We start from the raw sequence: 72,089 nt of genomic DNA, 5'->3' as shown, positions 1-72,089 counted from the left end.
TCCCCCATATAATTTGCTAGATCAGTTCTGCAAAACACTTCACATTTTCTTGTTTAAAGAGCGCAGGAATGCTAATGTTGAAACACTAATGCTGTTATTATATCTTGGCATAATTCTGAAAAAAAAGTTTTATTATTAGTTTTAGGACACTTGCAAGAGAAAGCTCTGTGACAGGGTTTTAAAAGGATAGCCAGCTTTGCAAGATTATTAAAATGCTCAGAATCTCACAGTAAATATGTGCCGGAATTGCTTGGGTCTCTATTTTATTTTTCTCAGATAGCCCCCCCAAAATCCATTTTCATTGTCTCCCCTCCCCACTCTATGTATGGATGTGGAGTGGGAGAGAGAGAATGAGAAACCCATACATCAGATCAATTGCACGGATATCCTTCTCACAAAAAATGAAGCCCCATATGCAAAAAACCATCACCTTTCCTCTGCAATAGCATCAGCTCAGTATGGAGATGTGTATTATAAAGCAAGCTGCCCATCATGGATAACAGACTGGATAGAATCCCCAAGTAGCAGGATGGCAGTTTTGGAAGGAGTCAATTTAGCCAATGGACTTCATACATATTTATGGTAAAGGTAAAGGTTCCCCTCGCACATGCATGCTAGTCGTTCCTGACTCTAGGGGGCGGTGCTCATCTCCTTTTCAAAGCTGAAGAGCCAGCGCTGTCCAAAGATGTCTCTGTGGTCATGTGGCTGACATGTCTAAACCCCAAAGGCGCATAAGGTGTTTACCTACCCACCAAAGGTGGTCCCTATTTTTCTATTTGCATTTTTACATGCTTTCAAACTGTTATTTAAATGTTAGAAAAATTAGGAAGGAAGGGAAAAAGTGTTAAGTCCTTGCGGATATGACCATGTAGCTATTGACAAGCTGGGAAGATTCCTATTGGCTAAGACGCACCTGCCGGCTGGTGGGAGAATCGCAAGCACCTGATTGGTTACCTGTCTGGCAGCTTGAGGTATAAATAGCTGTCAGACAGGGAAAGCTAGTTCTTGTTGTTAGTTAACTTGTTAATGTTAAAAAATGTTAATGTTAAAGCCTATGGCAAGCATGCCGGTAGCAACACGCAGAGCCATCCTGTGCAGGACGCGTGGCCTCGCTGGCTCCTCTTCCGTCTTCCTATGCACACATGCGTGCTGGTCAGGTGGCTTTTGCGTGTGCAAGAGTGCTGAAACCCGGAAGAGCAGTGTTCTGGTGTGCATGTGCACGCTAGCACACAAGCTTCTGGGTTTCCATCATGCACATGCACAAGGCCAGCTGTTCATCAGGTATGCGCCTGCACTGGAAACTGGAGGTTTGGGTGCCAGCGCAGGCATGTGAGGACACAGCAGCATTATGGTGTCTCTTCCGGATTTCGGCGCTGCCAAGCACGCAAAGGTCAGTGAGGCCACATGGTCCAGGCGGGACGGCTCCGTGTGCTATTTCTGGCATGCAGGTTGGCATGTGGTGATGTAAAAGGTTAGCCATCGCTGCCATATAAAATGAATGTAATCCTTAAACTTGTTGAATCAAGACCAAATAGTAACATACTGTTCCATCATTTACTTTCTGGATTATAAATGGGGTAAGAAGTGCCCAAACAGTTGCTAAGTGAAAGCCATTCCTACCAGCAGAAATGATATGACATTCAAGTATTATACCAAAATTCAAGTATTCTTTACACTAAAATTAATGTCATTCAAAACCTGTATCTTTTCAAAATGCCATAAAGAGAGGCAGCAACAGTCCTTGAGAACTATGCTTTGAATGATGAGAGCAATCTAAAATGGAATTATTGTGGATTATTCGCAGGATTGACATACTGATGGATATATGGAACCAGACTGATGTAATGGTGCAGGCGCTGGGCTAAAAACCAGGAGATTGGGAGTTCTAGTCTTGCCTTAAGTATAAAAAGTGGCTGGGTAACTTTGGCCAGTCTTTCTGACCCAGTTCAATCCACCTTCCAGGGTTGTTTATCTGATTATAGGGCAAATAGGACCTGTGTCCTATTATGGTATCTTGAGTTGACCAGAAATAAAGGTGGGATTAAAAACAGACAAACAAGGGGTACACTGAGCATTAAGGCATATCGAATTGTTCAACTTTCAATTTCTAAACATTAGGGGCGCTCAATAGTTGTGACATGCCTTGGAGATTTTAAAGATATTTTGGTTAGTCTAATATAATTAAAATGTGCTTGGTAAGTAACCAGATAAATATCGTAACTTTTTAACATTTTGTTTGTTTCAGGGAGCATGACAGAAGGACCATTACTTTCAACAATTGCCAAGAGTTTTCCTTGGATATTTTAAAAGAAGTTTTGTAAATATTATTATAATAACAGCTAACATTGTCTATAAAATATAGTTTACTTGATGCCAGAAATGATAGAAGATAGCAGCAAAGACATGGAAACGCCAAATACAAGGAATAGAAATCAACTCAAGGGAGTCTTTAATTATATAACTAATGTTATATAATCTTTATTTATATTTTGCATCAGCAGTCTTTCTTTTGGTATATCATCCTTTGTGAGAAGTTGAAAGGGTTTTTTTCTCTCTAATTTGAATCCCCGCGCCACTGTGACACATGGGTCATTTCCATTTGTGTTCCTTAAGTGACATTCGGCCGTGACAATTCAAGCCTACTAATTAGCTTTCTGGGTTATTATTTCTATGTCCCTCAAATTATCTGTTACCATGTTTTTAACACATGTGCCACGGCAATTCATTCTTTCTGTAGATTTTGTTTATCAGAGTGGCTTATCCCTGCAGGACTGACCAAACGTAAGATTTCTTTTTTTACTTGATTTCACATGAACAGCTACAGGAGAAAGTTGGTAGGTTTTTAGTTTTTGTTGCACTGACCCCATAGTTCATTCCAGACCAATTGATTTTTGTGTCTCTGTTTCTTTGTATCACCATCAGCATAGAGAGCGGTGCAGATTGCAAATAGCCACATAATTTCCAGTCAATGCTTTTTGGTTAAGGTCTTTTATGAGTATATACACTTCCTAGGGATGCTCAAATCATTCAAAAGAGGTGCTTTGCAACACATGGACATACGTGTGAATTGCAGATCTTAGAGCAATTAAAGGAGGCTCCCCCTAACCCCAAAAAGTAATGTATATGTGTTTCTAAGCTGCTTCTGGTTATTTCCATAAGTACGTGCCTACACAGTTGCTTTATTTTGGCCAATGTCACAGTAGAGGAGATAATGAAAATATCTCCAGGATATGAATAAAATATATCCAGAACACATAACCCATACACAGAGAGAGGGAGAGGCCAAGGCTACTTTGGGAATGTCTACATGCCCTGATTCAGTCTGACTGGTAATCTTTGATTTACAATAGCCCAAACATCTGTATTTTGATCATGTGACCATGGGGATGCTGCAATGGTTATAAGTGTGAAAAACAGTTATGTCACTTTTTTTTTAGTACCACTGTAACTTTGAACAGTCACTAAACGAACTGCTGTATGGCAAGAACTACCTGTTCGTGACCCCTGGCAATGCACAATACATGATTTTACTAGTCAGAAGTTTTTTTTACCTATGTGAAACAATATAACTTAATACTGGGTACCTACCTTCATTTCATTTCATTTATTAGCACTTATATACCGCCCCCTCTCCCGAAAGGGACTCGGGGCGGTGTACAGTCCGTATTAAAAAACACCAAATAGAATACATGTATGCATAGGAGGAGGATAAAATAGGCCAAAACTGTACAGCTAATAAGTAAACAATATAAAAATTTAAAATATCATACAATTTATACACTATCCCTCTAAAAGCCAGTAAAAAGTATATGCCAGGGGGTAGACGTTGTAAATTATGCCAAACCAGCCAGTCGGAACAGGTGTGTCTTCAGTTTCTGTCGGAAGGAGCGGAGGTCAGTAGTGGTTCTAATGTCGGGGGGGAGGTCATTCCAGAGGGTTGGGCCCATCACAGAGAAGGCCCTACTCCTCGGTGTCGCCCGTTGGCATTGCCTCGTGGACGGCACCAGGAGAAGGCCCTCCCTGTGAGAGCGGATTGGCCGCAGGGATGTGTGCGGGAGGATGCGATCCCGCAGGTAACTAGGCCCTATGCCATGGAGCGCTTTAAAGATGGTAATCAGAACCTTGAACCGCACCCGAAAGACCACAGGTAGCCAGTGCAGCTCGCGCAGGAGAGGTGTTACGTGGGAGTACCTAGTACTCCCCATGACTACCCGCGCGGCTGCGTTCTGGACTAGCTGCCGTCTTCGGGCGCGACCCAAGGGAAGCCCCATGTAGAGAGCGTTACAGTAGTCCAGGCGAGACGTCACCAGCGCATGAGTGACTGTGCGTAGGGCATCACGGTCCAGAAGGGGGCGCAATTGGCGCACCAGGCGAACCTGGTGGAACGCCCCCCTTGCCACGGCTGCCACATGATCATCCATTGACAGCCGGGCATCTAGGAGGACGCCCAAATTGCGCGCCCGTTCCACAGGGGGCAATTGCTCGCCCCCTATGGCCAGTGATGGAATTAACTGGCTGAACCGAGGTGCCGGTAGCCACAGCCACTCAGTCTTGGAGGGGTTGAGTTTGAGTCTGTTGTCCCCCATCCAGACCCCGACGGCTTCCAAACACCGGGACATCACTTCGACAGCCTCGTTGGGGTGGCTTGGGGTTGAAATGTACAGCTGAGTATCATCAGCGTACAGATGGTACTCAACCCCAAAGCCACGGATGATCTCACCCAGCGGCTTCACATATGCGTTGAACAAAAGGGGCGAGAGGACCGACCCCTGCGGCACCCCACAAGAGAGTGGCCTCGGGGTCGACCTCTGCCCCCCAGTCAACACATATTGCATCCGGCCGGAGAGGTAGGAGCCGAACCACCGTAAAACGGTGCCTCCGACTCCCATCCCCTCCAGCCGGCGCAATAGGATACCATGGTCGATGGTATCAAAAGCCGCTGAGAGATCTAATAGGACCAGGATAGAGGAACAACCTCTATCTCTGGCCCTCCAGAGATCATCCACCAACGCGACCAAGGCTGTCTCGGTGCTGTGCCCGGGTCGGAAGCCGGACTGGCGTGGGTCTAGATATACGGATTCGTCGAGGTGCCGTGGAAACTGCTGCGCCACCACATTCTCAACAACCTTCGCTAAAAAGGGAAGGTTGGAGACTGGACGATAATTAGCTAGCTCCATTGGGTCAAGTGAAGGCCTCTTGAGCAGGGGCTTCACCACCGCCTCTTTCAAGGCAGCCGGTAAGAAGCCCTCACCCAACGAGGCGTTCACCAGGCCCAGAAGCCAGCCTCGCGTCACCTCCCAGGATGCCAGTACCAACCAGGAGGGGCACGGGTCCATTGAACATGTGGTGGGTCGTAGCCGTCCCCGTAACCCGTCTAAATCCTCGGGGGCAACAGAGTCAAACTCCTCCCAGAGTGGACTCACAAGACTCACTGATGTCGGCTCGTCCGGACCACTGGGGGGGGCCCATCCGCTCCGGATCTGAGCGACTTTGTCTTGCAGATATTCTCCAAACTCCTCTGCTCTTCCCTGCAAGGGCGCCTCCCGCGTCTCCTGCAACAGGAGAGAGCGGGTCACCCTAAACAGGGCGGCAGGACGGTTATCCGCAGACGCAATGAGAGCGGCACAATGCCTACGTTTGGCCGCTTTCAATGCCACAAGGTAAGTCCGTAAAAAGGCTCTTACCTGTGTTCGGTCAGATTCGGAGCGTGAGGACCTCCACCTGCTCTCTAGACGTCTCCTATGGCGCTTTATCACCCTGAGCTCCTCGGTATACCAAGGGGCCCGGGTGGCTCGCTGCCGCAGGAGAGGTCGCAGAGGCGCGACCCGGTCTAAGGCCCCCGCCGTCGCCCTATTCCAGGCGTCGACTAGGTCCTCCGACCGAGCGCGGGTTAGGGCTACAGGTAACGGCCCAAGCTCCGCCTGGAACCTATCCGGTTCCATCAAGTGCTTGGGGCGGTACCAGCTTGAACATACTGGTTCCGCCTCCTCGCGGTGGAGGGTAGCGCCAGGGAAGTCGAGCCGGAGATATGAGTGATCTGACCATGACAGGGGCATAATCTCTAAATCCCCTATTCCCAGATCACTCGTCCACTGTTCAGATACAAAGATAAGGTCCAGTGTGTGGCCGCCTTTATGTGTGGGGCCCTGAATTAGTTGGGTCAGGCCCATGGCTGTCATGGAAGCCATGAACTCCCGAGCCACCTCAGACGCTGCTCCCGTCGACGGCAGGTTGAAATCCCCCATAACCAAGAGTCTGGGAATCTCAACCGCCGTCTCCGAGACCAGCTCGAGGAGCTCGGGCAGGGCCGCTGACGTATAGCGAGGAGCCAAGTATACAATCAGCAGACCCCACTGCCTCCTTGGGCCCCATTTCATACCCAGCGACTCACACCCGGGTATCTGAGGGACAGTGAACTCCCTCGGCTCTAGACCTTATAGTAAGAGAGAATGAGTGGGAAGTATTGCTCTCTGGAGTTTGTCCAACCAGATTAAATCTCAGAAAGGTGGAGTTGCAATTACACTCGGAGGGATGTCCTACTCCATAAATAGGTGGAAGTGAGGACAACACGTGCAGTTGGATGGCCTAGATAAAGTAGGATTGCTGTTGGCATTAACTTCTCAGCTGCCTCCAAATATCTTATTGCCAAACTAGTTGTTGACTCCCCAGCTTTTGGTGATAGGAAATTCCAGTATCCATCTCTTGGAGATGGGTGTAAACTTTCATGATTTCCATGAGAATGTTCCTAATCATCACAGATCAACCACTACAACATGTGACATGGCCTTTATTACAGAACTCTTAGGCTATGATCCGAGGGTGAGGGACATTTATGTTTCTGCTCACCATGAAGTTATTTGACACCCCTGACCCCCACAGAGAAAAAGACCAATGGAAGTGATCTGCCTCTGGCTCTTTAGATAGAGTTCCAGGGGGCATTTTCAGTTTGGTGGAGATGCTAAAAGCTCTTGATAGCATTGCCCTGCCTGAGTTTATTCAGGGAAGTGCCTTGATTTTTTCAAGAATTCTACATAAGGAGCGCGAGATACCTGGAGCAACACTGGCAAAAGTGAGCTAGCAAATATAATTGAACACTGGCAAGAGTTCTGCTTCCGGATTATCCTAGACCATTAAAAGTAAAGATAGTGAGGCTTTGGAGCTACTCCACACTTATTACATCAGGAGGGTGCTTTCCTGCAGACTTTTTAGGGTTACCCGTTCCTTTTCTGGGAGTGATGAGTTGGAAAAGTTTCTTTTGGGCTTCTAGTTTGCTTGCTTGGCATTTTGTAAGAAACTCAAGACCCGTAAGAAACTCAAGGCCCACCTGTTCCGACTAGCCGGCCTGGCCTAATTGTAATCACAAGTACAATCTATTACTGACCTTCCTGGATGGCTTTTTAATATTGTAAATTTTGGGGTTTTAAATTTGGTTTTAGATCGTTTTTAACTAGAAATGAGTTCAGGCATTATACAGACCGTATGTTTATGTTGGTTGTCTAAAGTTTTGTTGTTCCTGCTTTGTTGTTTTATATGTACTGTCTGTACACTGCCCCGAGTCCCTGCGGGGAGAGAAATTTAATTAAACTCAAACTCAAACTTGTAGACAAAATGAAACCTATTCATTTGGTTGCCTAGTTGCCAGAATTTGTTGAGATGGCAGGTTGAAGTTACTTCGGAATCCACTGAACCTGTGAACCTGGAGGACTAGACAATGTTTTCTGTGAGATGAACCCTGATACAAGCAGGTTATCTCTTTGTCCCTCCAGTTCATATAAACTCCTAGGCAAAAGTTGAGAGAGTGAGTCTAAAGAATAGAAAATGCTCTTTCTAAGAAAAAGTGATATAATTTGCTCTTTAAAATGCTGTGATGCAGCTTTTGAGAAGCTTTCTCAACAACACAATGTCCCTGATCAACAACCCTTCTCAAAAGGGCAGCAATTACAATGAAACAGACTGTCCGGATTCTTTCCAGTTTGTGTTCAGGCCTAAGTGTGAGATGCAAACTGCACTGGTAGCTCTTGTGGATGAAACTTGATAGGATTGAGTTAGGAGAAGGCATCTTCCTGTCATGTTCAGTATGGCTGGGACATGATATTCTCCTTTTGTCTTATTTGTCTCCTACAAATATTTTGGATTACAGGGATTCTGTTTCTTCCCAGTCAGTATTGGTACAGGAAGAGAGATCGAGCTTTTAGGTATTCTCATGCTGGCTGGAGAAATCTGGGAGTTCAAGTCCACAAAACTTAATGTTGCCAAGATTGGACACCTGCGAGCTATATAATAAAAACCTTGAAACTGAGGGAGAAGGCAAACAATCTGTTCATTTTTCAAAGGAAGGCACTGCCCTGGAAACAGCGAAGTGATGGTCCATGGTGCCTCTGCCAGTGAAAATGGAGCTCGGGAGGGACATGGATGCCCATCCCAGACTCTTGTTTTTGGCCACAACAACCTCACACAGCCCTCTGCCAGTGAAAAGGGAGCTTGGGGGGATGCATATGACCCCCCCCAAGCTCTGTTTTCACTAGCAGAGGGCTACAGGAGGCCTTTGCAGCTGAAAATGGAGCTCTGGAGCCCATTTTTGCTGGCAGATTGTTCAGGCCACCACAGGTGCCCCCCTGACACGAGTGATGCATCCTGGCCCTCTGAGGTCAAATATAGCCCTGATGTGGCCCTCAATAAAATCGAGTTTGACACCCTGATCTAACATCTATATTTAGGCAAGTTGACCTCTTTTGCCATGGTAAATTCCTACGCTTTGACATCTTCATTGGCAAAGAGCCACCTAAGAGCTGCTGTTGAATATCTTTTTTGGACTGCTAGGTCAAATATAAAATCATTAGTAAGCCCATTGGTGGATGAGTACATTAATTTGTTATCTGTCAAGACAGCCCAGGACATTTAATAATGAGTCCTTCTGACAGTGGATGGGTCAGGCTGGAGGCTCACTCTTTATTATATGCTGGTCAGCAGGTCTGATTGCCAAATGACACCAGAGGCAAGAGTACTTAACACAAGTGGATACATGAGTAAAGTCTGAGCAAACTTCACGATGAAGGGAGACCTACCATCAGGTGTGGTAGGCTTACAACCAGTGACGTGCGGTGAGGTTTATGACTGGTGAGGCACTGACACAGTGCTGGGTTTCAAATATTTCTAGACTTGTGGACTTCAACTCCCAGAATTCCACAGCCAGGCATGCTCAGTTCCGATTTAAAGCGACAGCATTTGTTTTTCTCCTTTGCTCCTTCTTTCTTTTTCTTTTTCTTCTCCCTTCCCCTCCTTCCTCCCTCTCTCCCTTCCTCCCCCTCTCTCAAACACATGCACACACACACCCAGAAGTTGGATTGGACTATCTCTCCTACCCCCTTCCCTCTCTCACTCACTCTCAAACAAACCCACACACACACAAAAGTTGGATTGGATATCTTTTCCAGTGGCTTGAAAGCAGTTCCTCTGCCATCCCCCCCCCATTCCCCTGCTGCCTTCCCCAAACACCTCCACCATTGCAAATGCAGCCTGCTGTCTGGGTGGGAAATGCCTGGAACACAATAAAGCCCACCCACTCACCTCCTGCTGGCAGGCTGGGGTGAGAGGGGAGGCAGAGAAGCCGGAGGGGAGCTGATCCGAGCCTTCCAAAAGAAAGAGGCTGGGGGGAAGTGTGTGTACTACAGCATGGCTCTTTGCCTGGCTTCCTGCCTCCTCCTGTGGTCTCCTCAGTGCTCGCTTGTGCTCTCCCTCCCCAAGTGTAGTTTGATTGCAGGCGGAGCCACGTTGCCTTTTCAAACTTGTAATCAGTGAAGCTGGGATAGATTTTTATATAGTTTTATCCAGCTGTGTGTGTGTGAGAGAGAAATGAATGGGTGCCTGGAGAGGAAGTCACTACACTTGGGGAGGGAGAGCACCAGTGAGGAGACCACAGGAGGAGGCAGGAAGCCAGGCAAAGAGCCATGCTGTAGCTCACACATCTGCCCCGCAATGTGGCTCTGCCTGCAATCAAACTACACTTGGGGAGGGAGAGCACAAGCGAGCACTGAGGAGACCACAGGAGGAGGCAGGAAGCCAGGCAAAGAGCCATGCTGTAGTACGCATGCAGTTCTCCTGCCTCATAGTAGAGGGTGCTTTTTAAGAGGCTTTTTTTAACAGTTAAGCAGAGTCATCCACGGTGAGGCAGTAACTAGCTCAGCCTGACCTCAGCTCTCGCCTTTTTCCTTTTACATTTTTTTTCTTTTCATGATGAGAGTGGTGAGGCTGTGCCTCACTTGCCTCACCTGACTGCACGTCACTGCTTACAACTACAGCAGGGCAGAATGCCTCCAGTGTTTCCTTGCTCCCAAGCCTCAAGTCTTCTTCTCTAACTTTTCCACTTGAGCTGCATTGCCTCTGCCCTACAGTGAGTGAAGATGAACAGGAGTAAAAATGCTTCCAAGCAATTTCTTTTCTGGCTGCTTGAAAAGCTGGCTGGTGCATGCACATAAGAACAGAGCTGCATATAAAGTCCAGCCCTGGGGCTCAACAATAGGTTTTCTCTAGGGAGAAGGAAAATATGAAAGACTCTACTGTAATTGGAGATCATTTTGTCAGGCCTGCAGCCATATTTTCCTGTGGATCTCAGGCCTGCTACACTTTCTATTATTCTACTATGCACCTCTGCACCTGACCGGAACTGGGTGAGTGGAAGCTGCCAGCATGGCAGTGGAAGATTAGACCATGTGATGGACTTGTGGGTATGGGGCAAGATCTTAAACTTTCCACTCGATGGGAAAATTGGGAAGCCTCCAGATTTGGGTTTTCCCAGATGTGCCAACATGGTTCTCTTAATGAATTGGAACTTTGAGCAATACTTTGCCTTGGACTCTGATTTACTTTTAGATGCTATTTGGAACCCTGACATTAACTCGAATCTGAAGGATTTGCTATCAACTTTGCTCCACCCACGTGCAAGCAAAGTCAACTGGCTGTAGTCACTGCTTTAATTCCAGTTCCTAGCATGGGATTATTCCTGTTCCTCTCTAGCTCTACAAAGCAGGGACAAATCTTGGCCCATCTTTTAAGAGGGAGACAGAATGACAGAGAGAGGGGAACATGTGTGGCACATGTGTCATGTTGCCTTACAAATTGTCCTTCTCTCTCCTAGTGTCTCAATGGCAACCTCCAGGCAGAAGCACTATGCTCAGTCAAGGTAGCAAAATGTCACTGCTTTATTGTTGCTCACAGAGCTGCATTTACTCCACTGCTTCTGAAACCAGGTGTTCAAATCTTCATATTAGTTTGGAAAATTCCTATCCCCATCCTAGTTTGGGAGGGGGGGAAACTATAACTCGTGCTTTGCATAATATTTGAATAATCCTGATTCATAATTATAAAAACATTTCAATGGAATATCCCTAGGCTAGAGTATGATATAGTGATTAAAGTATTGAATTGACCCAAGCTGACAACCCCTTTCAGCTATGAAAGCACCCAGTATGATATTGGGACAACTACTCTCTCAGATCAACTTACCTGCCTAGATGTCAGTGAAGGCTAACCTTTTTTGTCACTGCATGCTGACCTGCCTACCGAAAATGGCACGCAAAGCCCTCTCTGTCCTTCGCCCATGGGAGCATTGAAACCCAGAAGAGCAGCATTCCATCATGCATACATGCACCAGCACTCAAATGTCTGGTTTCCAGCATGTGCAGTGCCCAACAAACAGCTGGCAGTCACACATGCATGTGCCAGAAACCCAAAGGTTCGCGTTCTGGTGCATGCATTCATGCATGACGGAACACTGCCTTTTCAGGTTTTGGCACTCCTGCATGCACAAAGGACAGCTGGCCGGCACTCCTGCATGCAGCCACAGGAACGCGGAAGAGGAACCAGAGAGACCACGCATCCCACGCAAGACGGCCCTGCATGTTACTTCTAGCACACGTTCCATAGGTCCGGCATCACAGCTATATGTATTTTGGGTGGGCAGGTGGACAGAAAGAGCCTTATATATACTGCCATCAGGCCCTGAAGAAAACCAACCAACTACAAATAACTAAGGCAAATTGTTGTTCATTATGAGCATCATGATGTCGATGGGGTTAACTCCCTTCTCCATGTTTTCTATTTAAATTATTTTACCCTGCCTTTATTATTTTTATAAACAACTCAAAGTAATGAACATACAGTATCTAATACAGTGGTTCTCAACCTGTGGGTCGGGACGCCTTTGGGGGTGGAACGACCCTTTCACAGATGTCGCCTAAGACCATCGGAAAACACATATTTTTGATGGTCTTAGGAACAGAGACACCAATTTTATGGTTGGGGGTCATCACAACATGAGGAACTGTATTAAGGGGTCGTGGCATTGGGAAGGTTGAGAACCACTGATCTAATACTTCTCTTCCTAGTTTCCCTGCAACAACCCTGCGAGGTGTGTTGGATTGAGATAGTGACTGGCTCATAATCAACCAGCCAGCGTTCATGGTTAAGATGAGATGAGAACTCATGGTCTCCTGGTTTCTAGTCTAGCGTTTTTAACCACTGGGCCAAACTGGCGATTAGTATGGATGCAGGTTTTTCTGGTAACATTTTTGTAGAAGAAGGATTTTATAGAACTAAGGATTGTAGAAAAATTGGTGTAGTAAAAATGTTGCTAGCTTTCTAGGTTCTCCACAGTGAAATCTGGGAGGGGAGTCAAATCTAGAACACCAGACCTATAAATATTTCTTCCCAACACATTCTGGGAAGAAGTAGTGTAGATTTTTTGAGAAGCCTAGCAACTCCCAAATTTGTTGCGTACCTTCACCTGAAGAGCACGAATAGATGTATAAATGAATTTTTTGCTTTTAAACAATGGTAAGACTCAGACCAGCAAATTACTAAGTAGGAATGAACTGCTCAACAGCGTAGCCCAGCAGCGTTTTGCCTCTGTAGTTAATATGAATAAACATTTTGTACCTGCATGACTTAAAAAAATGCTTGCAGCTTTCTGATTGATGAGTATCATATCACACAACACACTGTAATTTCTGATCTTAGTGAGTAAATAATTAAATTAGGGATATGTGTAATTGAATTTTCTTTGGTATATTTAGATGTGCACCAGTGCTTTTACCATTTAGTTTTCCCTGATTGGGGTGATGCTCTTTAATGTTTGCATTCTGGTCTTTTCCCTCCAAATAATGACTAGTTATCTGACCTTACACAAGTAAATGCTTTCTCCTTGAAAACATACATGGGGAATACCATTAGATTAATAGCTCTTTCTGATTTTCCAGTAAAAACCTACAAGTTTAACTTTCATTCCAAGTCCAATTAATTGTTATGCCACTACTCATTATTTGAATGCTGTTAACACTGTAAATCTCCAGCTGCCATGTAATAACCATTTATACAAAAATAAACAAATACCAAAAAGCTATTTGGGTTTGAAATCAATTTACTTTGCTGTAATTATAAAAGCAGTGCAAACACAATGGTTTTAATAGGTTCATACTGTCTCATTATCCCTTTCTGAGTCCCAATTCATTTTGTGGGCAAATGTGTTGTATTCGATTTGTTATATTCTCTTAATGTTCACATGGGCCGGGAGCTCAAGGACAAACAGATAGTGTCCTTCTATCTCTAGAGTTTTAAACATTAATACCAACACCAAATAGCTTCTCTTGTTCTACTTAATTTCATCTCTTTCTTTTTATTTACACTAGCTTTAGAGGATGACAAATCAACAACATGGCTTCTCTAGCAAATTTGCTTCCACAAATTTGTGTTGTATTTACACAAAAAGTTCCTGCAGGGAAAAAAAAGCTTTTAATCAGAAATACAGATAATAATATAGCCAAGGACCAGAATGGGCTCTGATATAAAGATGCAAATTATAGCAAACAATAGCTTTCACATTAGGACAGACTGTCCAATGGTTAGATCAGCATAACAATATTTCCAATATCAGTGTTATCAAACACGGAGGAAGATAATAGGCTCCCATTAGGGATAGATATTTGTCTGACATACTTTAATCTGGATTCCTTTGGTCACTTCCAACTACATGATTCTATGATGTTAAATCAGGATTCAAAAAAGTTTCATCCCAGAGGGTGTGAAATATGGACTATTGGGCCTTCCATTCTTCTTTCCTCAGAATTTGCTTCTTTGTCAGGAGTATGAAGAAATAAGAATGTTGGGTAAGCAAGATAACCTTATGGCCTTGCCATAAGTCCAATCCTTTGTGACGGTATGTGGGAATGGCCTTGGGAAGCAGAGTGAAGAGCCACAGCCAGAAAAATGGTTAGATAATGTGTAGCTTAAGCCACAGAAGCATCTCAGAAGAGACCCTCCCTAGTTTGTAAAGGGGTTGGAGAAGAAATGTACTTTTAGACTTGCAAGATTCTGCTAATATGATTTTGCAAAAACGTAGAACTAGTATTTACTAGAACTATTAGAGCCAAGGTGGTGCAGTGGTTAGAGTGCAGTACCGGAGGCTACTTCAGCTGACTGCTAGCTGCAGTTCGGCAGTTCAAATCTCACTGGCTCAAGGTTGACTCAGCCTCCCATCCTCCCGAGGTGGGTAAAATGAGGACCCAGATTGTTGGGGCCAATAGGCTGACTCTGTAAATCACGTAAAGAGGGCTGTAAAGCACTGTGAAGCGGTATATAAGTCTAAGTGCTATTGCTATTTCTGAGTGAGCTTCTTGTGTGGACTTTCTTTGAAGGCTGACGGTGTGCAATGTTGATGCATGGAGAAAAAGGGGCAGCAGAACTTTAATTGTGATGCTGCAGTTTTGCAGACACGACTCTCTTCTCCCACTGCTGGACTTGACAATATTGAATTTATTTCCTCTGCTTCTTTCCCCCTCTCCCTCTCCTTCTATCCTTATCCCCTTCCCTTCCCTTCCCTGCACCAACCTTCTCAGTCAACCAGTCTCCTTCCTTGCCCTCCATTGTCTCTCTGCCCTTCTCCACTTATTTTGTTCTACTTTCCAACCCCTACCTACACCTTCACAGTTCATTATTCTCTCCATCTTTCTCTTCCTGGACACGGAAAAAAGGACCCAACACATGAAACAGGAGAACCAGAAAATGTTGGCAAAGAAGAGTTAAAATACGAATAGGCAAGTTTCTTTGATCAGAGAGCAAATGTCACTGCACTATCTTAGGCTACGCACTCTTAGGTAGGCTACAGCTTCATAGATCTCTGGGGAAATGCTCCAGCGCCTTTTAATATGTGGTTGACTTGCATAAAATTGTGCTACTGATGTGCAAGCCTTCTGCAGAAATACTTAACCAAGCAGAGAGAAGAATAAAGAAAGGAAAAAAAAAAAAGACATGCATTTTATGGTATAGAATGAAAGAGACTAAAGAAATGGGCAGAACCATAATGTGAGATCTTGCTCACCTTCTGTTTCCCATTATGAAGCACTTTCCAGCCAAGGTATATGACTTCTTCTCTTCTTGTTTGACCCCCTTCTTGGGTGTTTAAAGTGGGTGTGATAGCAGCTGGCTCCATCAGGGCAGCCAGATGTATCTACTTAATGAAGCAGATTGTCAGAACTTGTGACTGAGCTCGGCCAGCTTTTTCGGAGCCACCAGAAATGCTGTGCTCACTGATGTGACATCAAAGTCAACAGTGAAGGTACTGAATGCTGATTCACCTCCTGCTTAGATTCTGCTCAATCAGGGGATGCTGTTTACCTGCTGTTCGATGAGGAGCAAGAGAAGTCTCCCACGGAGGAAAGACCTTGATCTAACTTCAGCATGTCTTGCTGACTCCTCAGTAAAGGAAATTAATATCAGCAGAGTGTCTGTGCTGGCCAGTCACTTGCCCATATTTGGAAGTGTTTGAACATAATCCAGATTTCAAACCTCTGAAGGGGGTAGATCTGTTGTTAGTTTTAGGCTAAGGAAACCAGGAGGAAAGTTAGATTTGGTGCACTACCAAGTGGTTTAGTTAATTTCTGACCATTACATTCTAAACCTACAACAAGAAACAATGTTTTGCTATTTTAGGGATTATTTTCACATAATATATTTTAAGATAAAATGCGATGAAATGGGATGGGATGGGATGGGATAAGATGGGCTGAGATAGGATAGGATAAGATAAGATAAAATAAGATAAGATAACTTTATTGTCATTTTTTTATTGTGAGCACACTGATCCACAATAAAAATGAAATCATGTTGCCTGCTCTAAAAAAAGTACACACACACACATACACACACACACGGTAAAGGTTCCCCTCACACATATGTTCTAGTTGTTCCTGACCCTAGGGGGTGGTGCTCATCTCCCTTTCAAAGCCGAAGAGCCAGCGCTGTCTGAAGACGTCTCCATAGTCATGTGGCCGGCATGACTAAATGCCAAAGGTGTTTACCTTCCCTCCAAATGTGGTCCCTATTTTATTACTTGCATTTTTACATGCTTTTAACTGATAGGTTGGCAGAAGCTGGGACAAGTAACGGGAGCTCATTCCATTGCATGGCGCTAGGGATTCGAACCGCAGAACTGCCGACCTTTCTGATCAACAAGCTCAGCGTCTTAGCCACTGAGCCACCGCATCCCTTATATACACATATATACACATATAAATATTAATCACGATTCATTTTGAATACATACAAAGAGGAAACTTGAGAGTTCACAAAACTGTGGAACAAAACTGTGACTCACTCTGGATTGTCTGCTTTGGCCTCCTGTCAGAAGGTAACAAGGAAAACAGGCGGTGAAGAGGATTGTATAGCATCCCAGACAATCATGCAGACTGTTGCATACAGGGCCGGATTTTCCTATAGGCTAACTAGGCTTCAGCCTAAGGCCTCAAGATCAAGAGGGGCCTTTTATTTTTATTTATTATCCGTGCCGCATTTTTTATAAAGGTTAGTACCAATCACAACATGTTTCATTTAATATATTGATATATATATCACAGTAATGATGTATTTTATTATCTCTCATGTAATTTACAAACTTAAAAATGGGAGGTGAAAGGGCCCCATAAGTGGAATAGCCTAGGCCCTAGGGCCTCTTTTCATCAAATTCCGGCCCTGGTTGCATATCTTTATGTAGTTAACCAGTATTATAGAAACTCAGACTAAGAAAAATGGCTCCTCTGTGTTGAAAGGTTGAACCATTTTCAAGCAAAACTTCGTACTCATTTGCTACTGATAAAAAAAATTAAGAAGAAGATGAAGGAGAACAAGTTTTATTTATATCCCATTTTAATATTTTTTACAAATAACTCAAGTTTGTGAACATGTCTAACACAGACTCCTCCTCTTCTTTTCACCACCACAACAACCCTGTGAGGTAGGTTGGGCTGAGAGAGAAGGACTGGTCTATGGTCAGTCAGCTGGCTTTCATGACTAAGGCAGGACTTGAACTCATGGTCTCCGTCTTTCTAGCCTGGTGCCTTAACTAACTTCTCTTGAAAGATGTTTCACTCTTAAAAAACATTTGAAAGGGATAACTTGTCTGGATACCAAACCACAAAAACTGTAATTTCTTTTGCTGAGAAGTAATTAGATCCATATTTTATTACAAATACGCTGGATTGTGCTACTATTTTGCTCCAGGGCAGATAACTTGAAGTAATATTATTTGAGTTTTCAACTTCCAAAGCCTATATTTTTTTCACTTTTTTAAAAAAAGTCACAGCATTAATATACAATATTTAACCATTCCATTGAGAGCAGTAAATTAACCATAGAGACAGATATATTATCAGGTACGAAAGATTGGAGACAGAGACAGCTTTTTCACAATGTTAGCACAATAAAGACAGTGCTCTCTATGAAGGTGTAACGTATGTTTATTCTCTTTGCAGGTCTAGGTGGTGATGAGTTTGATCAGAAATCACTGATAGATGGGGGGAAAGCAGTATGTACATCAGGGTAGTAATGCTTATTTTAATACCTGCAATGCCTGTAACATTTGCAATCTTTTTAAAGAGAAGGACTAGATCAGAGGTGGTATTCAGCCAATTCAGACAGTTCTAGACAACTGGTAGTGGAAATTTTGAGTAGTTTGGAGAACCGGCAAATAAGCTGGACCTGCCCCTGCTGCCTCCCAGTTGATCTTCTTTTGTTGCCCTGAACAGGAGAATGGAGCTGGAAAGCAGTTTAGTGGGGTGGGGAGAGAATGGGGCTTTTGCAGTATCCTTCCCCTGCCATGCCCACCAAGCCATGCGCACAGAACCAGTAGTAATTTTTTTTGAATCCCACCACTGGACTAGATCAGGGGTGTCAAACTCACAATGACATGTTGTCATGTGAGGTATTGCAACCTTTCCCCCCTTCGCTAAAGTGCATGACACATCTGGCCCGCGGACCATGAGTTTGACACCCCTGGACTAGATGGTAGAATTGATGCAGAGTTCTCTGTGAACAGAGAAAGTATTTAGAAATGAAGCTACAGCTACTCTGTCTGTTACTGTGATGAGGTTCTTAAGATGATTGCCTGGGCTGGCACCCAGTTGCATGGAGACAGTACATCTTTGTACATGCGTACCTTTTCATTTATCTTAGGCAAATTTAACATGCTTCAGTATAATAAAAGGAATCTCAAGCTATAAATTGTCTTAATTCTATGGTTAGCAATTGCCCCAGTCTTTCATTGGGATCGTACAATATGGAGAGGAGAAAATTAACTCCAAGTCTTAAGTTGTAAGTAGGTCATCTCTACAGGGCAGTTTATTTTAGAAGGGAGTGTTAATGTAATATTTTCTCTGCTAAGGTAAAGGTAAAGGTTCCCCTCACACAAATGTGCTAGTCATTCCAGACTGTAGGGGGCGGTGCTCATCTCCATTTCAAAGCCAAAGAGCCAGCGCCATCCAAAGATTTCTCCATGGTCATGTGGCCTGCATAACTAAACACGGAAGATGCATGTAACGCTGATACCTTCCCACCAAAGGTGGTTCCTATTTTTCTACTTTCATTTTTTACATGCTTTCGAACAGCTAGGTTGGCAGAAGCTGGAACAAGTATTGGGAGCTCACTCTATTACACGGCACTAGGGATTCGAACTGCTGAACTGCCGAACTGCCGACCTTTCTGATGGACAAACTCAGTGTCTTAGCCACTGAGCCCTTCATTTTCTTTCCTACCAATTGCTTAATGGGAGGCAGGTGATTTTCCTGTATATGATTGCTGTTTACAATGGAAAATTTAACCTTGTTATGTGTACTGCAGTCCCAATAAAATCTTATGCACCTATACATAGCATTCACTTTATTTTATATTATAATAAAATATGACTTCAATGAAAGTAATGTTTAATTTTGCCCTAAGGCTGAGTTCAAAGTATAATTTAAATGTTGATATTTCATAAACAGACTCTCTCATTTACCATAATTATCCATAGTATTGTATGTTACACAACTGAAGATCTCTAGGCAGATACTGTCACATTTATAAATTATTTTTTGAACCATGGCGAATTCGTAAATGGCTCAACTAATAGCTCAACCTGATGTCATTTTGGTGAGTGCTGCTTTCCACTCTACTCCTGAGATACCTGGTCACCTGGCTAGCACATTGCTCTAAGCCATAACCAAAGTTGTTTTATTTTGGCTTAGTACGTTTTATGAACCTGACCAATATTTTGTTTTTTTAACAAAATAATGGCCAAAAAATTGAGGCTTGACACAATGTGTGAATGAAGTGGAGCCAGACTAAACCAATTATGCTTTTGGATATAAACTTCAAAATTACCAGATACAGGAAAAAGAATATTCCACCAAATGAAAGTTGGGAATAACCTAATTTATGACATCCTTCCAAAAGTTGTTTTAAAATTGAGATTAATATTTCTACTTTATCCTACTCCAGAAGAACATCACATAAGGATTAATAGTTATGTTCAATTGCTTATCCAATATATGCAATCTTGTTTTTTATTCAGAGTCTGTCCGCCAAGATTTTGTCCTACGGTATGCTGGCCTTTTTCTTCATCCTACATGACATTATAGTATCTGGATATGGTGGAATATACAGTATGATGTGCACTGCTTGCAGATCAGCATCTGGGCAGTTGCATTCTTTTTGTTATCTTGCATGGACACAGGTTTGTAGAAGTTTGATGATTCTTAAGGATCATTCTTAAGGATTCTTAAGGATATCAAGCTTTTATATAAATCTGTGAATAGTACTTTCATGTTTTATGGAATCATCACATTATGAAGGGATTGGATAGTACTCAGAGAGCTGAACTCAATTCCTCCCCACTCTGTGGGGATTTCATGATTAAAATAATCCAGTTAAATTACATTAAGCTGATCTGGCAGATATGTGAGAAACATTCATTAGATATCTGGAAGTTCTTCCAGACTGAAGAAGCTATTTGGATAAACAATGAAATATTTCCAAAAGAAAAAGAAAAAAGGAGAGTCCAATTGCCATGTGTAAATGAAGACACATTCATCCAGGCTAAAAGCATCTAAAAAGGTTAAATCAAGGCAACTGAAGCAAAGTTTATTAAACTGCGACATTTTGTTACTCATCCAAGTAACTTCTTCACTTCAGTCAAAATGAAAAACTTTAGGTTAGGACTAAGGCAGAGAGTCATTGGAATGTATTCACTCTTGCTATATCAACTACAAGGGTTTCTGCCCAAAATGTATTGTAAATGAAGACTCAATCATCCAGGCCAAAAGCACTGAAAAGGTTAACCTAAAGCCTTTCATTTTGACTGAAGAAGTTACTTGGATGAATAACAAATTGTCGCAGTTTAATAAACTTTGCTGTGATTTTACCTTTTTAGATCTAGTTGCCATGACTTAATTTTCAGACAACTCTACTTGGATGACTGAGAATCTTCATCCACAATGCATCCATTAGATAAGTTAATTATCCTTGCCAATTAATCCATTTGTTTACTGTTTATTTTAACTGGGAACAAGCCAAGGCTTATGACCAATGTAACCCTGATTGGAATCCTTGTCTATGATAGCCATCATCCATTGCTTTGTTGCTTGAACAAAGTCCAAGGATTGGTATAAAATCAAATATTCATATACTGTAATGCAGAATTTGCCTAAAGTTAATAGCCTACGCATCCTAGTTCTAATATTAATACTTGCATTGTTTTAAAATGCCTAATTGGGCCCATTATCTTGGATGTGCCACATTTAGACTTCAAGTGGCACAACCAAATACTAAACCATTGCCACAGATTCTGACGGAAAGTGTATTCTATATAATTTGAATATTCATAGCAGTCAAATGTTTCTGAACACAGCAGACCTCAAAAATGACATCAAAGTGATTTTTATTTATTTATGCCTCCCAATAGGTTTTCCATAAATGGTAGATTTATGCCTCTCAATTGGCAGCTTTAATTTGCATATATATACAAATGAATTAAAATAATCCATTTGAACTTATTTAACCGTGTCTGAAGGATAAAGGCAACTCAGGGTGCTACAACTTGAATGATAAGGTGCTGTTACTTTTAGCTTTCTTTCTGCTGCCGTGTGTACATTCAGGTCCACTTAAGTGGACGTGGTTGAAAGATCAGCCCAATTTAGGGATGGACAAATGGCAATTCCCTATTTCTGAATTATCAAAAAATCACTTTAACAAGAGGAAATATTATCATTGCTTTTATACCCTAATATATTCAAAACAGAGGCCCAGTTGTTATTCTCACAAAAAAGGCATCTTGGTTCCAAAAGATTAAGGTATAGTTAGAGTCTTGAGTGTTTTATATATAATGCGGTACAAAAAAATCAGTTCAATTCTCTACTGTTCCTTTAACATTTAAAGTTACAAGTGCTGTGCTAAGTAGATCAAACGTAACTGGATATAGCATACACAGAAGCGTTTCCCATGTAGAGTAAGACCCATTTTTACTCTCTTCCCTAGAGGACAATGAGATCCTTTAGCAGATAATTACATACAAACTTCAGTTATTTATTTTTATCCCTCACAGCTACATCCCATTGCAAGTTCTGTTACAACAATGCTTCTACCCAGGCATTGAGCAATCAAAAATCCTATTTTTTTATATATTTGTATCCTGCCTTATTATTTTTGCAAAAAACTCAAGGTGGCAAACATATCCAACACACCTTTCTCCTCCTATTTTACCTACAATGACATCCCTGCAGTGGTGGGTTCCAGATCCCATTGCAACTAGTACGGTTGCAATGGGGCCCGGTGTCCACCACATGAACGCACGCAGCGCATGAATGTGTCCTTACCTCTTGCAATGCCTCCGTGAGCCTCCGTGATGCTCCAGCTGCTTGGTGGAGCGTCGCACAGGCTCCGTGCACTCTGTGCGTGTGCACGGAAGTGCTGAAGAGCTCAAATACAGGTCAGGAGTTTGGGCAGGCAGGTGAGCCCTCTGGAGCACCGTACTGGAACGGTACCCGGTGCTCTGGGCAGGCACCGGTATGCCCATACCGGTGCATACTGCCTGCAACCCACCACTGCATCTACCACTGTGAGGTAGATTAGTCTGAGAGAGCAAGAGAGTGATAGGCCCAAAGTCATTCAATGTTGGCTTTCTTGCCTAAGGCGGGACTTGAACTCATGGTCTCCAGCTTTCTAGTCTGTTTCTTTAATATCATCGGGTACTTTTTATCCTTGGATGTTGAGATTAGATTCTGTTCTCAGAGAAGCTTTGTATCAATATACTAGCTCTGAAACTAATAACTAAGTACACTTAGAATGAACATTGACAGCAGAAGCATCTAAGCCTTTATCTATTGCTAGCTACAACCTGCAGGAATGTACATATATTTCCTACTCAGCAGCCCGTCATGTTATGTTAGAGTGCATCTGATCTTAAAGTAATCTGAATTATGTAAAGGATTCTGATCTCAGAAAGAGAAGCAGGGGTGACTAGATCTATTTCCCAGAAAATCTGACTATTTGAAGGAGACTTCTGGGTTTGAACTGTAATCCTAATCCATGAGTATCTTGGAGCAAATCCATTTGCACTCAGTGGGATTGGATGTGAATTGAGGATTGGGCCATTCAGAGGCCATTCACTAATATAGTGTAAAGCTGACTGAGAATTTGGGGAGAGATCCAAATGGAAGGTCATTGGCTGAAGAAAGCTCTGTGAAAGATTGAAAGCTCTATGGACCAAAGGATTATCATAATACTTCTTTAATTGTGACAGAATTTACAGTGGCTGCTTCTTTCTCAGCTTGCTGGTCTTTGGAATGTTAATTACTTGCTGACCTAAGGAAATATTTATTTACAGAAGCTTCAGTTTCTGTATCTTTCCTCATGCCCTTTTCTTGGTTTTTATTCTCACAGGAACTGCTCCCTCGCTTGCTCCCCCATTTGGAGACTTCTGACTCTAATTTGTAGAAGTTGCAAGATTCTTCAAATACAGTAATCTTCAGAAATGACTTGCTTTTCTTAAGGTCAAATTCCTACAGAGACATTACTTTTTAAAAATAATTTTATTGAAGATTATATTATATAGATAAAACTATTTAGTTTTATTTAGCAACTATTTAGTATGGAAACACAGTTTTTTAAAGCATTAAAAACTATGGAAAAGAAAAGAAGGGAAAAAATAGAAAAACAAAATCCTCCTTCATCCCCAGCAAATATAATCAACATTGACAACTTATCATGATCTCTTAAAATACAATCAAACATCTCTTTATTCCATACTTACTCCATTCTCCATTTCTAGCTCATCTCTAAAAATCTAATCTCTTCGTATTAATCAGCAGAAGACCAATAAGCTTTACCAGAAATAACAAATATTACAAACTGTTTCTATTACACTATTCTATTAATTTGAATCCTTCCTTTCTATTTAAACAGACTAGATCTATTTTCCTCTCTTCAAATAATCAATGCTCAGTTCTAGTAAAAACAACAAACATTATAAGAAATCACCATATTTATCCAGTCCAATTAAAAAAGTTTAAACACCTCCAGAAATAGCAACCCATTATTTTAACTTTGATGAAATAAAATGATTTTGATTGTTTTTTTTTCTTTCTCCCAACAACCTTTACCTTCCTCAAAGGAAGTTCTAACATCGGCTGTCTGTACTCTTTTTGACTCATGTCTCAAAATTCCTGTCATCTTTGTTTGGCCCCTTTTATAATTCCAGTGTGGTAATTCCAGCAAATCCTTTTTGTAAATCCAATATGTCAGGCACAAGCAATCAGAAGCACACCTGGATAGTCCCCAAGTAGATAATTTATTGTTGATCACTTAGGGATCTTTCATACAGGAATTTCATCAGGCTGTCTGCCTTCCATTGGGATCAGCAGATATAGACTTAAGGGTTTGATCTCAATTGTTTCCTCCCAGAAGAGAAATGCCTCTTTACTCCTCCTAGTGGGGGACCTCCTCTTTAGCCAGTGGTTCCACCACAAATATAAGGTAATAATTCACATCACTCTTCTGATTTATTATTTGTATATTTTTTTAGATTACAAAATCATCATCCAATTTCATTTGTAAATCCATTGTTTTCATCTCTTTCTTGTAAGCTGTAATTTTTAAACCCACCTGTAAGTCGATATCAGTTTTATTCAATTGACCCTCTTCAATAACACTCTTCTGATGCTACTATATAGCTCAAAGACTTCCTGCACCCATTCATTAAACATTTCTTTTAATGTAGCCATCTGGTTCCCCTTATTGTCCACCCTTCAACATTGCCTTATCAATTTCAAAGTATAAACAAGGAAATTTTCCTATGAGAAAGGATTCTTTCAATTTCAAAATCTTAAATTAAGCCGATCAAGTCTGGATTACTCTTTCTGGTATACTTTGTATATGTGGCAATTTTTCTTCTGCGTAGTATGCATTCATATTAGTTTTTGCTTTCAGGGACATTACTGAAAATAAGAAATAAAATATTTTTAGGCAATCAAAAGTCATTAATGTTTATGACAGCATAAAGCCTCAAACTAAGTAAAATAAACATCATAATTTTAGCTGCACTGAGTGGTATAACCCAGGGGTGGGTTGCTGCCAGTTCGGTGTGCAAAAAAATGTGTGCTTCACTCGCACGCATGCGCAGAACTGAAAATCAAGATGGCGGTGCCATAGGAGAACTGGTTCAGGGGCATGGCAGGCCTAGGTCGCTTCTGGTTCTAGTGACCTAGGCCGCCAAGTTACAACGTATTCGGCTGAACTGGTGCGAACCAGTAGGAACCCACCTCTGGTATAACCATAAATACTTAATAGTGAACTATTAATAACTATTATCCATAACTTGCAAATTAATTCACAAATTGCAGTCTTAATTTAATAACACCACCACCACCACCAAATAGTTGGCGTTCGCAAATTTGTCTTTAAATTTCTGTCAGAAATCTTTTACATATTTTAAATTAGATTTGGTTGGCATGGCTCAGACAATCTGTTTTTTTCCCTTAAACTATAGCGCAAATTAATAATGTTTATTAATATATCTGATGTCCATGTTAATGCATGCAACTTTTTCTAAGCATGATTTTCTACTATTATGTACGATGCCTTTTCAGTAGGAATTTAAAAATACCTTTAATATTGCCTTTTACATATTTTTTCCAAACTTGCTTTTAAAACTTCACTGGTAAAATATAATACACATTATTTATTTGCTAATTTTACTCAAGTGCAGTTTTGTTTTTTTACACTTTTTTACAGTTACACGTTACAGGTTTCCTCCTCTTGTATAAAAATTATTCTTTTAGGATAGTTCATTAATAATACCATTATTATTCTTTGAGGATAGTTCATTAATAATATCATTGTTAAAATTCAAGATCATGGAATATTATTTGAAGATGAATTAGGTGACATGTTCACAGTTAATCTTCCACCAAGCATCTGCTTTCATTATGATAAAATTCCTTTTTGTTCCTTGTTGCTTTTCTCAGCATTTTGTACCTTATTAGTATGGCTTAACTGTCTTTATTTGAAAAGTGACTCACTCCCTCTTTTACCGATTTTCTTTTAAGGCAATCTTTTAATAGAGTGAAAATCTCCACATTAATAACATAACCCGCCCATATAACAAAGTGATACAATGTACTGCAAACAACAACATCTTGTATAAAATCCATTTAACAGCCTCAATCTATTGCAGCTGAGCTCCTAATCTAGCCAAGGAAACTGAACGATCCGTTCTGGCTATTCAGTTCTGCTTTGTTTTTTAATTTAATCTCTTTTATGGATTTTCTTTATTTATTGCCCTTTGAGCTCAATCCCCCCCCCCCCCCAAGATGGATAAATGCTAGAAAAATATTGTTTTGAACAATGTGGCAAAAAGGTAAACTGCATTAACACTTTGATTCTCTTTCCTCTGAATGCCTAGCAAAATAAAATGGCCCTTGGCTGGTTTTAGTATGGTTTGTAAACTTAGACACCACAGTGCCAAAACCCTCACCAAGTTATATCTTGCATCAGGGGTGCGCTTCAAAAATGTTAGCAAGGGGTTCTCTGCCCGGTTGCTGGGTGGGCATGGCCATTATGGGCATGGCCTAGTTAACCTCTTGCAACATGGTGTGGGGAGGGGTTGCCCTCCCTGGGCTCCAGAGGTTTTCCTGAAGCCTCCGGGAGGGCAAAAATGGCCTCCCCAGGCTCTGAAGGCCCTCTGTAAGCTAGAAAGGGGCCCGTTTCCAGCCTTCCCAAACTTCTGGTAGGCCCATTTTTCATCCTGAGCCTCTGCACACGCCCTGCACTTACCTGTATCCAAAATGAGCCATGTGGGGACTCCTGGGAGGGGCGGGATGGGCCAGGGATTTGGGGGTTCTCCGAACTGCACAGAATCTTAGCTAGAGGTTCTCTCGAACCCCTGCGAACCTCCAGCAGCTCACGCATGCAAATGTTGGTGCTCAGAAAGCAAAGCTCTGTAGTGTTTCCTCTGAGCAAGTGTTGTGGGGCAAGGCTTATGGCATCCTTCCACAGCATCTTTGGATTGTGGAGTGTGCCTGCATTTGCAGGGTGCTTGCGCCATGCACAGAAAGGTGTGCCGGGTGGTAGCAATAAGGCAGAGGAATAATTGAAGACTGGATGGATACAGGTGTCTCGGTTTCCTAGCAAAATGCCTTCTCGTTGGATCTTAATGACTATCGGTAGAAGAACTCTGCATCCCACCAAGTGTGCCAAGAAATTTTGAAAAGCTCCCAAATAAATATTTGATAGGAGCCACTACAATGTTTTATATAAATAGTTATTCATCTTGGGTAAAATATGCAGCCACGAGAAGCTTAGAATAAAATGTCATGGTTTTGACATTCAAAGGTTTTGAATAAATGCCTGAAATGTATATTTGCTGCAATGGCTTTTTTAGATGAGATAATCAAATCCTGCAAAACAGTCTATGTGGGAGTATTACAAAAAATATTGATCAAGTTAGCCAGGCGAAATATATTAAATAATTCTTTCTCTATTTTTTCATAAAACAGGAGGCAATTGATTACTTGTAGCTGGCTGTGATAGCAGATTTTTTTTCTGCTTCAACCACATTGTGTTTTTTTCTTTAGAAAAGAAGATCTTCCACCTTCAACAGTTTGGGATTGAATTTGTTTCTCCAGCTCAGCAAGAGGCAACATTTAGTGACAGGAAACCCCACCATTGCAGAGAATAGGGCCTGGGGGAGACCTGCAGGGGCTTGGAGCTGTAACATTAAAGTGCTACATTTGATTCAATTCCACATAAATGAGCCACTGCATTGATCCATCATTGTCCTCTTTGGCTGGTAATACCATTGCAGTACGGTCCTGTTACACATTAAGGATAATTGCAATCACAATTTAACTTTACCTATCCTCAGGTTTATAAGGTATTAAACAAAGATGCATTAAATTACAGTATAGTTGGTACATACTTACTTCATCAAGGCTTTTGCTAAGCCAGAATTTGGTCATCCATTCTCACCCTTTCTATTCTCCTATATCAGGGCTGGCAAACTCGAGGCCCGCGAGCTGGATGCGTCACACGCTTGCCATACCCAAGCCTGGTTTAGCAAAGGGAGAAAAAGTCCTGATATGTTTCGTGACGCGGTCATGATGGCGTGAGTTTGACTCCCCTGTCCTATATGCTAGTCATCCCATGGAACAGCCAAGAGTTGGATATGACTGAATAGATAACATCCAGTGGTGGGATTCAGCCAGTTCGCACCACTTCGGGAGAACCAGTTGTTTGGTGAACTGGTTGTTGGAAGAAATCATTAGGGCAGAGAACCGGTTGTTAAATTATTTGAATCCCACCATCAGTATCTGTTCTGACCCCCCTCTTCGTACACCAAAGCACTCCAAGACAAGAATACTGCTAGATGATTTATTCACAGTAAATTAACACACTGACTAGACATTGGCAGCAATCCAGACTTCCAAGATAAGACACAGACAGAGAGAGCTTGTCCAGCATTGGTAAATAAGTTGAACTCTGCAACCAGCCTCCAGGAAAGTCCCTCCTTAAATACTATCTTGAGAGGAGCCTAATTATAACCACCTGGGTCCAATTATCTTCTGTATCTGCGTAGTTGTTCTCTACGTCTATCAGCCCTCTGTTTCCGAGCATCCAAGACCAACTCCCTTGTCTCCTCCCCACTGCTCCAAGGCATGACGTCAGGAGCACACTTCCTTTGGCTTGCACCACTGCTCCATGCCTCAGGGGCCTCCTGGTGGCCAACCAGCCTCTCTGATCCCTGCTCAGAGTCAGAACCCTGTCCAGGGTCCTCCACATCTTCCAGAGCCGACTCAGAAGGCCCCTCACTGTCGGAGTCTGGTTGCAGCTCCAACGGTTCCTGCTGGGCCACAACAAGTATCATAGGCTAATGATAGGGCCATTCTATGCATAACACATGTGGGGTACCTGTGGGTACATAGGTGCCTCAAAGCACATTCCTTGTCTAAGCAATTACTGTTACACAAAGGTTTAGGAAATTCTCAGGAAAGCACCTTTAAGTGTCCAGTTAGTCAGAAGATCAATGGGAGATTTATTGAGCAGGTCAACACCTTTAAGTACACAGGTGTTTCAATTCTCCATCTTCTACCGATGGGAACAACCAAGCCAATAAACTTAAAGCAAGAGCTCAAAGATCCTTTGCGGTTATTAAATTCTCAAGCTGATGTAATAATTATGTCCCAGTAGTTATTAAATTATTTAATACTAATGTTCTGGGTTGCCTGCTAGGCAGTGCTCAGTTATGCATTTACAAGGATGCTTTCATCCAATCAAAATTCTTTATGCCTATGAGGCACATCCCTTAATGCCTTCATATATTTAGAATTAGGCTACATTCCCTTTGGGGGGGGGGGGGGAAATCATCTAAAATTTTATCTTAAATTCTGATGAAAACAAATCTTAGAAATTCCCTGATTTTACCTTACCTTCTGAGATAGATTTCTTTCTTTCCCATGGAAACAAATCAATCACAATTTGGTATATTGTGGCTTTTCTCTTCTGACAATATCCATTCTCCACTTGATAAAATTGACTAAGTTTAGGCAGAGAATGTGAGACTGATAGAGCCATAATTCCCATCTCCATTACAGTATAATTTCTCCCTCTTCCTAAACTTTCCCTAGATTTATTTATTTTTTCAACTATTACATTTCTCACAAAAGAGACTTTTCTCCCTGGCTCAGATTGATATGTTGCCCTTTAGGAGTTAACAGTGGCAGACACACCAACCTCTCTTATGAAAAAAATATACTGTGTTTTCCCAAAACTAAGATCTGGTCTTATATTTTTGGGGCCCCAAAAGACATATTAGGGCTTATTTGGGGGGAAACATGGGCAACATGAGCAAACCAAGAGATGGTGGGATAGATTGACACCAGTGGTGGGTTGCTAACTGGTTTACTAACAGTTCGCTCGTGCTCTCATGCAATGCTTTTGTCAAAAGTGTCCGGGTGGGTAGGTGGAGCCTCCTGCCACCGCCACTACTGGTTCAGCTGAACTGGGAGCAGCCCACCTCTGATTGACATCCGATTTAATGGAGGCAGGTGATTCTGACATGCAGCAGCACTGGCAGCAGGCAGAGGTATTGGAGGGAGACAGATGATTCCAACAGATGTTGAAAGTTCTGTTGGAAGTGCTGTTACATTTTAGAATCACCGGCTTCCACCTCTGCCTCTGCCTTATGCTGTTACCACTGAGTGTTGGAATCACCTGCCTCCCCGCTGCACCTCTGCTGGGAGGGCCAGGCCAGTGATTGCAGTGCTGGGACTCACCTGCACTGCACACAGCGTGGCTGCTGCTCTGTCCACCCCTTCATGCTTGCCACCTCCTGTGAGCCCCCCGCTGCTGATGAAGATCTTCACTGGGGCTTATTTTTAGGTAGGGCTTATATTAGGAGCATGCTAAAAATCAGGCTAGGGCTTATCTTTGGGTTGGATCTTATTTTGGGGGAAACACAGTATGCGTTATGGAAGGTGAATCTGTATCATATGTATTGTTAAAATGTCCATTGTACGTTCAGTGCTGAAGGGATTTGATGTACTAATTGTCATTTTTGATATATCTCTTCATTCCATGCAGGACAGGTGGAGGAAAGAAGTAAAAACACATTTTACTAGCCTGATTAGTGCATTGCTTCTCTATCGTCTCAGGGAGTTAGGTGCAATTGGATGCTTACTCCTTGAAATGATGACATTATTCAAATGATATGATTGTGTTGTTATCAGTGATACTGAAAGCAAAAGATAGCTGGCAGGTGGGTGAAAAGGAAGAGTGTCAGCCTTACCAAGACTGTGTTAATCTTCATTTTGAGAAGATCTGTTTAATTAATGCTGTTTTCTGTTTTTGCAGTGCCAAGCAGAGACAAAGAGAACACAGGTAGCCCTCGGCTTACAATCACAATTGAGCCCATAGTTTCCATTGCTATGCAAGACAGTTGATGGGTGAAGTTTGTCTCATTTTACAAGCTTTCTTGTCGCAGTTGTTAAGTGAATCACTGCAGTTGTTAAGTGAATCTGGCTTCCCCATTGACTTTGCTTGTCAGAAGATCACAAAAAGTGATCACATGACCCCGGGACACCGCAACTGTCATAAATACATGCCACTTGCCACTTGAATTGTTTTCACATGACTATGGGCATGCTACAACTGTAGGTGTGAAAAAAGGGTCATAAGTCACTTTTTTCAGTGCTGATGTAGCTTCAAATGCTCAGTAAATGAAAGGTTCTAAGTTGAGGATAACCTGTAGCTACTTAGTCCCCTCTTCCAAGGATAATCCTTGGGGCTGGCCATGAACCCAGCAAACCATGAGTGTACAAGGAACATTGGCAAGCTGGCTGCATGTCCCAAACATTTTATCAGCAGTGAAATATAGAGGGCTAGAGTAAAATCCATCCAAAAATGGAGTAAAAGGGCTTCCACCCATCTTTCTCTTGTCCTGACAACAGTCCCTGAAAATGCATTATTTGTTTGTTTGTTTGTTTGTTTATTTATTTATTTATTTATTTATTTATTTATTCAATTTATAAACTGTAGGTGTATAACTATATTGTGTACAGACAATATACAAAAAGCATAACAAAGCAACACACAAAACCAGACAAACCAACTTAAACACACAGTCCGTACAAAACTAAACTATTTTACGATAATTAAAATAGTACCAATTAAAAACCAATTTAAAACCCCAAAATTTAAAAATTTAAAATGCCATCCAGGAAGGTCAGGATTCAATTATACTATATTTTGCTTTCGATTACAATTGAGCCAGGCCAGCTAATTTGAACAAGTGGGTCTTGAGTTTCTTAGACTTGGTGAGGCCCTAAGCTGGTGATGGTGAACCGATGACATGTGTATCACAGATGACACACTATGCTATTTTTGGTGACACCCTGGAAATCCATCCAAAATGTATCTATGTATGTAGGTATCAGTGACGTGTGGTGAGGTTTATGGCTGGTGAGGCAGCAATTTTTTTAGACTTGTGGACTTCAACTCCCAGAATTCCACAGTCAGGCATGCTCAGTTGCGACCTTCCGCCCTCCGCCCTGGGATTCGGCCACGGCACCGTCCGCCAGAGCTGCGCGGAATCCGGGGTGCGCTTGTCGGATGAGGGCAGTGCAGGTGGGGAGCGGACGGAGCGGAGGAAGCCTCTCCCCCCACTTCCCGCACCCAAAAGAACAAAGGGAACCTCTGCCGCCGCCCGGGCAACCTTGCCGGCCTCTCTCGCGGCGGCTCTCTGGTGCTGAGCTTGGGAGTCCCTGGAGGAGCTGGCGGGGGCTGCAAGCACCACAGGCTGGACTGGAGCCTCAAGTCTAGGACAGCGAGTCATTCGATAGGAAACTTGCCTCTTGGAAGGAATGACTCGGCTTGGCTCCTGCTTTGTCTCTCCTGCCTCTTTGCTTCTCCGTTTGGTCGTTGGGCGGCAGATCGAAAGCGGGAGCCAAGCTGGGTCATTCCTCCCAAAAGGCAAGTTTCCCATCGAATGACTCGCTGCCCTGATGATGAGAGGTGAGGCTGTGCCTGCACGTCACTGGTATGTATGTATGTATGCATGCATGCATCAGAGGTGGGTTCCTACTGGTTTGGCCCGGTTTGGTTGAACCGGTAGTGATATTCCGGCCTAAGTTGGAACTGGCAGTGACCTAGGCTGGCCACGTCCCCAAACCAGTTCCACTGCCATCTTTTTTTGGAGTTCTGCACATGTGCAAAACAATTTCCATTGAACTGTGCATGTGTGCACAGCACACCCACGAGCGAACCGGTAGTAATGCTGGCCAGAACCCACCCCTGGTATGTATGTGTATGTATTTATGTATTAGTACTGGTACTTGATACACCTGCAGAGTCAAGATAGGCATTTTCTGAACTTTTGACACATCTAGCCCAAAAAGTTCACCATCACTATTCTAAGCTACATAAAGCTTGGAGGCCCCTTGTGAAAAACTCACCAGGACACATAACAAATGCAACCTTGGACCATCACAAAAAGTTGAAAACATAAGCAGCAAATGCCTTTTAATTATTTAATAGCAAGGTATTTAAAGTGAAAAATGCAAATGATTTTCAAATGAATACATTTACTTATTTATAAATATCATGTATTCATCATTTGCCTGTCTTGATTTCTCTCACAGATTATTTCATTTATTCATTTGTACCCTGCCTTTGTTATTTTTATATATAACAGCGCAGCAAAAATACCCAATACTCCTTCCTCCTCCTCTTTTTCCTATGACAGCTCTGTGAGGTGGGATGAGCTGAGAGGGAGTGACTGTCCCAAAGTCACCCAGACGGCTTTCATGCCTGAAGTGGACCTAGAATTCCCAGTTCTCCTCATTTCTAGCCTGGTGCCTTAACCACCATAGTATAGCCCAGAAACAAAACTTAAATATAAATTTTAGAATACATTTAAAGATACATTAATTGATAAGTACAATACTTTTAAGATATATTAATTGATAGTACTGCTGATAAATAAGTAATTAGGATCCCTTTTTTTAAAATTAACACTGGGCTTGTTGGCAAAATTAGAAAACTGATATTGTGAAATTTTGAGAAGCCCTGTGGACTGTGAGGCTCTAAGATGTAGCTTGTTTAGTTTATGCCTAAATCAGGCCCTGCTGGAAAGCCCTCAGTGATGTGATGCCTGACAGGTCTTAGAAGAGGCCTGAGGGAAGGAGGGAGAAAAGGAGAGAGAGAGAGAGAGAGAAATGGTAAATAATGGCTTTCCTGCTGATTTTATCCATGGTGCCTTGCTGGGTCTTAGTCTTTTCCAAAACAAGGGAAGGAAAGTCTATATGCCACTTGCAGTGAAAAAGGCATGGAGGAACAAATGATAGTTTGCAACTTGTTAGCGTCTGAGGAAAGGTTTTCTGTGTTTTGTTTATGTCCAAGAAAAACTCATTGAGTCTACATAGGGGAGCTGTTTTTCAGAATTGATGGCCCTCTGAGAAATTTCACCCAAGTCATTCCTAAATTAACAAGTAAAGCACTGAGCTGCCAATTGTCCCCAGTAGTTCCACAGAGATCCTAGATATTTCTTTGGGATGTATGCGGGTTAGGGCAATTGTTTATTCTGGGCCTCATATACAAGAAGAATGACTTACTGGTACTTCACAACCACAACTGAGCCCAACTTTTCTATTCCTGAGCAAGACAGTTATGTCCCATTTTACCACCTTTCTTGCCACAGTTGTTAAGTGAATGCCTGCATTAATTAAGTTTAGAAGAATGATTGCAAAGTGAATCTGGCCTCCCCATTGAGTTTGCTTGTCAGTGTCACTGCGTTAATTGTTTGCTAGCTGAACTGAATATTTACTGCACAGGTCATAGGCCTTATCTGACAATGATTTACTGTGCATGCTTCTTAACACGTTCCTTAATACATCACACATTCCAGAGATTTCTGTTCTTTTGATCTTCTATTCGTCTGCCAAGAAGGTGGACGACAATTGCTCTTGCCAAAATGTACAATTAGATAGATTTGTTTTCATTTTATTTTCATATTAAAAGTTTGTTTTTAATTAGAACATGTTATCAGGTCTTATTTTCGCTTTTTCTGAAGATATGCTTTTTAGGAAAGCCGACGGTCTACACCTCATTTACGCCTGAAGTTTCCCTGACAGTCAGAAGGTCATAAAAAGTGATCACAATGACCCTGGGATGCTATAACCAGTGTTGGGATTCAGCCAGTTCGCACCACTCTGGGAGAACCGGTAGTTCACTTTCTGAGCGGTTTAGTGAACTGGTTGTTGGAGGGCAGAGAACCAGTTGTTAAATTATTTGAATCCCACCACTGGCTGTAACCATCATAAATATGAGCCACTTACCCATGTCTAAATTTTAAGCATGAGGTGATCCTGCAATGATCGTGTGAAAAATGGTCATAAGTGAATTTTTCAGTGCTGTTGTAACTTCAAACAGTCACTATATGAAAGTTCGTAAGTCAAGGACTACCTGTATTTTCATTGCTATCCAAGAAGACTTCTGCTCTCACAGTGTGGGTTTTTCTGTTCCATATTCTTCCTACTGCAAAGTGACGTTGGGAATCCAAATGCCCACAGTCTCTCTGTTTTGCAAATGGAAGATGCTGTTGGCTAAGCCATTTTAACTTTCTAATTTTATTCTAATCTTAATTTACTTCTCACTTTATGGAAAGCAAAGGTGAAGGAGGAGAGTTATGTAGCGGGAGGGGGAATAATTCAATTGTTGGCAAGAGATTTATTTTTAAAATTAAAATTATCCAGAGAGTTAGAACATTGATTTATTTGAAATGGTTATTATGAAAAAGGATTCTTTTCTAATGAATTGTCCAATTTTTAAGACGAAACCTCGACTTTCAGGAGGCTATAAATTCTCAATATAGAAATGTAGGGTTTCATTAGAAATCCTATCCATATGCCTTAGCACAGTTGGTAGAGGTAGTAGAGAAGATTAAACATGTTGCCAGTATATTGGCTTATAATGCAGGAAGGGAGAGGGAGAGGGAGAGGGAGGGAGAGAGGGAAACACTTTTAAGCTTTTTCTCCATTTACAATACAAATTGGCACTGATATTCCTTGTTAATTCTGAGGTTCCCTGTTTGATGGCTGAAAAAAAGGACCCCTCCAGACCAGCTTGAAAACTTCCGAGGTTGCTTTGGGAGGGAGCAGTCGGGCAGCGTTTCCCTCTCTACCCAGGCGCCTGCAGCCTTGGAGCCTTGGAGCCTGCAGCCTTGGAGCAAATCCTGGCCCTTGCACAGTAAAGAAAAACTTCTCGCGAAGGATGGGAGGGGGGTGCAACATGCGGGAGGCTCCCTGCAGTTCCTTGGCTCATTTGGGTTGTAGCTGAGCCCGCTGCCCTGAGCCAGTTGGATAGAGGCACCACAGGTCATGGCTGGGAGCACGCTAACCTTTCTTCCCTGAGTGCTGGACTCTGCTGTTGCCATCTCCCCTGCCCAGCTTGTCCCCGGCTGGTTCCCAAGATAGGAGGCAGCGGCTGGTTCCAACCTGCCTGCTGGATTGCCAACAGGAGCACGGCTCTCCAGGAGCTGCAATGGTGGTGGCTTTGTCTCAGAAGGGAGGGGGTTGCCCAGCCCAGTAAGCTTCATAGCCATGTGGCTACAAAGCTTGCTGGCTGCCTTCATTCCCATCCCCGCCATGGCAATTCTGTGGAAGCACGTGGCAAAGGCAAGGCAAGGCAAGTGTCCAAGCTGGTTCGGGGTCATGGCAGCCTGCTGTCCCTATCGGTTCGGTGACCCAGGCCCAATTTCCACAATCGATTCGCCTGAACCGGTGTGAACCAGTAGGAACCCACCCCTGTCCCCCTTGTGACGGTGTAGAAACAACCAACATGTTTTCTTTATTGCAACTTTTATATAAAGATCTTCTCGTTTCCTGCAAGGGATAAAACCACAGTTTCTATACCTACTATTTCTCTTCACAGGCTCAAATCATGACATCACCCACACAGTAGCTAAATTTATCACTGCAGCAGTTAAAACTAGGCAACGGTTAACTTCAGTCTCAACCCCACAACTCAATGTTCTTGGTCTGTTTTATCTCTCTCTCTTCTTATATAACACTAAATTATGATTACAATAAACAACTAAGCAGGTATTAAGCAAGCATCATCAATTATGCTCAAAGTATTATAGGTAGAACTTTGTTATTGTAATGTACGCCTCTGTATTTTATCAGTGCATTTTAATTATCTAGATGTTTTAATATAAGAGTATTTTAATGCTGCAATAGACTATTACACAGCAATATAGGTTTCTAACAGTTAAGCATTTTCTTGCAATTTTCACTGCCTTATTTTTAATTTTATTTGATAGTCCAGTTCTTATTGGCTGCTTTTACTTTTCCTCTCCTTGCTTGTGTTTGTAAGTTGCTCAGCAGCCTTTATCCCATTTCCCTTCCCACACTATAATGTTGCTATTAAATTGTACCTACATCTTGTTATTGACTATAATAAAGATTTGATTTAAATATTGGCTACTCCATAGTAGTGCTCTGATTCAAACAGGTACAAGATGTAGATTCTTTCAAGCTGGTTACTTACTAGAGATCTGCAATTGATTGGGAAGCTGGATGAACTTACAATCTCATGCTGTCATTTTTCTGGAGGCTAATATTGAAATTTTTATTATACTGTGTGTACCTTAGCCCCACCTAAGAATTATATTTGCCAAATGCAGGAGCTTGCAAGTATGTTCTCCTAGCAGGGTGTGTGTGTGTGTGTGTGTCTGTGTGTCTGTGTGTATGGATAGATAGATAGATAGATAGATAGATAGATAGATAGATGATATAGAGGATGGATGGATGGATATAGCTAGATAGATGATAGATGATAGATAGATAGATAGATAGATAGATAGATAGATAGATAGATAGATAGATAGATAGATAGATAGATGAGATATAGAGGATGGATGGATGGATGGATGGATTGCTAGATAGATAGACAGACAGATAGACAGATAGATAGGATGAGATATAGAGGATGGATGGATGGATAGAGATAGATAGATAAATAGATAGATAGATAGATAGATAGATAGATAGATAGATAGATAGATAGACAGACAGACAGACAGACAGACAGATGAGATATAGAGGATGGATGGATGGATGGATAGAGATAGAGATGAATAGATAGATAGATAGATGGATGGATGGATGAGATATAATGGATGGATGGATGGATATATAGATAGAATTCAAAAATCATTCAGACCCCCTTCACTTTGTCAATTTTGTTATGCTGCAAGCCTGATTCTAAGTTTTGAAATTCATCAATCTCCCATTTGACCACTGATAGTCTATAGTATAATAGTCGCATAGATCAACTTCAGTAGACATATTGCGTCATGCATTCAGTAGAGATATTTACACAAATGTCTTGCTGAAAAAGTGATCCGATAGAGTTCAAATATCTATCAGTTTTTATCCCCCAATAATCAATAATAAATATCCTTAGAATATAGTTCCAGGTCTGCAAGATCTTTAAACTATACTTGAAATGCTATTGAAAAGTGGTTATGCCTCCTGCAGCATTTAGTAGCGACAAAGGACTGGTGGACTTTGAAATCTTTTGTAAAATTAGGTTATTACACATGACATCCAAACAAAAGCTAGGAAACATTCTAATGCAAAATATGCCAAAGCTATATTTGCAAAGTATTCATCGACCCGATAAACAATTACCTTCACGAGAGAACAACAACTTTGTGTTGATACAAATGAAACAGTCAATATGTAGCTTAGGAGCATAAACAAAAGGGATTTACCCTAACCTGAAAAAGATATTTGCCTTAATTACAGAACTGCCTGTAAATCTGTTCTGGCTGTAAATGTGGAGATTTAACACAAAGGAAATGAGGTTAGCTTATTATTTATGAGATTCATTAAAAACCGTATTTCACATCCTATGCCTGCGTTTTTCTCTGTGTGACTCAAGGAAGTTTATTAGAGTTTTATTGTACTTAAGCTTTAACTTTGATCTAATTTCCTTGCACAGCTACCTTAGTCAGACTCGAGGGGCAAGAGCAATGGCCCCATAATTTGTACTAATGAAGCTGATAACCGAGTGATCAGTACCTCTGAAGCAGCCAAAGCCCACAGTCTAACAGACAATGCTGTGCAACGCCTCGCCAGGCCAAAAGCAACAGCATGAGGCTAGGGACCAAAAGGTCAGATCTTGAAAACCAAGGGGGAAAAGAAATGCCATGAATTTGGACAGCTAGAGGTCTGGGTATTAGTGAACACAAGGGATGAAGTAATGCGAGAGATTGTTCTCAGAAAAAAAGCTATTGCTTCAGAAGTCAATAATAGCCTTTGTTAAGCGAGAGAGGATTAGCGATAGTAGGAACAAACGCTGGAGCTGATTAATTTGATTTCCAGACCAAAATACCAGATGGCTCTGAGCAATGGAATGATTGGTCACCAGAATAGGGAAGAGGACTGGAGAGGTCCCAGAACAGACATCTAGGACACAAGAGGAAAGGGAGGGGGTGATTGGAATCGCAGAAAAACAGAGTTGGAAGGGACCTTGAAGGTCTTCTAGTCCAACCCCCTGCAGGAGTGTAGCAATAGCATTTAGACTTGCATACTGCTTCACAGTGCTTTTACAGCCCTCTCTAAGCAGTTTACAGAGTCAGCCTATTGCCCCCAACAATCTGGGTCCTCATTTTACCCACCTCGGAAGGAAGGAAGGCTGAGTCAACCTTGAGCCTGGTGAGATTTGAACTGCTGAACTGCAGTTAGCAGTCAATTGAAGTAGCCTGCAGTAATGCACTCTAACCACTGGGCCACCTTGGTTCTCTGGAAGGAGTTCATTTAATTGTCATTTTGAATGAAAAGAAACACCTTATTTTTCTACTTGTGTCAATTCCCATAGTTTTGCTTGTTTGGGTCACCAATCAGAAGAGCACTGAAGAAAGTGAGAAACCGGCATCACTAAAATACATTGAGGCCTTCTGCCAGGAGACTCTAAAACAAATATTGCTGCCAATGATCAATGGCACAGCCCATTGTCATTTCCTCCACTGTTTATACTGAAATGTATAGAATGCACAGGAGCTTGGAACAAGGTGGTTTCCTAGATGAGAGATCAAGTGTTCCTTGTTATCTGCCTGCCTCTTTGTTTCATAGGGGTCAATACACAATAACTTTGCCAGAAATGCACACAGATCTATCGTGTTTTCTATTTACATATTGAACAGAATGTTGGCGAGCAGGGGTGGGAAACAATGGACGTTTAATGACTTGTGGACTTCAACTCCCAGAATTCCAGAGCCAACTGGCACAAATAGTTTACCACCCCAGATCTGTCTCTGTCTCTATCTGTCTCCCTCCCTCTCTCTGGATACCTTTGATTCATGCTACTACTGGTAACAATCAAGCTTACCACCCATTGAACTCAATGCCCCATCACCCCATTCACATACAATAAACTCACTTCCACAAAATGTATTCAATTCGGTATGTCATTTAACCACCCTATTTATTTATTTGTGTGTTTATTTGTTTGGAGCTGCAGTGTGGAAAGTTTGGCCTAGTGGCTAAATCAATTTGGCCTAGTACAGGGGTGTCAAACCGGATTTCTTCGAGGGCTGGATCAGCATTGTTGTTCTCTGCAGGCCAGCCCATGGCGGGAGGAGGAGATGGGACACCTTTTGCAGCACCCTGCCGGCCAAAATGTTTTGGCCAGCAAAATGCTGCAGGAGGCCTTCCAGGCTGAAAACAGGGTAAAGGGGGCACACATGCACCCCTGTGCCCCATTTTGGCTGCCAGAGGCACCACGGACCAATCCTTTGCAATTTCCAGGCCAGTCCCATGGACCAGATTTAAGCACCCCATGGGCTGGATCTGGTCCATGGACCTTGAGTTTGACACCTCTGGTCAGTGGTGGGTTTCAAAAATTTTTGGAACCTCTTCTGTAGGTGTGGCCTGCTTTGTGGGAGTGGCTTGCCAGGCCATGTGACTGGGTGGGAGTGGTTTGCTGGCCATGTGACCGGATGGGAGTGGCTTGGCAGTCATGTGACTGGGTGGGAGTGGCCAAGTCAATGTCACTGAATTCTTTGCCCCAATGGATGATCTACAAAAATATATAAAAAAGGAAATTTATTATTTTGTGTACTTACTCCTTAAATAAGATTAAAATAAGTGCACAAAACAATAAAAGAGCTACTTACAGAAGGAAGATGACTGTCCTTGCCAGTCTTCAATATCCCTGACTCCAATGAATGGCCTGCACAAAGAAGAGACACAGAAATGAACTCTTTCATTGCATGCACTGCATTAGGATGAAACCAGCACACAAAATAATAGAAAAGGAAGATTACTGTCTTTTTGTGTGTTGAAGTCACCCACTGACCACCTTGTTCCAATGAATGGCCTATACAAAGAGATATAGAAAGGAATATTTTAATTGCTTGCACTACTATATTAAGGATGAAACCAGCACACAAAGCAATAAAACAGCTACTTACATAGGAAAGATGACTGTCCTAGCGGTCATACTCTGTTGCCTCTTCATCCTGTTAAATAATACTAACTGCAGAAGAAATAAAACAATATTGGACTCGATTGTGGTTGTAAGCTGAGGACTACACTACAGGTAACAGAAGGGACCTCTGTTTTCACCCAACAATGAACAGTCTTTTCAGGAAGGATGTCGCCCAACAAACAGGGAAGATATAGTTTTTCATCTAAGAAGTTAGATCAAGAATGAATGTCAAAGGTAGATTCACAGAGCAATACAGATTTCTTTTTCTGAAATTTATTCCTCAGTTCAAAAAACAGGAATATATGAATTAGGTTCAGCACTTAGGATAGACCAAGTAGCTATTCAAGAGTTAGTGGTGTCATGGTTAGCAATGGTAAAGCAAGATATGGATTTAAAACCAGTAATATTTGGTTGGGCATTTCAAAGGGAATACAATACATATTTAATTTTACACATGTTAACAGCTGCTGGAATTGTGTTTGCACAACAGTGGAAAAACAAAGATATGAAAATGAATGAATATTAGAATGCGCAGGAATGAATGAATTGACAATTAAAATCAAGAAGGCTTTGAATACTTTTTCACATGAGATATGTTTTATCAATTGCTAACTAACAGAAACAGAAATTAGAAATCTAAAAGTATGAAAGAAAACACCAATTATGTAAGGAAAGGTCACTAAAATGTATAAGGAAATATTATTAGTACTTGATCATTATTAATGTGTAGATAACTGTAGTACATTACACACCCCCACACACAAACTATGACAGTGCCAGGAAAACACCAAAAAAAATAACAATTTCCCTCCAAAAAGACTGCAGACGAAACCATTTTTTCCCCCTAACCCTAAGGACAGGAAAGACAAAGCCACTGGAATAAAAACCATCAAGGCATTGTGGGAAATTATAAAGGATAGTGCCAGGAAGCTCACAGAACCAGCAACCACCTCACAATTACCTAAACAACCAGGTATCACATAGAAACACAAAATCTGGCAAAGCTGCCTTGCACCAACCCGGCCTGCCCATAGAAAAGCAGCCACTTTAAGACACATATACCATGCACAAACCTGCACACTTAAAAGCAACATATTGCATCACAAATAAAACATTTGCAAAAAGGAATAACATTTCTTGTAATAAACATATTCTATAAACAATAAATGAATAAAAATTCCCTAAAAATAATTTTAAAAAAGATATTTTATAAATAATACAAATTCCTTAAAAACCATTTAAAAATATTCTACACACAATAAATTAAAATAAACCATTTTTTAAAAAATATATTTTTAAGAATATATTTTTAATAATTTTTAAGAATGGTTTCTTAAATGGTTCTTAATGGTTTCTCCATTTTTTACAATTTTAAAAAAAGATTCTATCAACAATAAATTAAAATAAACCATTTAAAAAAATTCTATACTCAATACTTTTAAATAAAACAATTTAAAAAAATTCTATACACTAAATAAAATATTCTTTTAAAAATACATTAAAAGCATAAAAGAAAAAAAATGGGTCACTTACCAGCAGGCAGAATCAGCAGCTCTCTGATGCGATGGATGCAGCAGGGAGCAGGCAGGCGATGAGGTGGCAGGTAAGCTGGACTGAAGGGACAAGGGACAACCAGATGAGCTAGGCCCGCTGCCTGGCAGGCTTTGCCAGCCAGGTGAGGCTGGGACTGGGGCGGGGTGGGTGGGGGTGTAGCAGGAAATCCCCTTTCGGCCATGCGGCGTACACCAGCAAAAGCCGCGAGCTGGTGTAAGCTAGCCTCTCGCCACTGCTGCCCACCCACTTTCGTCCATGCGGCACTAAACTAGAAATCAGGGACTCTAATCCCATCTTAGGCAGGAAAGTCACAAGGGTGACTCTCATTGGACCTGGCCTCTAGTCCTCACTGTACTTGTTCCTCCTTATTCTATCTTTCCAATGTTGCCTTTGCTTCAAAACCATTTGAAAAGAGTGAGATTTTGCTCTTTTACCCTTTTCATAGGATACGTTCTTGTCCAATTTTGTTTGTGAAGTATTGCACATCCAGTATGTCATAAGCTTCACTCTGTAGACCATTAAGCAAGAAAAAAAGAACAACCCCAGGTTTAAACTGGATTATCTCAGGATAACAATCCCAAGCAAGGGACTCTCCCCTACCTTCTGCCTCTGCTGTGAAGTCAGTCCTTTCCTGATTTGTGCTGCTTGCTGAGCCAACAGTTTTAGCTGTTTATTAGTTGCAGCATTCATGCCAAGCCAATGGGCTGCCCCGTTGATCATTGGCAGCAATATTTGTTTCAGAGTCTCCTGGCAGAACGCGTCAATGTATTATACTGATTGATGGTTTCTCATCTTTAATGCTCTTCTGATTGGTGACCCAACCAAGCAAAACTGTAGGGATTGACACAACCAGAAAAATAAGGTGCTACTTTTCTTTCAAACCTGAATTTCTAGCTTCTTTTTCCCTTTAGTATTACAGGTTGCCTGCAGCCTTTTACCAGCAGAGAACAACCATCAAGGGGTCAAACCAGTGGTGGGTTTCACTTATTTTTACCACTGGTTTGCCATGCACATGCTCTCTTCGGGCGTGTACCTTCCGTGCATGCACCCAGCCTTCCACAAATGGCCTTCGCTCGCACGTGCACCTTCCATGCATGCACCTGGCCTCAAAAACATGGCTCAATAGGACAGCATAGAGATGGGGTGGGTGGGAAGGCCCACCCACGATCTCCGCAACTGGTTCGCCTGAGCCGGTCTGAACCGGCTGAATACCACTTCTGGGTCGAACCAGATGCAATGGCATTGATTTCAATGCAGGGTCTGCTTAAAAGAAGTTTGCACACCAGGGATAACACCTGATAGGAATGATGGGGCTAATCTCTCGCACCCCTGCAGGAAGGGAGTGCAGGCTCAGTGGTGACAGAAGCAGACTGCTAGAGTTTATGCTATCAGTAATCAGTACAAACAAATAATTGATGAAGTTAAAACAATAAAGGCCAAATTGTGAAGCCCACACCTGATATTAAAGCCTCTTATCTCCAATTCCTGGCTAAATTGTTAGGTCTTCCAAACCTTCGGAAAGACTAAATTGGGCCTATTTAATAATATAGAAATGTAGGGTTTCATTAGAAATCCTATCCATATGCCTTAGCACAGTTGGTAGAGGTGGTAGAGAAGATTAAACATGTTGCCAGTGTATTGGCTTAAATGCAGGAAGGGAGAGGAAGAGGGAGGGAGAGAGGGAAACACTTTTTAGCTTTTTTCTCCATTTACAATACAAATTGGCACTGATATTCCTTGTTAATTCTGAGGTTCTCTGTTTGATGGCTGAAAAAAAACACCCCTCCAGACGAGCTCGAAAACTTCCGAGGTGGTTCAGGAGGGAGCAGTCAGGCAACGTTTCCCTCTCTCCCCAGGCGCCTGTAGCCTTGGAGCCTTGGAGCCTTGGAGCCTGCAGCCTTGGAGCAAATCCTGGCCCTTGCACAGTAAAGAAAAACTCCTTGCAAAGGATGGGTGGGGGGTGCAACATGCGGGAGGCTCCCTGCAGTTCCTCAGCTCATCCGGGCTGTAGCTGAGCCTGCTGCCCTGAGCCAGTGGACAGCGGTACCACAGGTCATGGCTGGGAGCACGCTAACCTTTCCTACCCAAGTGGTGGACTCTGCCGTTGCCATCTCCCCATCTCCCCTCTTGTCTCCAATTCCTGGCTAAATTGTTAGGTCTTCCAAACCTTCAGAAAGGCTAAATTGGGCCTACTTTATGTGTCTTTTTTTTCCTTCCGAGGAAACTTTATAGGGCAATGAATGTCCAATGAGTGTTATCCATCAACTAGTTATAAGCCTAGCCGTTTTGGTGGGAATAGGTAGTTCTTATTCTTTGCACATCTCCATTCTTATTCTTAATCATTTTCTCCTGGGTAGCATTTGAAGCTATTGCCAGGGTAATAGCTCCTAATTTCCAGCTGTTCAAGCAGCAATCATTTATCCATTGTCTTCCACTAATCGTGGATGGCTACCAATTACAGTAGCTGATATTTTATGGGGCTTTGCTTTATGACGCTGAATGGTATGTTTGAGAAACAATTTATATTTTTGTTGTGGTGAGCTATCTGAATTTTTGACGGGGGTGGCACAGGAATATTGAGACATGAAGTAAATATTGCAAGATACAGCATCATGTGGGATTATTCAAATATGAACTCGGACATTTATTTAGGAATGATAAGTATTTAAGAACATTATTAGTTGACCTCTGAATGTATCCCTCTCCACTTTGCCTTAGCATAATTTGAATTTGAAATTTTGGGATTATTATTATTATTATTATTATTATTATTATTATTATTATTATTATTATTTATTAGCGTTTATATACCGCCCCCTCTCCCGAAAGGGCTTGGTCTATCTGGAACTGTGCCGCCTGCGGTATGATCTAAGCACCGTACGCAACAAACAATCGATACAAACTCAAAGTAAACCGCTCCAAACTCAATTGCAGAAAATACGACTTCAGCAACAGAGTGGTCAATGCCTGGAATGATCTACCCGACTCCGTTGTTACAGCCTCAAACCCCCACAGCTTCAGTCTCAAACTGTCTACCATGGACCTCACCCCATTCCTAAGAGGTCCATAAAGGGGGCGTGCATAAGCGCACCAGCGTGCCTAATGTTCCTGTCCTACGGTCCCCATCTATTTGTATTCATTTCTTTCATTCATATCTATGTTTATATTTATACCTGCTATCTTGTACATGTTTGACAAACTGATAAATACAATATACAATACAATGAGAAATGGCAAAAGCAATAATAATAATAATAATAATAATAATAATAATAATAATAATAACAACAACAACAACAACAACAATAACAATAACAATAACAATAACAACAACAAAGTTGGAAGGGCGAAAACCAGGCCCAATGGGCCATTTTGGATAGTTTCCAAACTTCCGGTTGGCCTGTTTTTCGCCTTCCCCAGGCTCCTGAGGCTTTTCTGAAGCATGGGGAGGGCGAAAAACAGGGTCATGTGTGCATGCGCTGGTGGGTGGGGCGCATTCCATTGTGGGTCTGGGCATGCATGCGCGCACACGCACAATTTTGGCACGCATTTAGAAAAAAGTTAACCATCACTGGTATAGGGTTTCCTGCCGAAGTAAGGGGTTGGACTTGTGTGTCCAATCACACTTGGCCAATAAAGGATTCTATTCTATTCTATTCTATTCTATTCTATTCTATTCTATTCTATTCTATGTCTCCTTCCTTGGCCCACTTTTGTTTGCTGTCTACAAGACTGAGTGAGTACAGCTAGTCCTCAAGTTATGACCACAATTGAGCTCAACACTTTTGACTAAGTGAGACAGATGGGAAGTGAATGTTGCCCCATTTTACCACCTTTCTTCCCACAATTGTTAAGTAGGATCACTGCAGTTTTTAAATAAGTAACACGGTTGTTAAGTGTATCTGGCTTCCCCATTGACTTTGCTGGTCAGACATCACAACCGTCAGAAATATGAATCAGTTGCCAAGCATTTGAATTTTGATCACGTGTCCAAGGCGATGCCGCAATGGTCATAAGAGTGACAAATGGTCATGAGCAGAGGTAAGTTGCAAATCCTGGCACTGCCAGTTTGCTCGTGCTCATGCGCTCGTGTGCGTGCGTGATGCTTCTGTGCATCTAGGAGGGTGGGCGGAGCCTCCCGCTACTGCTACTACTGGTTTGTCCAATCTGGGCTGAACCGGGAGCAACTCACCTCTAGTTATGTCACTTTTTTCAATGTTGTAACTTGGAATAGTCACTAAATGAACTGTTGCAAGTGGAGGAATACCTGTATATGGCGCATGAAAAGGGGAAAAGAAATTGCTTTCTTTCCTTCCATAGAAAGTGGCTTATCACCCAAATTAGTTACTTACACAGCAATATAGCATCCCATAAACTCTTAAGGGACAAGGGGGAATCCTTTAGTTGTTATTTTGGGCCAAACTGCAGAAAATTGTTCTTTGATTACAACACTCCACAGAGCAAAAAATCACTTGCTTCGGGATCGACATAACACATCATAAATCATACTAATTACCAAGTTAAATTAGCTATTCTTACACGCTTCATGTATGGTCGAATACATGAGTGGAAGTGAATGATCTTCATTGTAATTCAGGAAAACAATATCCTGACAAGATTAAATTCTTCATTTTTGTTACCTGAATTACGCGTAGCTCTCTCAATCTGTGCATTCTCACTTCTGAAATGTATTATGTAAAACATGTCCCAATGTCTGTACTGTCCTTGTGCTTTACACTTTGACTCTGATAGAATACTCAAGTTCAACCTCTTCAGAACACATTGGAAATGTAGATTTCATTGTTTTCTGTTTAGTCGGCAAGCCTGGTAGTCCTCAAAACCAGATTAAAGAAGAAAGCCCATAAACACCTCAAGTTTTAATATTTACTTTAGTTGATCATTCTAAAAGTTTAGATTATGTATTTTATGGCACCTATTCCTGCTGGTGCAAAGCCAGTTTGCCATGCTCTGGTGCACCTTGGGAAATGTGCAAGTGTGTCCCAGATCAGGGCTGGTAGCTTGGCAAGCCAAACTAGTATTCAGCAAGCATCGTGGTTTCCTGGCAACTGTAAATACACTGTACTCATAATAACAATACCAATAACAACAATAATATTAGACAACTAAGTCGAAAGCTGAATACAAGAAAGAAGTAATTGAGAAGCGAGCTGAAAATTGGAAAAGCAAAGCTATGCATGGCCAATATTTGAAAAGTATTGAAGGCAAAGCTGACCAAAAGCTAACTTGGAACTGATTAAGATCAGGAGTACTGTAAAAAGAAACAGAAGGCTTTATTTTGGCAGCTCAAGAACAAGCCTTAGATGAAGGCAAAAATTCAGCATGTTACCACCAATAGCAAATGTCGCCTCTGTAATGAGAAAGATGAGACAGTCGACCACTTGATCAGTGGGTGCAGCAAAATTTCACAAACTGACTACCTAAAACGCCATGACTGAGTTGCTAAGATCATTCACTCGAAATTGTGCCAGACGTTTGGATTTGAGTACAGCAAAAACCACTGGGACCATCAGGTTGAGAAAGTTCTAGAGAATGAAAACGTCAAGATCTTGTGGGATTTCAGAATTCATACTGACAGACACTTGGCCTACAACACACCTGACATAACAATAGTTGAAAAGAAAAAAAGTTTGGTTCATTGATATTGCAATACCTGGTGATGTGCGAATTGAAGATAAGCAGCAAGAAAAAATCACAAAGTACCGGCACTTGCAAATTGAAGTTGAGCGACTGTGGAAAAAGAGTGTTGTCCCAATTGTATTTGGAGCCCTTGGAGCAATACCTAAAGGGCTATCTCGCTATTTGGAAATTCTAAATTTACCTGACTTGAACATTCTGACTCTACAAAAAACCACCTTACTTGGAACAACTTATATCCTCCGACATTTCCTTAACAGTTTCTAGGTCCTTGGTTAGGACTCGAGCTACCAACCAGCCCCAAAGGCTGTGAATCTCACCAAAGATTAACCACATAACAACAACAGCAAAAAGCTGTGAACAAACACTACAAACTAATGCCATGAAAGCGAATATACAAAAATCCATTGACAATCCAAACTGCCGACTTTGCAATAACAAAGTCGAAACTGTTTCACATTTAATATGTGAATGCAGCAAAATCGCACAAACTGATTACAAAGCTAGACATGACCGAGTTGCTAAATTAATCCACTGGTCAGTATGTAAAAAATATGATTTACCCATATCCAGAAAGTCATGGGAACATAAAGTGGAAAAAGTTATCGAAAATGACAAGGTGAAAGTCTTGTGGACTTTCGAATACAAACGGATGGTCATTTGGAGCACAACACGCCAAATATCACGGTTGTAGAGGCCGAAGTGTACAGTTTATTGATATTGCTGTTCCTGGAGATGCCAGAGTCAAAGAAAAAAAAACTAGAAAAAAATAATGAAATATTGTGACCTGGCCATCGAAACTACACGGCTATGGATGAAACATGTAACAGTGATACCCATTGTCACCGGGGCACTTGGCACCACGTCCAAGAATTTTACAAGATACATCAACAAATTGCAGCTTCCTGCAATAACACCAGCGGAACTGCAATAAACTGCGCTACTCAGAACATCTTACATTTTAAGAAGGTACTTGGTTGATACCTAGGACGCTGGCAGCAAACCGTATCAAGCATTAGCACCAATCACTGGTATTTGTAATGCATTTTTGAATGTTCAGTTGGCTGTTTCATGTATAATGAATAAAGTACTGTATATAATAATAATTATAAACAACCCATTCCTGGACTGGGAGACTCTACTCTATGTCACGCCCTAGATGGATTACTGTGATTCATTCTACATGGGATTGCCCTTGAAGAACATGCAGAAGCTAGAGTTGGTTCAAAATGTGGGAACACTAGCAGTTTTGCATGCTCCCAAGATCAGTACACATTTCACGTCCATTGGGCAAGCTGCATTGGTTGCCACTCTGCTTCTGGGTTCAATTCAAGGCGCTTGTTATGACTTATAATGCCCTACATGGATGGGACCAGTATATTTGGCAGATCGGCCATCCCTAGTTACATCTCCCTATCATTTCTAGCAGACGGGGTGTGTTGAAGGTCCCACCTAGGAAGGAGCCCCATTTGAAGACACCCAAGTGGAGAGCCTTTTCTGAGGGGTTCTTGGTGCTCCCTGAGCTTGGTTATTTTCTTGTAGACATTTCATTACCCAAACTAGGTAACATCATGGTAGGAAGTGGGGTTTAGTCCCAATTTATATTTTATGTTTTGTCCTGTCAGTGTTGGTGGGAATGGTCTTGGACATTCTTTGTTTGAGCTGTTTATTGTTAACTTGATTGGAGTATTGTTTACTTCTTGACTGTTGGTTTGATGTTAATCTTGGTGTTAATCTATAAAATAGGAGTCAAAGAATCTACGGGTAGGAATAAGCAAAAAATATTTTAGAATAATTCACTATACCCAACAGTGGAACCAGAACAGTATATGTACCAAAGTCCTCTATGATAATTGTCCCAGAACCAAATCAGAGGAACGATGGATAGAAGTTGGCACAGACTTGCTGATTTAATAGTATTTTTGTACCACTGACTCCATATGAATTGTTTACAATTTACAAACAGCTGCCTAAAATCCATTCAATTAGTAGTCAGGAGGCCCAGAGTCACCTTACACTAAACTAGAGATGGGAGGATCCGAGCCTCTGACCATGCTGTCATCAACACTATCTCAGAGGCACTGTCAATTCTTCATATACCAAGGTTTTTATTGGAAGAAGAGGGCCATTATAACACTATTGAAACAGCAGAGCAACTAAAGGCAACTTCAGCTGTCCCTGATGATGGCCAGAGGCAAAATTCAGGTGATGTCATGAGATTTGTTGATTAACAGTGGTTAACAGTGGTTAGTGAGGGTCTTCATGATTAGATAGAGGCAGTGGTGGGTTGCCATTTTTTCACTACCAGTTCTGGCATGCTGCCGTACTTGCGTGATGCTTCTGCGCAGGGGAAGAAGTTTCTGCACATGTGCAGAAGCATCTGGGTGAGTGGGCAGAGCCTCCCGCCGCCGCTACTATTGGTTCAGCTGAACTGGGCCGAACTGGGAGCAATCCACCACTGCATCGAGGGCTATGAGGATGAACTAGCCAATTACAATCCCTCTAATTATCTAAATAAAATTAGCATGTGGGGTCCAATGGCACTAAATTTGACCACTAAATATGAGATAGGTGTTTATAAGAAAAAGAAAGATTATGGGGAAATGCTTGGTTTTCTGCCCTAGAAATGTTGTGCAATCTTATTAGGCAGAAAAGAGGTTGCCTTTATGCATCTATCTCATTGACCATCTTAGATCAAGTCCAAAAATGTGAGAGAATTCCTGGAAATCTGGCACACTAACAAATTGGCGATCAATAGACACATACTGTAGACATAAACAACATCTACATACTGTAGAGACAATCAACAAGAAAAAAAGGAATGAAAAGACCAAAATACCTCCCCGCCAGCAATCAACACTCAGATGTGCATAGATTAACATCAAGATTAACATCAGAACAATAATCAGAAATAGAGAAGACTTAGAAACAATATACTTTCTTTAAAAAAATACGTATACAATCTGGCAAATTGTGTAGCCTATGGAAATCACACCAATTTCCACATAGACACCCCACCATAAACAAAAAAAACCCCAAGCAAATTCCACTTTAGCTCATATCACATCATCCTAATTTAACTTTACAGAAACAATCTGTAATGTGCTGCTAACATTTCCAGAAATTTATATATATATTTTAAGAATTCAAATCAAATTTTAATATAGTTCTTTCCAGATCCCAGTTTTGAGATAAAATAGTGTCTTAGAAGAATTAGATGGATTATTTGCAAGATTAATATTGTTTTCATAAATCTATTTGGAGCTAGAGGATTTCATTTTTATTCTTACAGATTTTTACAAACATAGGGCAGGACAGCAAAATAATTATTTTCAGCAACTGCATTTGTAGTCAGCCAGTTTACTGCTGAAAAATCCAGGTTCATCAGTTTGTCCCAATTACAAATATCAACATTTTGCTTAGAGAAGGCATTTATAAATCACTTTGAAAACTAGGATGTGAAGATGCTACAATGTAAGATTGATAATAGATCGATGTAGTTACCTTCCTTTTCAAAAAGTGGCTTTACAGCCAAACCAATTTGCCAGAACTACTGCAAAGTGCTTTAGAACGAATGGTCAGAAGGCATCCAAAGTGCATTGCAACTGGATATGACTCCAGCCAGAAATAAAGCTCCCTCCATCATGATCAATCTCTGCAAAGTTCAATGAAGAAGCGTTAAAAGTTGGGGAAGCGTAGCTTGGAAAAGGATGAGGGGAAGGCAGGAGAGCTTTCTGGGTCTTGTAGTTCTTTCTTTAATAGCACATCGATGTATACTTCAAGAATGAGCTTAATTCCCCCCTTTGTCTTCTTCTGGCAGTTCTGTCTCCAGAAATATAAGAACCATCAGAGGGGCAAGAATGAGTAGCCAGCCATGTTGTTTGTGTGGATACCTGTAGCAGGAGTGGGGATAGAAGGACATTCCTTCCTCTAAACCACAGAGCAGGGAAAAACCCTTCCTTCAGAACTATTGTCTTAGGGAGAGGCTCTGAACTCCCTTTAAGTTATTGGGGGAAAGATGCAAAAAGATCTGTTTCTCTGATTTTAAATGGACTGTGCAATTTGTAATGACCTGTCTTAATTTGGTGTGTCATTGGTGGTTTAATATGCAATGTCTTTCATGAATATTGTGTAATAGCGCAAGTGTTTTTCCATAAGAGAAGACGAATGAAAACCACCAGGAGAAGATGGCTCAGAAAAATGCCACAATAAGAGAGGTAAGTAATTCACTTCCTTTACAATCCTGTTTTAACATCTCTTTTTATTTGCTTATTTGTGTTCTATGATTGATGAATCTTTCTTGTAATTTCTGCTTCTTAGCTGGAGGAGGAGAACGAGTTCTTGGCAAGCGAAGTTGGCAGCCTTGCGAACCAAAACAAGTACTTGAAGGCGAAACTCCTTCAAAGTCAAGGAAGTGAGTACAATTTCAACTTAACAAACATTTTAATTATTTTCATTTTAAAAATGAAAGTGATTTCTTTCTTCTTAAGTTTAGCTTAACAAGTACTAGTTGTTTTGTTATTTTTTTGTCAGGCCCTGCCCAAGAATAAGAAGACCTTCCAAGTGAGAAACAGTCGGCTGGAAAAAGACCAAGGAAAACATAGGTACGATATATAAATATGTGATTATATTAGTAACTTAATTAGTAGACTAAATTAGCAGATCAAGAAAATACTGTGGATGTAGCATATGTTGAATTCAGTGAGACATTTGACAAATAGACCACAGCCTGCATCTTCATAAGGTAGAGCAGTGTGGGCTAGACAGAACCAACACCAGATGGATTTGCACTTGGCTGACCAGCTACACTCAATAAAACTACATCTACCTGGAGGGAAGCATGCAGTGGGATACCTCAAGGTTCTGTAATATAATAAATAAATGATAATAATATTAAATGAAAAGCAAAAGAGAAGCAAAATTCATGTTGCATCACAGAAAACAAGTTTCCTTTAAGTACCGTACTTCTCAATTCTTGTTGGTCTCATGGATGGAGCCAGATAGTTTTCCTGGCAATAGCAATAGCACTTAGGCTTATATACTGTTCCATAGTACTTTACAGCTCTCTCCAAGTGGTTTACAGAGTCAACATATTGTCCTCAACAATCTGGGTCCTCATTTTACTGACCTCAGAAGGATGAATGGCTGAGTCAACTTTGAGCCCGTCAGAAATCATCTCCTGGCTATGGGCAGAGTTAGCCTGCAATACTGAATTTTAGCCATTGTGCCACGATGACTGTAATGATAGTGAAGCCATTTCTTATTGTCTTCTGTTGCATAGAAGCTTTAAAAAAATAAACAGAGCAAGGCAAATATTTTTAGCTTACATTATCCAACTTTCTTGAATTGAGAGGTTTGAAATTTTAAAATTGAAAAGGCTACTTTGCATAATAATAAACGCTTTGGGTTTTTTTTCACTTTTCATGAATATTTTATCTTTTTTCTTGAAGGCAACCAGTGTGGGAAAATGTACTCAAGGTGTTCTTTAAATAGTCAAAGACCTGACAAAATTCACTTTGTGTTCCTTCCCTTCCCACCCCCTACACATTTTCCAAGTATGGTTGCCAGCATGGCTTTATTCATCTCAGGGTAAAGTTGATGATTGAAATCATTTGTAAGCCTGACTCTTTGCAGGGAGAGGACAAAGAATATTTGTGTACAAGGTCCTGCACAGAAATTCAGGAAAGACATTCTCCGTCTTCATAAAACTTAAAAATTAATATAGTATTCACTCATGCCATTGATTTCTAAATCCTAGGAGAGAACCATCTCTTAAGCAAGTAAAGGTACACTCAGCATCAAACATTCTGTCCCCTATGCCTACCATTCTTGTCCCATCAAAATCTAAGTACCCATAACATTAGGCTTTTAGCATTGATGAGATGGCTTAATTTTGTCACCTCCTTTCTTTTAGTGATCGGAAATGCTGAACTCTGCTTCCAAAAGGAGTTGGGACCTAGGGTCCAAACAGTAGAGATGAACTTGTCCCAAGAAATTAGCCATGCGACAAGAACTTTTACTTTAAAGATAAGGTAAAGGTTCCCTTGCACACATGTGCTAGTCGTTCCCGACTCTAGGGGGCGGTGCTCATCTCCGTTTCAAAGCTGAAGAGCCAGTGCTGTCCGAAGATGTCTCCATGATCATGTGGCTGGCATGACTAAATGCAGAAGACGCACGGAATGTTGTTACCTTCCTGCCAAAGTGGTCCGAGTTTTTCTACTTGCATTTTTACATGCTTTCGAACTAGGTTGGCCTACACAGTTTCTCCTTCAAGAATATTTCCTTTCCAAATTTCTTTCAAAGGGGAAGAGAGTTTGAGTGAAGTTCATTTAGGTGCAGTTTTTTGTAACAGTAACAATATGAGAGAGTTGGAAAGGACCTTGGGAGTCCTTTCCAACAGAAGCTTCTTTCATCAGGGAAGAAAACTCCTGGTCAAGGAGGAGACCCTATACCATTCAGGACAAATGGCTAAACAGTCTCTCCTTGAAAACCTTCATTGATGGAGCTTCCACAACTTCTGAAAGCAAGCCATTCCGCTGATTAATTGTTCTCGCTGTCAGGAAATTTCTCCTTATTTTTAGGTTGGATCTCACATTGATAAAATTGTGTCCTTTATTGAAGAAATGTGGCTTTCTGGAAGAGCGGGGTGCTGACTTAAGCTGCCTCCCTCAGCTGCTTGGGGGATGCCCTTGCATTGATTTGTTACATAATGATGTGCTGACTTCCATTGCACTGTTATATCTCCAAGAGTCCACAGTTTGCTGTGTTCTGAGGTTTCAGATTCCCAAGGAAGACTTCATGAGAGTTTTCTGTGGATTTTTCAGTTGGGAAATATGATGATCCAGGGAGTATCAGTGTGATAGAAGGACCTAAAAAGCAAAACAACAACATCAGTAGTAGAATTCCTCACCATTTTCAATAACAGAAGAAGTTCAAAGACATGGCCAAAAAAAGCTTTAAAAGAGATTCTCAAATGCCCTGCAAATAGGTAGACCAAGGACTCCAAACCTGACAATTTAAAGATATATGGACTTCAACTCTCAGAATTCTGGCTGGGGAATTCTGGGAGTTGAAGCCTACAAGTCTTAAAGTTGCCAGGTTTTGGAGACTCCTGAGAGACAAACAGAAGCTTCTTTCATCAGGGAAGAAAACCACAGAACTTCTAAGACAGATTCTGGCCCAGCATCACCCAAATGTAAGGTTGCCAATCCATCGTAGCCCCTCAAAACATTATGACTGAAATGCAGTGAAATTAGTTTGGTTTTGTGACATGCTTCTTGTCACCTAAGCAAGTAGCAGACTTTTTAAAATTGATCTAAGCTGGAGATGGAAGAGATGAACAGCAAGAAATGTCAGGTCTTCTTTTAGCTTGCCAGCATTATGGGAAGTGAATTGTTTCTCTTGGGGCCTCATCTGCTCATTGCTTGTGGGTTTGGAATATCAAGGTTCTTTAAAGTTATGACTCCATTTTATTGTCCTTTTGGGTTCTTATTTCTAGAACGCAAATTGAAGTCGCTCAAGTTAACATTTTACCTACCGAGACCTACATTTGGCTTCAATCCACTTCAAATACATAAACACAAGTAAGTAGATTTTCTTTCTTTTTTTCAAAGTACCTCAACCACAGAAATGGTAGGTTTTTCAAGGTGATTTAGCTTATCATAGGGACGAGAAGACATTCTTCTCCTGTTCCTGGTGAGAATGTTTCATTCTTCTCATGTGTACTTTTGTATATACTTCCTGTATAAAAAGTATTCAATTGTAATGTGTCAAAATAGTTTGTGACGCCTCCTTCGAGGTCATATTTGGCAAATGGGAAGCCAAGCTGAAAACTCATTTCACATGGAGTGGCTTTTCATTCCATCCAGCAGACTGGTTGAAGCATAAAAGGGATTGAGGGCTGTTGAGAGGTCCCCATGGAATATAAGGCAGCGATTCCTCATTTAACGTTTTCAATTTTCCAGCTGAAGAATATTCATTTGCAAACTCAGTTCCAACAAGAGAACTTGACTTGTTTCTAATTCTGTGTGGCTTAAAGAATGTGATCTCGGAGCTAAAATGGTCTCTTAATTTTATAGGCATGGTGCATCATATTCTGGGCAGAGAAAATAAGTAAGTAAATTAAGTAAGTAGGTAAAATAAGTTAAGTAAGTAAGGTAAGTAAATAAGTAGATAAATAAAAGCCAACACGCTCTAGGATTCAAACAGACAAGCACTTCCCAAACACCATCCCAGACTTAACATTTATCAATAATAATGACTAAAAGTCTGGATAGTGGATGTGGCAGTACCTGGAGACAGCAGAACAGAAGAGAAGGAACTAAGAAAACATAATAAAATGCAAAGACCTGCCAACAGAAATAGAACAATTGTGGCAAAAGAAAACAAAGGTACTACCAATAGTAATAGGTGCCTTTTTTGCAATCCCAAAAAATCGAGAGCACCTCTTCAACCTCATCAGCATTGACAAAAATCAGCATTTGTGAGTTCCACCACCTGGAACAGCTTGCATCCTGCAATGATACCATCAAACAACAACTTCTGCCTATCCCATTCGATAGGTGGAACAGAATGCCTATCCAAACATCTGGCTGATTGTGTATCAAAACAAAATAGTTTATTAAATTTATATGCTACTCAACTTCCCCCTACTCATCTTCTTCATTCTCAGTTGATGCATTGAATAAAGTATTGCCTTTTACAACAACTCTTTGTGATTTTTACCTATCTCCTCTGCTTTCTTGAGGGAATGGCAATATTCTCTATGCTTCTCCCACCCTTGTTTTCTTCTATAATGTATTTTAAAAATCCAATCGTGGTCTCCACGATTTCAAAAAACCCTGTCCTTTAACCCATCTTTTCTTTGTAATAACAGGCTTACCCTCCTCAGCATTTCATCTCCAAATTAAAAGGATGCTTATTTCTGCTGCCTTGTTTTCTCTATGGCTGTTTCTCCTCTCCTACTATTATTTTCTTATTTCCTTGCTGTCATCCTTGATACATCTGACCACAAAATGTGCTAGATTAAGGTATTGGATTAGTGCATTTTATGATTTCGATCCAATCACTCTCTCATAGCCCAATTATCCCATTTCACATTGTGAAGGAGAGAACTGAAAGAGATGTTATATTTTATTTGGCAGCTCCTGGAGGAGAGGCAAAAAATAAAATAAAAATGGATTTGACCAATAAATAAATATTCACAGGCTTCACTTTTGTATTTCCACACTTTCTATCATGCAAACATCTCCAGCTTCCTCATAAGGTCCCTTGGCCCTTTGTTGTCTTTGGTTGTTAGAACCGAAGCCTAGAGATATTCTTTCTTCTTTTAAATATTTTCTAAAGTTTTCTGTAGAAAGTAACATCCCTAGTGCCACATAACGGAGTTACTTGTCCCAGCTTCTGCCAACCTAGCAGTTCGAAAGCATGTAAAAGTGCAAGTAGAAAAAATAGGGACCACCTTTGGTGGGAAGGTAACAATGTTCTGTGCACCTTTGGCATTTAGTCATGCTGGCCACATGACAATGGAGACGTCTTCGGACAGCACTGGCTTTTTGCCTTTGAAATGGAGATGAGCACTGCTCCCCAGAGTCGGGAATGATTAGCACATATGTGCGAGGGGAACCTTTATCTGTACCTAAAATTTTCTTTGGTTGCTTCTTTCAAACATCTCGCCAAAGTTCAGCTTTTCCATACAACTTGTGCCATCCTTCTGTGGTTACTGTCTCAGTGTGTCGCTTTGCGATTAAGCTTGAGAATATGCTTGGAAGCAATTGCATGTTGCTTTCCATACATCTTTCCCTAGGATTTTTTTCTATTCAGTTTATAAAAGCACTATACATATTAGTGCTAATTATATTGATGAGGATGAGGATGATTGCAGTCAGTGGAGAAACAAACTTAGTTCTCCCTTTGATTAATGATGATACAGAGAGCCAGTTTGGTTCAGGCCAGAAGCTAGGAGATTGTGAGTTCTAGTCCCACTTTAGCCATGTAAATCAGCTGGATGACTTTGGGCCAATCACTCTCTCTCTCAGTCCACCTCACCTGAGATGGTGGTTGTGAGGACAACAGGAAAAGGAAGGAGCATAGATAGGTTTGCCATGTTGAATTATTTATAAAAATAATAAAGGTGGAATATTAATTAAAGATATTTGTGCCATCACTCAGCTGAATGCTTAATTCCCACAGCATTGCCTCATTTCTCATCTTCTCATCTTTTATCTTCTTCTTATGATTTATCACTTGTTGTTTTTAATTGATGATAATGATTGTAACTATGATTTATGACCTATGACCTACTACTTGTACACTGTGAGCTTATGTACCAGAGTCAAATTCCTTGTGTTTATTGACCACACTTGGCCAATAAAGAATTCTGCTCTGTTCTGCTCCGCTCCGCTCTACTCCACTCCACTCCACTCCAGTCCAGCCAGTCCACCCCACCCCACCCCACCCCACCCCACCCCACCCCACTCCACTCCACTCTACTCTACTCTACTCTACTCTACTCTATTCTATTGTAGTTTCCATAATGTAGACCACAGAATTTTCATGATACAGAGCTTGTCTTGGCATCTGGGCTACCTACATCTTTCTGAATGCAGCTGAAATAATGCTGTAGATGCAGCTTACTTCCTTTTATGTTTTGTTTATTATCCATTTAGAACTTGGCGAGATTACTTTTTTAATTAACTGTGCCCCTTTCTTAAATGAATTCAGTTGGGTTGCTTCCAACCAAGGCTAAGCTAATCTTTTGGTTTGCCTACCACTGGCTCCGCTGTGTTGTCAAAGAATCATTTTACACTGATTCCAGGCAAGTGTAAAGATTTGATTAAAACCAAACCCATTTAGGAGCATAACTAAACAGGTGCCTCATTCTACTGTGGAGTGCAGCTGCTTTGTTGAATTGGGAACTTTAGCAGCAGCACGATGGGATGTTTCATTTAGCTTTCAGCCTGTGAATTACCAACTCCCAATGATGTTGCTGGTGGCTTCCCTCAATGGAACGTTTCCATAAATAACATCATGGATAAATTTAATTGCAAGAGCAATTGTAGGATGCCAGTCTCAACCCATCAGGCGCCAGATTGTAAATCACATCGCACCAATCCCAGACCCCCCCCCCCAAAAGCGTGGAGCTGCGCATTACACTATATCATGGCAAAGTTTATTTCTGGCTTATCATAATGCATGAACTGACCCATTAACACTTACTATTTAATTATAAGCCATATTTTTTTTGAAAAAAATCCCAATCTGCGATCCTAGACATTTGATATGTCACAAAGTCAGCGTTGAGTCTTAGTAAGTTCCTACATAGATTTTCTGCAGGATGATTTGTCCCCATGAGACCTTCTCTTCAGGTCTCCAAGGAGTGATCTCCTCACTACTATAACTGAGTCCATCTACCTTGCTCCTGGACATCCTCTTCTCTTTCGGTCCATCTTGCCTAGCATTAGGAACTTCTCAACGGAATGAAAACCACTGCTTAATTATGGATTTAGCTAAACCCAGATTTTGACACACACAAAGGAAGCTTTCCATTCTATAGCTAAAAAGACACCTCCCAGAAAATATAGACCTTTAAGTAGAGATGATGATGATGATGATATTGATGATGATGACATTCATATTTAGACATGGATTCATCATGGTCTGATTTTTAACTGTTGAGATCTTGCATAGATAAAACAAGAAGGCCATTTTTCAGTCATAAAAAACACATTTGGAGACTGTAATTGTTCCTGAAAATAAGACCTCCCAAGCCCTAGTGTATAATGTAGCATACATATGCACAAGATCTGTTAAAAAAACCCAAGAAAATAAAGCAATTTTTGGGGAATTTTAGCCTGGCTTAACAAAGTAAATTGGAATAGAATGATATATATAACAACAAATTAAAAAGATGATTAATCTGTTCTATTTTTTTAATGCCTGGTGTGGCATGATATAGGTCAGTGATGGCTAATGTTTTTGTTGTCGCATGTCAAAAGGCTCACACGTGACAGCACACACCTGCACCCATAATGTAATGTGAGTGCAACACCCCCATACATACCCTGCCCCCCGCACATGCATGCATGACCCCCCCTGTGCTCCCTCTGTTCCCACGCATGTCCTTGCAACCTCTTCCGCAACCCGTTTTGGGCCTAGTAGGCCTCCCTGCAGCTTCCTGGGACCAAAAATGGGCTGTGAGTGATGTGGTGCACTTTGCAGGCCTCCCAAACCCTCTGCACGTCCATTTTTGCAAAGGGGGCAGGGTTTTGGTATGTCAAAAATGCTGTATTTAGTGTATACAGTAAGATGCACCCAGATTTTCACCCTCTTTTTTGGGGGGAAAAAGGTGAGTCTTATACTCCGAAAAATATGGTAATTAACTTTGGGCATCTAAGGAGCTTTATTCTCCTTGTCATTCTTCTTAGTTATAGGAACAATGACAGAGTTAATTGAGTTGCAGTAGCTATAAGCTATACCATATGCATTTTGACTGACTGTTAAAACTTTCCATATTTTAGAATGCTGCAAAGATTTTGCATGTATATACAAGGAGAATTCGTGTAAGATGTTTTATAGATGGCACTTTCCACCAGAAAGCAAAGATGTTTAAAGATAAATGCTAAATGCTAAATGTTGGAAATGTCATCAAACACCAAGACTGTACTATCCAGAGGTGGGTTGCTGCTGGTTTGGCCCAGTTTGGATGAACTGGTAGTTGAATTCAGGCCTGGGTCGCAGAACCAGCAGTGACCCAGGCCTGCCACGCCCCTGAACAGGTTCCCTTGTTGCTGCTTGGACGCTGCCATTTTGGATCTTAGTGACTGCACGTGCACAGTTCACTGTAAATTGTTCTGCGCATGCACGCAGGACAATTTGCACTGAACAGCGCCCATGTGCACATTGCGTATAGGTTGTGAACTGGCAGTAATACCAGCAGCAACCCACCCCTGGTACTATCATATGTGGTGGACATGTGTAGAAGCTCAAAAATATTGGACAAAAATTCATATGGAGTTGGAGAATGATACAACAACATATTGACTTTAAGCCAGAATTATTCTTGTTGGGGATTCTACCAAATACTTATAGTAAAGAAAATGTATATTTGATTATTCATGTAATAATTGCAGCTAAACTTGTATTTGCACAGAATTGGAAGTGAAGAGATCCCTACAGAATAGAACGTGATTAAGAAAATATTAGAATGTGCAGAAATGAATAAATTAACATTTGCAATTAAAGAAAAGGAAGGATTTGACTCTTATAGTATATGGGAGTTATTTTATCAATGGTTAGAGAATAAATATGAAAGTTAGAAATGAAAGCAGAGGAGTGAAATAGGGAAATTGTATTAATAAAATTAAATAAGTTAAGAAGGGGATTATTATAATATTATGTTACGTATGAGTATTAACTTAAGAATAGAAAAAATAATGAATATGACTGTAATTTTAATTATTACTGCACAAAATATTTGTACCCAGGTGACACACTGTTTAATGAAAGATGGCATGTTTGTATTAAAATAAAATTAAAAAACTTTTAAAAAAGATTTTGCATGTTTTAAAGTATGGCAAAAGAATTGGAACTTTTTTTTAAAAAAAAAATTAAATTCCTGAGTATTAGAGCACTCCTTTGCATTTCAGAAAAAGCATCTTTCCCTTTATTGGTTAAGGCACTGAATCCAAAAATGAACTCCAAAGGCAAAAAGTCTTGTTCCTAGACATGTACAAGATTGTAATTATGCTAGTCTCTTTTCTGGAGGGAGTGCATTTCCGCCTTGAATTCTGCATTCATTTGACTTTCATTTATTGCTTTCTAACAAAATATGTTTTCCGTGTGCCTAGTTCTGCATTTCAAATTGATAGAAGCAATATATTTCAAAATGATAGAAGCAATATTTTTGTTGGAGGTCAGCAGGTGCATCTCTCTGTACCTCTTAAATGGCTTTGTTTTTTTAGCCTTCTTTTTTTTAACATTATGGGTAATGAAAATTGTTTCCCAAACCAGAAGCTTTCAACTTTGGAATATAGCTTAAGGCAAATAAGGGATATGTACCAATCCTTGCTCTTTCCGTCTGAGGTTATTTGTAATCCTTAAGGGAACCAAGGGCACCTAAGCGGTGAATGCCCTACCAATGACAGACATTTGAATTAGACACTAAATAAATATTCTGGCCCCCAGCCACCAATGAAGGCTATCAAAGTAGCATGTGCCATGATATCACTTGTCAGCTTCATCTTTCTTCCAGCGAATGACAAGTCTGAAGAGCTGCTTTTCTTTTTTTTTCCTCTCTTGCCCCAAGAGGATGTGAAGACACGAGTCCCGTACAGAGTACTGCAGGGGATAGATGGCAGTGGGCTAAAATCTGTCATAAACTGGATACGTCAGCACAGATATTGCTCATATCTTTATGGCTGGTGAGTGCTTGGGGAAATGGGAATTAGTTGATGGAAGCCAATCTAAGAATAAAACAACACTTTATAGTTTTCATCATCACATTTCCCACATGGTCATTAGCTTCATCTGAAAGCTGTTCTTTCAAGTGATGCATAAAAGACAGACCTGCGTTTCTTTGATCATTATGATGTTAATAACGCTTGGATATATACATTTGTCTGTCTGTCTGTCTGTCCGTCCATCCATCCGTCCATCCATCCATCCATCTATCCTCCCTCCCTCCCTCCCTCCCTCCCTCTCTCTCTTTCACACACACACACACACACACACACACACACACACACACACAGCCCCCCCCACCTATAATCCTCTACAAATATATACATGTTTCACAAACATGTTATAGTTGTCCTGCTCAATCTTGAACAGATGATTTAACTTACACAATTCTCTGTGTTCTTACCTGGAAGTAATTCTTTTAAACTTACTAGTATAAATTTAAGCAGTCATGCACTGAATTACATTACTTGGAATCTGAAATACAGCTCCCTTAAATATCTGAAGAAAGCATACTGTATATTCCACAATGGGAGTTCATTTTTAAGCTTTCACTCATTCTGCTCTTATGGGTCCCTCAAAAACAATTTGCTTTCAAAACCAAAACCATCAGGCAGATTTCTCACAAAATAAGTAATTTGGGCTTGGCTTTTTAATACTCACCAAGCTAGTACCTGAAACACATGAAGATAGATTATTACTCCAGCAGAGGTACAGCTACATTATCACGTGAAGTGTTAATACCATTTTATAATGCCTTGGTAAGGCCACACTTGGAATACTGCATTCAGTTTTGGTCACCACGATGTAGAAAAGATGTGGAGACTCTAGAAAGTGTGCAGAGAAGAGCAACAAAGAGGATTAGGGGACTGGAGACCAAAACATATGAAGAACGGTTGCAGGAACTGGGTATGTCTAGTTTAATAGAAAGAAGGACTAGGGGAGACATGATAGCAGTGTTCCAATATCCCATGGGTTGCCACAAAGAAGAGGGAGTCAAACTATTTTCCAAGGCACCTGAGGGTAGAACAAGAAGCAATGGGTGGGAACTAATCAAGGAGAGAAGCAACTTAGAACTGAGGAGAAACTTCCTGACAGTTAGAACAATTAATCAGTGGAATAGCTTTCCTCCAGAAGTTGTGAATGCCCCAACACTGGAAGTCTTTAAGAAGATGTTGGATAGCCATTTGTCTGAAACGGTACAGGGTTTTCTGCCTAGGCAGGGGGTTGGACTAGAAGACCTCCAAGGTCCCTTCCAACTCTGCTATTCTATTGTATTACTCCAGAAGAAGCTGTTGCCCAGAGGTCCTTCTGCTTCAGATAATCACCTTGGTGTTTCCGTCTTTTTCACTGAGGGAGGCTGTCTTGCATTAACCTTTTCAAGGTGCAATGAGATCTATATATAAGATTATCTGATAATCCGGCGTTGACTGGGTATTTATTTATCCTTACCAATTCCCCTTACCAGAGGGAGCTCCCTTGTGGAGTACTGTGAAGCAGTTACCATGGCAACTCCACTGTGCTGTACAGTAGAGGCCATTTTAAGGCACAACAGACTGTATCTTAACAAAACATGAATCCAAAATGCACACTATCACTATCAAAAGTACTGTGATTTGACACTATAGATAGAATTCATTCCTTTTCATTTCAGCAGTCCATAATTTCCAGAGTTATGTGGAACATACACAAACAGACACACATTGAGGGGTGTTAGGGATGTCTTACTCCCACAGTATTTGTCTCCAGAGAGTAAGTCACCTGTGTACCAAGTTTGGTTGAAATTGCTCGAGGCGTTCCAGAGTTATGTGCGTGCGCACATGCGCGTGCGCGCGCACACACGCACACGCACGCACACACAAACACACCTGTTGTGGCCCAGCAGGAGCCGTTGGAGTTGACACCAGACTCTGACAGCGAGGGTCCCTCTGAGTCGGCTCAGGAGGATGTGGAGGACTCTGGACAGGGTTCTGACTCTGAGCAGGGTGCAGAGAGGTTGGTTGGCCACCAGGAGGTGCCTGAGGCATGGAGCAGTGGTGAAAGCCAAAGGAAGGGGGCTCCTGATGTCATACCTTGGAGCAGTGGGGAGGAGTCACGGGACAGTGAGTCAGACATCAGCAGTGAGACATTAGATGCTCGTTACCGGCGTGCTACCCGGTGTAAGGAGCAATTGAGCAATTACAGGAGGTAATTGCTCTCAGCTGCTGATAATTAGACTACTCTCCAGACTATAAAGGGACTGCTTGTGGACACAGCCTTTGCAGGAATCAACTGATCATTGGAGTTGGAGAAGCTCTCAGATTTGTGTCGTACTTTGGCAGGCTGGATTGCTGCCAAAGGGTTTACCTGGATTGTTGCCAATCTGTTCCCTGGACCTTGGCAGGCAGGAGTGCTGCTAAGGTGGTTATCTGGAGCTTGGTAGCTGGATTGCTGCCAAGGGGTGTCGCTGTAGCTGGATTGCTGCCCAGAGTGCTATCTTGACCTTGGCAGGCTGGACTGCTGCCAAGGTGGAACCTGTATGTCAATAAACATCTTGAAGAGACTTTGTGTCGGAGTGACTTGGTATACGAGGGGGGGGGGGAGTCAGAACACACACCCATATACAGTATATGGTTCTTTATACATTTTTTTTACTTTCTACATTAATAACTGCACTCACTTTTATCATATCTAAAAGCTCCAAAGCTGTTACCTTTCCTTACAGAACAGTGGCTGAATTGACCATGTAGACTTTTTCTATTTTTTTCCCAAATTTCCTTTCTAAGTTGCATCAAGAAACATACAGTATTCCAAATGTAGTTGGATTTATGCAAAGGCAAAAATTGAAATAGTTGTGCACTATTTTATACACAACTAAAATATTGAGATTCCAAAAATGTGTTTTATCACCAGCAAGAAACAATATAGAGTTTGACTTCCATACTTCCAAAAGGTGATAAATTGGCAAGCAATAGTAAAGTTAAATAAAGTTATAACAGCTGTTGCAGGCAGTTGTTGATTCCGAAAGATTAATAAAATAATATATATTTATTAAGGGCTCTGCATTGGTTCACACCAATGCAGGATACATCCCATATCTACTCTATGAAAAGAGGACTGCTTCTGATGTTATAGGACTTGATCAATAAATTAAAATAGGTCTTTTATTACCAGTGCCAAACTGATCTTCCTCTTAGGGAGATCATTCTCATGTTTGGATGACACTATGTACAAATTTATTGCCTTAACAAGACTCCTTTCCATACAGTAAACTCCATTGTATCAGTAGAGGTTACTGCAAAATACTGAAACTGGTTGTAAATGTGAGCCAGTTGCCCAGTACTCAAATTGTGATTATGAGATCATGGAGGTGATATAGTGGTTGTACATGTAGACTGGGCATTTTTCAGCATTATGACAGCTTCAAACAGTCACTAAATGAATGATCATAAGTCAAGTCTGTAAAGTAGAGGATGAAACCTTTGAGTGAAATATAGGGAGAATAGCCTCATATGATCTGTAAATTCTGGTGATGCAGTATTACCAGATTAAAACATATTCAACAAGTCTCTGGTTAAGAAGATAAAATCAGGACTTGCTCAGTGTGACTTGTATCTCTATTTGCTTTCTCCCGTGGTGAATTGGTGGATACAATCAAAACAAGACCATCAGTGCAGAATAAAGGAAAATTCTAGTACAATTAAGAGATATTTGGAATCAAGAATTTCGACTGTGCTTCCCTGAAAATAAGCACTAGGATTTATTTTGGGGGACACATGATTTCAGGGTGATCAGCCCAGCTTTTGCCTTCCCCCCATGCTCGCTGCCTCCTATGCTGGCCACGCCCAACCCTCTTCAATAGGGCTTACCTTTGGAGTAGGGCTTGTATTAGGCACACATTGAAAAAAACAGGCTGGGACTTATTTACGGGGTAGGTCATATTTTTGGGGAAACGGTATTTGTCTCACATTTCAGCATCACGCTGTTGATAAGCTGCATCTCCTGAAATGTCCAGTCTACTATATTTTTCAGAGTATAAGACGCACCTTTCCCCCCCAAAAAGAGGGTGAAAATCTGGGTGTGTCTTATACACTGAATGCAGCATTTTTGGCCTACCAAAACCCTGCTTCCTTTGCAGAAATGGATGTGCAGAGGGTTTGGGAGGCTTACAAAGTGCTCCTGGGGGCTGGTGAGGGCAAAAATGAGCAAAAGATTGGCCATTTTGGCTTGTTTTTGCCCCCCCCAGCCCCCAGGAGCATTCTACAAGCCTCCCAAAGCTCTGCATGCCCCCTCTTTTTTTGCAAAAAAAATGAGGTGTGTAGAGGGTTTGGGAGGCATGCAGAGTGCAAAAACTTTTTTTTTAAAAAAATTACCTCTTCAAAATTGTGTAAATACGGTATTTTGAGTTTAAACTGCAGTAATATGAGAACTTTAAGTAATATCTATGACTGATGGTACTCAATGAGGTGATTTCAAAAAGGGGGCATGTACAGTGGTCTTGGGAGGTGCCTCTGATTCATCTGGACGAAAACCCAAAACTTTCTGTTTACCTACGTTTCTGGAAGAAAAAAAAATCCTATTGATTGCAGTTGAATTCTAAGTATTCTCCCAATTTCCTCAGGGCTTTTTAATACTATTATATTGCAACCTATTCCAAAATACTTTAAATAGGTTATGAAACAGGCTGTAAGTCATCACTGACGCTTATGAGGTGTAATAAACTTGTGGCTACTTCATTATTTTCTCTCCATCCATTCCTGGCTTCTGTATATAATAAATGATTTGTCATTGTTGCTTGTATAAATAGATTTAAGTGGAGATTAATCGAACAGTTCCTGTTAATAGAAAGCTTTTTTTTTAAAAAAAAATTCTATGTAGCAACTCTTTCTAGCTTTTTCATTACTCTTTCAAAATGTTCATTAAAGCCAGAGGCGGAAATGGGTCAGGGGGACAACAAATAAAGGGTTTTCATTATGAAAATTGGATTTCCTTTATAAATGGCATTGAAATAATGTAACTCAGAGCTGGCGGTGCAGATTTTTCAGTTCCAGAAAACTTGGCAATTTTTCATCTGCATATGTAAAGCACTTCCAAGTATTTTAACATGCAAACAACTCAAATACGTTATAAATAATTGCATAAGCAATAACCCCATGATGCATGCAGGGACAAATTTGAGGAGATAATTGTTGGAGAATGTGTTTAGATTCTTAACTATATATGCACATAGCATTAATATTAAAAAGGATAGCTTTTTTCACATTCTGGCTGGAACTTGGCAGTCTTAACATTTCTTTTTGGAATTGTCGGAAGTGGAAGTGTTATTGTCCTCTGCCTTTAAAGTCGTTAAAGTTTATTATTCAGTTTATAATCCCACAATAGTTTACTCTCTATGTGAAGGATTATAAGGCTAATATTATGCTGACCAAATCTCAGTGTATATTATTGTAATATCTGAACACCATAGCAATAACACTTAGACTAGCACTTAGATCATATACTTTACAGCCCTCTCTAAGGGTTTTTACAGAGTCACCATATTGACCCCAACAATATGGATCCTCATTTTACCAATCTCAGAAGGATGGAAGGCTGAGTCAACCTTGAGCTGGTGAGAATCGAACTCCCGAACTGCTGGCAGCTGGCGATCAGCAGAAGTAGCCTGCAGTATTGCATTCTAACCACTGCATCACCCTAACTATCATCTGATAATAATAAAGACTTGATAGGTGGATAAAAACACCAAATTCATTCTAAGCATCTTGCTAACTATATGACATCACACGTCTTAGTATATCAGCCACGATGGTGCAGTGGTTAGAGTACAATACTACAGGCTACTTCTGCTGATGGACTGCTGGTTGCCTGCATTTTGGCAGTTCAAATCTCACCAGGCTCAAGGTTGACTCAATCTTTGATCCTTCCGAGGTGGGTAAAATGAGATCCAAATTGTTGGGAGCAATATGCTGACTCTGTAAACTGCTTAGAGAGGGCTGTAAAGCACTGTAAATCGGTATATAAGTCTAAGTGCTATTGCTATCACATTAACCAAGACCTCAATATTGTCTCAATATTTAGGGCTAAATTGTGAAATAAATTCATCAGTTCTATAGCTGACTGTCATCTATTATTGTTGCCATTAAAACTTCATGAAAATTCCTGCCTACAGCCTCAATTTACCCTCCTAGGGCAATTATCTTGGTGAGGCAAGTCAGACAGGTTGCATCTTATCACTGATACAGTGGTGGGTTCCGGATCCCGTTCTAACCAGTATGGTCGGAATGGGCCCAGCATCATCCACATGGATGCGTGCAATGCGCACATGCGTCTTATTGCCTCCATGACGCTCCAGCTGCTCAGCAGAGCATCGCATAGGCGCTGTATGAGCTGTGCATGTGTGCAGAAGCACCGAAGACTTAAAAGACCAGTAAGGAACTCGGGTGGGCGGGTGGGCCCTCTGGAGCACCGTACTGGAATGGTATCTGGTGCTCCGGGCAGGCTCCGGTACGTCTTAGTGGGGTGTACTGCCTGCAACCCACCACTGCACTGATATCATCTAATTCTTTATGTAGACTATTTTGTTATCTACTAGTCCAGCCCCGACTCCTCCCTCCACCATTCCCACAAAATAGTTTACAGATATATACCCATGCTTTTATATGCCATTAATCAGAAGTGGTATTCAGCTGGTTCAGACCAGTAGTGGAAATCGCATATGATCCCGCTTCCCCATCCATCCACCCCATCTCTATGCTGTCCCATTTAGGCACATTTTCAAGCCAAAACACATGCACGGGAGGCCAAGTGCATGCGTGGATGCATGCGTTGTCACATTTGCAAACTGGTAGGGAAAGTAAGTGAATACTACCATTAATGTAGTTCTTCTAAGTCAGATCTTATTTCGACTAAAATATGCCCCAAGATTCCTTGATGCTCAGCGTAAGGACCAATAATTAACAATTAATTATGAAAAGATGAAAGTATTTGTTAAATGATCTAAATTTCATAGGCAGCAACTAGATGGTTCTCTGTGAGCAATTTAGTTAAGATCTTTAAATATTTTGGATTTATTTTTCAGGCTAGCATTGGGAAACTACTTCTCTGGACTATGTAGCCCCAAATGCTGCATAATTAGCATTGGCAATTAGAATTTTCTGTTGATTAAGGGGAACCTTATTTATCTCTGCTGCCTTAAAACTCTTTTCTGCATTCAGCTTTTGTATGGCACATAGCATGGTCCTTACGATATTTGCTTAAATTTAGAAATTTTGCAGTCAACATTTTAAAGAGTCATCTTCCACGTTCCACCCACAGCTTCAAATGTTGTTTAGGAGTGGAATAGTTAAGACTCAATCCAAGATATGGTTTTTTAAAAGAATCTTGATTAAAATTACTTTTTTTAAATTACTCATGGGTTTGACTCCTCCACAGTAGTAGATAATTGTAATGATAGATGGAAGAGCTACATAGAAGAAAACCTGGATTTTTATGGCTTTTCCAAGGACGCTCTTTGTCTGCAGAGAAGGAACATTCCAAGAAGTTATGGACACAACATATTTTGATATGGAAAGACAAGGAGATCAGTCATAATTTCTCAGAGATTTTAAACACTAACCTCCCTTGTATGATATATTTATACTTTTACACAGTTTCCAAATGAGAAAGTTTCAGATTTTAGGATGATTCAATGTTTTGCCATCAATAAAAGCAGATACAGAAAATACCCTATGCTGCCCAGTTATTCCTAAGAGGCATGCAAGCTTGTGCTTCATTATACTGCAGGTTTTACCAAGCTGTTTAAGTCCATTTTACAGAATACAAAATGCCAGAGTTGGAAGGGAACTTGGCGATCTTCTAATCCAACCTCCTGCTCAGGCAGGAAAAACTATACCACTTCAGACAAATGGTTGTCCAATCTCTTCTTAAAAACCTCTAGTGTTATCCCACTGATTAATTGTTCTAACTGTCAAGGAAATTTATCCTTAGTTCTAGGTTGCTTCTCTCCTTGGTTCGTTTCCACTCATTGCTTCTTGTCCTGCTTTCAGGTGCTTCAGGGAATAATTTGGCTCCTCTTCTTTGTGGCAACCCCTGAGATATTGGAACACTTCTATCATGTCACCCCTAGTCCTTCTTTTCATTAAACTAGACATACCCAGTTCTTGCATCCATTGTTTATATTTTACTAGCTGATAACCTGGCATTGCTCGGGTATTTATTTATCCTAATCTTGTGTTAGACAGGAAAATCCCTGATTTCAGCGACAATTAAATTAGTTACAAATGTTTTCTCTGTGCCACCAGAGGCATCAAGGAAAGGGATACCACCTTGTTGTTTTGCTAGCCAATCCATGATCATTTGGTATGCTTTTTTCTGATCTTGATTTAGAAATGGCTTCTTTTCTGCAATATTTGCACTAAGCTGTTTGATGATGTAGTCCTTTTCTCGTATGTAATCTGCGTGAAGTACATCATGTCGATCTCGTGGTACAGGCAGGCTGAGTTGCAATAATGTTTTATTGATCATTGCCATACATTTGTATTTAAAAATAATCAAAGTCTTCTTGAAAATATCCGGACCAAATGGAATGTCTAATGTTGGATTTCCCCCCTTACTAGAGGGAGCACCCTTGTGGAGTACAGTGAAGCCATTACCATGGCAACTCCACTGGGCTGTATAGTAGAATCCATTTTAAGGCACAACATGCTGTATCTTAACAGAACACACATCCTGATGGGTGTTAAGGGTGTCTTATCCCCCCTCCCCCTAGTATTTGTTTCCAGAGAGTAAGTCATCTGTGCAATTTATTTAGTTTGGTTGAAATTTCTTAAGGTGTTCCAGAGTTATGCTGGACACACACACACAGCTATTTTTTATATATGGATTTATTCTCAGATAGCAAAGTATCCAGGGTATAGTGATTTCTTTTATATGCAAATACTTTTACCTGACCAGCCAATACTTCATTTCTTTGGACGTCACTAAGTTTTGCTATACCACTTCCATAAGTAGGCAGGCGTTGACATCTTCAGGTTGTTTTCGCCCAGTGTACTGAAATAAAAACCCTGGGTGAGAGATAATAAAGGATTTTATTGCTGTATACATATGATCAAGGAGATTTATGCTTCTACTTCAGCTATATTAGATTTAGAGTTTTAGTCTTTCTGTACCAACATTATGTTCTTTAGATTTTATTTAGTTAGTTAGTTAGTTTCAGAGCTATAGCTCTAACTTTAAATAATATAATGCATTTAGTTTTAAGTTCTCAATTTTAGTCATAATATCTTCCCCCAATATTTTATCTTATATCTAAGATGTCACTTGAAATAATGTTTTCTGGTTTTAGATTGTTTTATTTGATTTTTTTGATTCTTAATTTTTGCTGATCACTGAATGAAACACTGACTGTCTGATTTATAACACAAAACTCAGAACACCTTTGGGGCTTATTTAGAAGGTGTTACTGAAATATAATCCAACCAATTAAAGATTCTGTGTTCTAATGGCTACAAAAAATAGAACAATTGATATTTGACACTAAAGACAATGGAGTCTTTAGTGGAAGACACATATTCAATTTACTGTGAACATCATACTTAGAGAAA

The sequence above is a fragment of the Natrix helvetica genome (assembly GCF_964273705.1).
Source record: "Natrix helvetica genome assembly, chromosome: 2".
Lineage (NCBI taxonomy): Eukaryota > Metazoa > Chordata > Lepidosauria > Squamata > Natricidae > Natrix > Natrix helvetica.
The sequence above is the reverse complement of the archived record's forward strand: the minus strand, read 5'-3'. Positions refer to the sequence as shown.